Genomic DNA, 72,089 nt, shown 5'->3' with positions numbered 1-72,089 from the left:
GAAATCCGCAACATTCTATTTTGAATAACTTTGGCGCCGGTCGACGAATCCTCGCGAATATTTCAAAATAGGTGGGGCGCTACGCTCCGCTCCTACCCTGAAAGTCTCGGGGGGATTCGTCAAGCGGGGGCTGAGATAAAAGGGGGGTCCCAAAACGCGTTTTTCCCATGCATTTTTCCATAGGACCGTTAGACACAGCTACAGCCCGAACGGCTGAACAGAGTTCCTTGAAATTTGGCAGAGAGGTAGTCTACAGGTCAAGGAAGTGCCTTTTGTAGGTTTTTTCAGTGAATATATATATATATATATATATATATATATATAATATTCAGAAAAGAAGTAGAGAACCCTTGGTAGTTCCCAAGTTTAGGTTAAGAGCAGCTCCTGTTTAGAGAACCCTCAACACCAATGACACTCTAACTTAGCTCACCTCAAATGTCTGCTTTTTTATAAAAATCTTTAAACATAGGATCAGCAAAGTGTCATCAATGCCGAGATAGAAAGGGACAAAGTATTTTGCCATTTCTTTAGCAAAGTTTTTAAGCATTGGATTAGCACAGTGCCATCCATGCCAAGCTATAAAATGACAAAAGCCCTTTACTAATCTTGGCACAGTATTACAGCTTTGAATTGGTAAAATACCAACCAAGCCAACCTGAAATGAATAAAAGCAACCCCTGACATGTTTCGCTATCATAATACCTCTTTAGAGAGGTTTAGCTGTGTCCAGACAAGAGTATAGGGTTAAAATCTTTGCTGTGGAAATTTCAAAATACTTTGTCCCTTTCTTTCTCTGTGTGGGTGCTCTATACAGGAGCTGCTCCCCACCTAAACTTGGGAACTACCCAGAGTTCTCAGTTTCCTGCTTCTTTTTTGCATGATGTATGCGTCACTTTATGACTGAAAGGATATTGTTGTGAGATATATATATATATTTATATATATATATATATATATATATATATATATATATATATATATATATATATATATATATATATATTTTCTACTGGCGGTCGCCAGTAGATAGTTATAGTTAGGATCGTGTTTCCATAGGAAATCCGCAACATTCTATTTGGAATAACTTTGGCGCCGATTGACGAATCCTCGCGAAATTTTCAAAATAGGTGGGGCGCTCTGCTCCACTCCTTCCCTGAAAGTCTCGGGGGGATTCGTCAAGCGGGGGCTGAGAAAAAGGGGGGGTCCCAAAACGCGTTTTCCCCATGCATTTTTCCGTAGGACCTTTAGTCCAAGCTACAGCCCGAACGGCTGAACAGAATTACTTGAAATTTGGCAGAGAGGTAGTCCTCAGGTCAGGGATGTGCCTTTTGCAGGTCTGGTGTAAATCCGTTCAGTTTTTCCTGAGAAAATAGCATTTAAAACCATATATATATCTATAAGCGCGCACCGTGCGCGTACGGTAAAACTTACCATACGCGTACGCTGCCGTGCGCGAGCGCGATTCTGATTGGTTGTTAGATCTTAGTAAACATTCGAATCGGTCGAAACCAGGAAGTGTCGGCCGCCATTTTGTCTCTCGCAGTCTGAGGGGGTGAAAAACAAAGGTGGAGAACATGAAAAGGGGGCAGGGTGGACAGTTCCTGACCACCCTAGCCTCTGTCAGGGGGTCCCAGAAGGACCCCCAAGGGCCAAAATTTCCTTTAATTTTTTTGCGAAAAATCGCGGAGTACGCGTAGCGTGCGCATACGGTAGAAACGGAAAAATTCCGCGATCTGCGTAACGTCCACAGCGCGCGCGAAGCACACCGTGCGCGTATGGTACGCGCACGGTGAAAAACATTAAAAAAAAAAAAAAACATAACTTAGCATTTAAAAAAACGTACAAATTCACTGAAAAAACCATAGGTTTCACACACGTTATAGTTAGGAATTAGCATTTAAAAAACCTTGCAAATTCACTTAAAAAACCATAGGTTTCACACATGTTATAATTAGCTGGACATTTCACTCGTGAAAAACCATTGAAATTCCCCCGTTATAGTTAGTGCAGGCAACTATAACTCACGCGACCACAATCCTCTGCTGATGACGTCAGATATTACATCACTGATGACATATGTGTCTTTCTGAAAAAAAAATATTTCTAATATATGTATAGCTAAAAATTAATGGAAGAAGACATGGGTAAATAAGTGTCTAAATACAGTGATGTAATATCTGACGTCATCAGCAGAGGATTGCGGTCGCGTGAGTTATAGTTGCCTACACTAACTATAACGGGGGAATTTCAATGGTTTTTCACGAGTGAAATGTCCAGCTAACTATAACATGTGTGAAACCTATGGTTTTTTAAGTGAATATATATATATATATACTGGCGGTCGCCAGTAGATAGTTATAGTTAGGACCGAGTTTCCATAGGAAATCTGAAAATTCTATTTTGAATAACTTTGGCGCCGGTTGACGAATCCTCGCGAAATTTTCAAAACTAATGGGGTGCTCCGCTCAGCTCCTCGTCAGCTGATTCGTCAAGCGGGGGCTGAGAAAAAAGGGGGGTCCCAAAACGCGTTTTCCCCATGCATTTTCCCATAGGACCTTTAGTCGAAGGTACAGCCCGACCGGCTGAAAAGAATTACTTGAAATTTGGCAAAGAGGTAGTCCTCAGGTCAGGCATGCGCCTTTTGCATATATGGTGTCTATCTGTTCAGTAGTTCCTGAGAAAATTGTAGTTAAAAGTACATACATATCTATATGCGTGCACGGTGCCGTGCGCGAGCGTAATTCTGATTGGTGGTTAGATGTCAGTCAACTTTCGAATCGGTCGAAATCAGGGAGTGTCGGACGCCATTTTCTGTGTGGCAGTGAAAAAGAAAGGTGGAGAACGTGAAAAGGGGGCAGGGTAGAGAGTTCCTGACCCCCTAGCCTTTGTCAGGAGGTCCCTGAAGGACCCCGAAGGGTGAAAAAAACATTTTTTTTTTTCAAAAAATCACGGCGTGCGCGCACGGTGGCAAAAAATTCATTTAAAAAATTACAACACAGTATATTAGGAATATAGCTCTTCTTGGAGAAGTGAAGTGAGTTCTGAAAAGAACTGTTGTTTTTTGTCGAGCAGCAAAAAAAAAAAAATGCAGCAAAAAAAAATGAAAAACTGTTCACCAGGAACAAAAAAAATAAAGGAAAAAAATTAGGGGGTGGAGCATGTGTGCTGCTGTATCTTGTTCTCTATTAGATTAATGCTGCTCTCACCATAACAGAGAACAGCATTGCACACATTGCACCGTATATGCACCTTGGTGAACAGAGGGTGCATATCAAGAGGTCTAGAAGCAGGTGAAGCTGCGGCTGCAGATGATGTGCTCGGCTGAGCTGCGGCTGCAGATGATGTGCTCGGCTGAGCTGCTGGAGGGTTGTCTCTTTCAGCCCGAGCATAAGCCACAGGATGCCCTGCTTTAAAGTGCCTTATCATGGAGTAAATACTAAAGGAGCATTTTTTTTTAGGGTCTCCTCTAGATAAGACCACTCCACAAACAGTGCAGGTGACTTTAGGAGCATTCACCTTCTTCTGACCCTCTGGAAAAGTAAACAATTGCCAAATAAATGAGTCCTTTTCTTTCCTCTGCCTTGGGGGCACAAAGGTCTCCTCCTCACTCCCTGAAGAAGTCTCCTGTTCTGCCATTTTCAGGTGCGGGAAAAGCTGTTCAGCTCCTTCTCCCAGGAAAAAAGAAGTATTAATGAGGGGAGTGGGTGTGGTGTTGGAAGATTCTGGAACTGAAACTACTTTGAACCAATGAAAAGTGTTGTTTCGTAATCACATAACTTGCCGTGCGCGTACCTTGCGCGCACGGAGCACGCGTGCATGCGCGCATGGAGCACGCGGGCATGCGCGTACGGAGCACGCGCGCATGGAGTACGCACGGCGCACGCACGCATGCGCACACAGAGCACATACGCATGCGCACACGGAGCAGGCACGCATGAGCACACGGAGCACGTACGCATGCGCACACGGAACATGCACGCATGCGCACACGAGCACGTACGCATGCGCACACGGAGCACGCACGCATGCGCACACGGAGACGGTGCGCGCACCGTGCGCACACGGTGCGCGCACCGTGAAAAACTTAAAAAAATAAAAATAAAAATAAAAAAATATTTATACGTTTATGGAAGATATAGGTTTCACACTTAGGAATTAGCATTTTAAAAACCTTGCAAATTCACTGAAAAAACCATAGGTTTCACACATGTTATAGTTAGCTAGACATTTCACTTGTAAAAAACCATTGAAATTCCCCCGTTATAGTTAGTTCAGCTAACTATAACTCGCGCGACCGCAATCCACTGCTGATGACGTCACATAGTTAGAAATTAGCATTTAAAAAACCTTTGAAATTCACAGAAAATATCATAGGTTTCAGGCAGTGTATTGTTAGCAATTAGCATTTAAAAAACCTTAGAAATTCACTGAAAAAAACATAGGTTTCAGGGGCGTTCTAGTTAGCTGGACTTTTCACTCGTACAAAACCATTGAAATTCCCCCGTTATAGTTATAGTCATTGGAGATGTCATCAGTGATGTCATGAGTGATGTCACTGACCATGTCATGAGTGATGGAATATGTGACGTCATCAGCAGTGAATTGCGGTCGCGTGAGTTATAGTTAGCTGAACTAACTATAACGGGGGAATTTCAATGGTTTTTACCAGTAAAATGTCCAGCTAACTATAACATGTGTGAAACCTATGGTTTTTTCAGTGAATATATATATAGTCACAGAAAAAACCATAGGTTTCAGGGGTGTTATGGTTAGCTGCCCATTTCACTCATACAAAACTATAAAAATTCCTCCGTTATAGGTAGTTCTGCTAACTATAACTCACGCGCCCGCAATTCACTGCTGATGATGTCACATATTGCATCATTCATGACATGGTCAGTGACATCACTGATGACATCACTGATGACATCTCAAATGACATCACTGATGACATCATCCAATGAATGTGGTTTAGTTTGAAATTTAAATATGTATTATATATATACCAATCTGTATTGAAGATTGAGTGGATATATAACTGTCTGGATGGAGGATTTAGTAGCTGTCTGACTGTCTTTTTAAGTGAGTAATTAAAAGTGTCTCACTTAATACATGGATTAGTAACTAAACTATGTGAATGTGTTCAGCACTGTCTCTGTTGTTGTATCACATGCTGTATCAGTTGGTCACTAACTACATGAGTGTGTATATTAGTTACTGATTAGTTGGGTGAGTATTTGTATGGGACACTGAGTTTGTGTGTGCTTGGATGGGGTGTGTGTAACTCTATGCATAGATGTGTGAATGGTTGATTGACTAGGTGTATGGGTTTAAGACTGCATGTGGAAACAGTTGTTTGGGTGACTGAGTATATTTATTTGTGTGTTGGTGAGCGAATATATGTTTTAGTTGTACATCTTCAACAAAGTAAAAAAACAAAAGGCATTGTATGAGAGAGTTGGTGTATATAAATAAGTATGTGTAAGAGTCAGGGATTGTGAGAGTAACTATATGAATGGGTGTATAATTGTAATCGTGCTTTTTTAACATATTAACAATGAGTTACTATGTGTTTGAATAAATGAGTTGTTGTTGGATAATTGTGTAAGTGAGTAGGATGACTGCATAACCGACTAAGATGACTGCTGATGTGTCAATGTCTATATATGTGTATAATGTTCTATTAATTAATGACTGCATGTATAGATGATTCTGTTGTTGAATGGGTAGTTGTGTGTGTAGACTTAGGAATCAGTGAGTGGGTATGTAGTAACTGGTATTGGTGTGTCAATGGTTTCAAATATGGTACTCTGTATTTTACAGTGAGTGATGAAAGGTTATACTAGTGTATGATGAGGTGTATCAGATTTTCAAGTGGATGATGTCATCAGTGATGTCATTTGAGATGTCATCAGTGATGTCATCAGTGATGTCACTGACCATGTCATGAATGATGCAATATGTGACATCATCAGCAGTGCATTGCGGGCTCGTGAGTTATAGTTAGCAGAACTAACTATAACGGAGGAATTTCTATGGTTTTGTATGAGTGAAATGGGCAGCTAACTATAACATCCCTGAAACCTATGGTTTTTTCTGTGAATTTCTAAGGTTTTTTAAATGCTAATTTCTAACTATAACGTCTCTGAAACATATGTTTTTTTTCCGTGAATTTCAAAGGTTTTTTAAATGCTAACTTTTAAGTGTGATAGTAGTTATATCTAATTTTTGTACTGATTTTCTACAGTCTTTTAACTGTTTATTTATAAATATTTTATTCATTAAATAACATTATATATTTTAATGAAAATTGCACAACATTTTTTTTTCAATTAAAACTGAAATATTGATTACATTTCTTGTTTTCATTTTTTATTTAAATATATTTATATTATTTTCTTTAAAAAAAAATCCTATTTTTTTCGGAGTCGCGCACTCAAAGTGTATAGATCACGGTGGGTGCGTGCATTCTAGCCGCCATTTTAGAAAACTCATGAAGGATCCGCGTATGGTGTGGAACGGCTGCGTGTTTTTCAGTTACATCATATACATTTAATATCACGTGATATGCGCGATTGGTATGCGACCAGTCTGCGACTCCTGCTCCCGTGCATTCGCGACACATGCGCATTATGGTACGAGATGTTTGCGCGTGACATCATATACGTGCTGGGAAGCGCTGGGTGCGCGACTCCCGCAAAAAAAAATGATGTTCCAAAATGATATGTATGTGTCTTTAATATACATATTAAGGCAAGAGATTATGTAAGATATTCATCAAAATAATATATTTGTACTTATAATAAACTTATATTATTTTTAAATATATTTTCGCGAAGTCGGGTGCGTGCATCGTGAGTGCAGAAAACCAGGTCAGCAGAGCTGCTGTAGAGCCAGAGAACCAGGTCAGCAGAGCTGCTCTAGAGCCTAAGAACTAGGTCAGCAGAGCTGCTCTAGAGCCAGAGGACCAGGTCAGCAGAGCTGCTGTAGAGCCAGAGAAACCAGGTCAGCAGAGCTGCTTTAGAGGGAGAGAACCAGGTCAGCAGAGCTGCTTTAGAGCCAGAGAACCAGGCCAGCAGAGCTGCTTTAGAGCCAGAGAACCAGGTTAGCAGAGCTGCTTTAGAGCCAGAGAATTGGGTCAGCGGAGCTGCTTTAGAGCCAGAGACCCAGGTCAGCAGAGCTGTTGTAGAGCCAGAGAACTAGATCAGCAGAGCTGCTCTGTAGCATAAGAACTAGGTCAGCAGAGCTGCTCTAGAGCCAGAGAAACCAGGTCAGCAGACCTGCTGTAGAGCCAGAGAAACCAGGTCAGCAGAGCTTCTTTAGAGAGAGAGAACCAGGTCAGCAGAGCTGCTTTAGAGCCAGAGAACCAGGTCAGCAGAGCTGCTCTAGCTGACACTGACTGATTGACACTGGCTGACACAGAATGACTGAAACTGACACTGACTTACACTGATTGACTGACACTGACTGACTGACACTGACTGAATGACTGACACTGACTGACACTGATTGACACTGACTGACACTGATTGACTGACACTGACTGACTGACACTGACTGACTGACTGACACTGACTGACTGACACTGACTGACACTGACTGACTATTCTCTACTACTCTACTACTGACTCTCTACTACTCTCTACTACTCTCTCTCTACTACTCACTCTCTATAACTCACTCTCTACTACTCTACTGCTCTCTACTACTCACTCTCTATTACTCACTCTCAACTACTCACTCTCTACTACTCTACTACTCACTCTCTACTACTCACTCGCTACTACTCTCTACTACTCACTCTCTACTACTCATGCTCTACTACTCTCTACTACTCACTGTCTACTACTACTCTCTCTACTACTCACTCTCTACTACTCTCTACTATTCACTCTCTACTACTCACTCTACTACTTTCTACTACTCTCTACTACTCTACTACTCACTCTCTACTACTCTCTACTACTCACGTGCTACTACTCTCTACTACTCACTCTCTACTACACTCTCTACTACTCTCTCTCTACTACTCTCTACTATTCACTCTCTACTACTCACTCTCTACTACTCTCTACTACTCAGTCTACTACTCTCTGCTGCTCTCTATCACTCACTCTCTACTAATCTACTACTCTCCCTCTACTACTCACTCTCTACTACTCTCTCTCTACTACTCTCTACTACTCACTCTCTTCTACTCACTCTACTACTCTCTACTACTCACTCTCTATAACGTCTCTGAAACCTATTTTTTTTTCAGTGAAATGGAAGAGGATTTGAGAAGTCAAAATGTGCCCTAATTTTTCTTTCTGCAGCACTTATCATAATTTCTATGGACCCCTCATTTTGTTCCTTTGCAAATTAAATGTTTTAAGTGTTACCACTTTATTCCAATCAAGATGGCTTCAGGTGTGCCATACTTTTGTCATAAGTAAGACTGTTAGCGCTCTAGTTGTTCTTTAAAACACTCTGGGATTCCTGTCATTGGGCTATACTTAGGCTACATCTCGGTGATATTTGTGCTACATTTGGGTTCTTTTGTCTCTGGTGGCCATCTTGGGAGACTTGTTATGAAGTTTCCTAATTTCCTCATTTACTACAGTCTTCTCAGTAGGCATACTGTCAGTTTTTTACTTTGATTCAATGAAGAAGGCATTCAGATGTGTCACACATTTGCCATAAATTCAGAATGTTAGCACTCTAGTTGCTCATTAGATCACTGTAGTAAAGCTACTGCTCACCAGGGAAGTTTGCTGCTGGTATTGAAAGTGCATGTTTCAATCTGCATGTCAGAATTCTTTAATGAAATAGAAGAGGATTTGAGAAGTCACTCAAAATGTGCCCTAATTTTTCTTTCTGCAGCACTAATCATATATTCTATGGCAAAATGAATCCCCTCATTTTGTTCCTTTTTAAATTAAATGTTTTAAGAGTTACCACTTTATTCCAATCAAGATGGCTTCAGGTGTGCCATACGTTTATCATAAGTAGGAGTGTTAGCGCTCTAGTTGTTCTTTGGAACACTCTGGGAAGCTGCAGTAGAACACAAAGGAATCAACTGACAGTCTCTGCCCTTGTTGGATGTACATGTTTTACTGAGAATGTCAGACTTCATTCTCACATGACTAAGAAAGATAATGTGAATTTACAGAAAATATGCTCTCAGTTTAGCTTATAGATCACCTTCCAAACCTCTGTGGGAAAAGCATGTGAAAATAGTTTTCTCTCAAACATGATTCATGATATCCCAGCAGAAGGCTGTTTCACATGGTAAAATCACCTTAGAACATACCACAATTCCTAAAATGAGTATGGTACCATCAACAAATGATTTATAATGTTACTAAAGTCTTAAAACCTTCTATTAACTGCAATGCTTTTTAATGAGGTGCTATCATGTATATTGGTCCCAAAATGGCTGCGAACACTTCTTGGATGAAGTGCTGACAGCCAATCAGATCTCACGATGAGATGTGTGGTTAGGCTCCGCCCAGATATATTTATATATCTGATTTTACTTTTTATTTTCTCAGGAACTACTGAACGGATTTACACCATTTAAGCAAAAGGCACGACTCTGAACCAAGGTCTACCTTTCTGCCAAATTTGGTGTAATTCCGTTCAGCAGTTCGGGCTGTAGCTGCGTCAACAGGTCCTATAGGAAATTGCATCTGGAAAACGCGTTTTGGGACCCCCCTTTTTGCTCAGCCCCAACTTGACAAATCACCACAAAACTTTCAGAATAGGAGCGGACCGGAGCTGGCCAAAAGTTTGGAAAGTTTCGCAAAGATTCGTCAACCGGCGCAAGACTTATTGGAAAAAGAATGTTGCGGATTTCCTATGGAAAATAGGTCCTAACTGTAACTACCTACTGGCGACCGCTAGTAGGTAATATATATATATATTTATAAATATATATATATGCATATATATATTACCTGCTGGCGGCCGCCAGTAGGTAGTTATAGTTAGGACCTCGTTTCTATTCAAAACTTGTTTTTTGTTTTCCCAATAACTTTGACGTCGTTCCACGCGTCTTTGTGAAATTTTCAAAACTAGTGGCCCGCTCTGGTCAGCTTCTGCCTTGAAAGTTTCGGGGTGATTCGTCTAGAGGAGACAGAGAAAAAAGTGGGGGTCTCAAAACACATTTTCCCCATGTTAATTTCCTTAGGAAACTGCTGAACGTAATTCCACCAAATTTGGCAAAAAGTAGGTCTTGGTACAGAAAGAGCCTTTGTTAGGTCTCGCGTAGCGTTTCTGCGCACATGCGTAGCTCACTCAGAGAGATTTATTGCAGAAGAGTACTTTTACAAAAGGGCTTTAAGCCCCGCCCCTCATTTACATTGGCTGGCGTCACCGTTTATGCTAAACTGTGGCCACCCATTGGAAAAGAGCTGTGTGTGTTGCCTCCCTTTGGCTTTTTGTGCCGTCCCACTTGGACTGGCTTGCCTGCTTTCCTGTTGTCGTAAAAGATTTCTTATCTTTATGGGGCCATGTGTTAGACACATGGCCCCATAAAGACAAGAGATTGGCTGCAGCGCGGTCCTCCTTTCACTTTCTGGACCGCGCTTCTTGGTTTCACTCTCCTGTCTTCCTACCCTGCTCTGCCACCCCACTCTCTCTGCTCTCCCTCCCCCTCCCTTCCAAGCCCAGCATGCATGAAAAGAACAGCGCACCGGCAGTGGCCCACTGAAGGGTAATTATTCAAATTAATTAGCATGCAGCTTTAAATTGCCTGAACAGACCTGCGGATTACAGCCACGCCTTTGAGAAAGGAGCAGGGGGCTCCAAAACCGGTTAGGCGACATTGTTTCAGGACTGCAATATCGTTTTCCCTCACAAATAAAGGTTCGGATGAACAACTGTTGCTGAGTGCGTCCTCGTGCCTTTGGACAACTCTTTGGAAATAAAATACATGGCAGTCCAAGTCGTGGAGGATCACACTGCCGTCACGGTTCACATGGTTTGAATTATGAGAACCTACCTTGTGGAGTAGCAGAACACTAAATCAGAACTGTATCTTTGCCGCCCTGAGGCCCACCAGAGGGCAGAAAATATGGACAATATTAATGTTCTTTGTGCAGGACCCACCAAAGGGAAATAATTGGGTGCAGGCTAACTACAAAACCTAGCATGCATTAAAGGAGCAGGGGGCTCCAAAACCGGTTAGGTTCCCCTCACAAATAAAGGTTCGGATGAACAACTGTTGCTGAGTACGTACTTGTGCCTTTGGACAACTCTTTGGATATATATAGTTTTTATTTTTTTGGCACTACAATGACCAGCAGGCTCAGTGCGAGTCTCCGCCCACATGGGCAGCTGATCTGTATTACAAGTACTGCCGTCGCAACATGCTGTGTGCCACAAACTGCCTCTGAAGAAATGCAAGGTAGCATGAAACGCGTCAGGCAGCTGTTATTTTCAGAAGACATCATTTTCACTGTGCTGCACCGTCATGATTAAAAACGGCAAACTTACCTTCCTGTGTGTGGCTCTCCTTCATGGGCAAACTCGTGAAGTTTTGATGTTTAACGGCTGGTCCCGGTCGTAGGAGAGCCCCGAAGCTGCAAAGTGGACCTGCTGGAGTCAAACGACGATCAGCGCTAGGGGCAGGAGGTCGTTTCATGAGAGACTATTGTTCAGCACAGTTATGAGGTATTCTTCTCCATCCACTGGGATTGAAAGGCGAAATTTTCACAGCGTGGCAGCAACTCACTGTAGTTTTTATTTTTTTGGCACTACAATGACCAGCAGGCTCAGTGCGAGTCTCCGCCCACATGGGCAGCTGATCTGTATTACAAGTACTGCCGTCGCAACACGCTGTGTGCCACAAACTGCCTCTGAAGAAATGCAAGGTAGCATGAAACGCGTCAGGCAGCTGTTATTTTCAGAAGACATCCTTTTCACTGTGCTGCACCGTCATGATTAAAAACGGCAAACTTACCTTCCTGTGTGTGGCTCTCCTTCATGGGCAAACTCGTGAAGTTTTGATGTTTAACGGCTGGTCCCGGTCGTAGGAGAGCCCCGAAGCTGGAAAGTGGACCTGCTGGAGTCAAACGACGATCAGCGCTAGGTGCAGGAGGTCGTTTCATGAGAGACTATTGTTCAGCACAGTTATGAGGTATTCTTCTCCATCCACTGGGATTGAAAGGCGAAATTTTCACAGCGTGGCAGCAACTCACTGTAGTTTTTATTTTTTTGGCACTACAATGACCAGTAGGCTCAGTGCGAGTCTCCGCCCACATGGGCAGCTGATCTGTATTACAAGTACTGCCGTCGCAACACGCTGTGTGCCACAAACTGCCTCTGAAGAAATGCAAGGTAGCATGAACCCTTGATACTCCTGAGGCGAAAAGCCGGGAGCCGCTTGCTACTCTGTTTTAATCTTGTTGTGTCACATATTTGCTAACATGCCGATTTTATGAGCACTTTTACCTGTGTTATTACGCTGTGACTGCCATCCCGACCGCTCTGTGGGCTCAGCGCCGCCTCAGCGCTGACAGCCGATTCCAGGGAAGGTAACTCGGTGCCATTGCCGGCGTGCGACTTAACCACGCCCCCTTGGTGGCCACGCCCCACCCCACTCCTACATAAATCATGTGTCATTTCCGTACGCGCAGCGGACGGGCGCAGCGGGCGCGCCGTTTGCGCGCCGAAGGCGCGCCTAAGGCAAGCCCGTCTGCGCCCGTCCGCGCCTGGACCGTGCCCAGGGCCAGACCCCCTGCCAGTTCCGTTGATTCTACCCGCATGTGCTGGACTAATACCCAACTACATCTCTTAAATCCCTCCCCTTGCTCGGCCACTATCCTCTGCAACCCTGACCATTTGGAAAAAGTTCCCTTCCGTTGCCCTCAATGTAACTTCACTCTCCCATCCTACCTACCTCGTCTGCCTTCTTATTCTATATCGCAGCCCTCTTCGTCTCACCACCGAATGCTGAAAGCAGGCCTGGTTAACTGCCGGTCACTACCCCGTCATGCCAACGATATCTGGATGTCAATTTCCTCTGACAAGTGGGATATTCTATTTCTCACTGAGTCCTGGATCACTGATTCCTCCTCTCCGGATATCTATCTTGCCATCCCCCCAGGCTACGATATAAAGTGTATCAATCGGGCTGGAGGAAAATCTGGAGGCGGACTAGCCGTCATCCTTAAATCCCATCTTCAGCTGACCACTACCAAACTCACCAACATCGGTATAATTGAAGCCATGTACTTCTCTGTATCTGACTCCGCAGCAGCTATACTGGCTGGTACCTTAGTCTACAACCCCCCAACTGCCGCTTCCCCTTCTCTTACTGCACTTACCCACCAGCTGGCTGACCTATCCCTTAAACACCAATATTTTCTAGTCTTAGGTGACTTTAACCTCCACGTTGACAACCCTCTCTGCGTGAAGGCTAACAATCTGTTGGAAACCATGGATAGTCTGAACCTCACACAATTAGTCACTGGTCCCACTCATGTGGCTGGGCACACCTTGGACCTTATCTTCGCCAACTTCTCGACTATCACTGTTCTCCCCCCCCTCCCCCTTACTTGGTCTGACCACTATCTTATCCCCTTCTCTCTCGCCCTAGGCCGGAAACCTGCCCCCCTGGCCCCTAGGAAAGAGTTGGGGAGAAAGTGGCATAAGGTCACATGTGCCACCTTGGACCCAGTATTCCACTTCCAGGCGGAATACCTCTCCACTGATATTGACGGAAATGTCTCTAGGTTGAATACCGCCCTAATCAAAGCTATTGATGCCATTGCTCCCCAGAAAATCATTGCCTCCACTAGATCTCGTCCCTCTGCCCCTTGGTTCTCCACCCCCCTCCGTGAGGAAAAAAGCAGATGCAAGGCACTCGAACGTAAGTGGAGACAAAACTATGACCTTGAAGCTAAACTCACTTACAAATCTGCTTTGAAAAAATTCCTCAAACAAAAAAAAATCACTATGAAAGACCATTTCTCTCTTCAAATTGCTAATGCCAAAAACTCGTCAAAAACCCTTTTCACCATTGTCAAAGACTTCATTAATCCTCCTGCTAGGGCCACTCAGAACTCTGCGAGTCAGGCCCTATGCGAGGGACTCTCTGACTACTTTCTTGAAAAAATAAACAAATTCTGTATCTCCTTCCCTAAAGGGCTAGCCTCTCTGCCTCCCTCCAAAAGCCCCCCAGCTTCTCCGTCCTTCCTTTCCTTCAATAAACTCACCCTGGACGATGCTATTAGGTTACTCATCCACTGCAAATCTGGTGCCCCCTCCGACCCTGTCCCTGCTAAACTTATGGGAGAGCTGGCTCCTTCATTAGCCAGCTCTTTCCTTTCCATCTGGAACGCCTCCCTCCACCATGGCTTTTTCCCTACTACTTGGAAGGAGGCTTTGGTGATTCCCATCCTAAAAAAGGCTGATGCTGATCCCACTATCTTCGCCAACTACCGCCCCATTTCCCTTCTCCCCAAACCCGCAAAGGTCCTGGAAAAAGCCGTGCAGCTGCAACTCACGGAGTATTTGGAAAGCAACTCTTTGCTGCACGACTCACAATCCGGATTCCGGGCAGGATTCAGCACAGAGACGGCTCTGCTGGAAGTATCGGAAACGATCCGGGAATGCGTGGACAGGGGCGAGGAGGCTATGCTGGTCCTCCTCGACCTGTCCGCTGCATTTGATACGGTCTCCCACCCCATCCTTCTTGACCGACTCAAACAGATAGGCATTGGCGGCACTGCCTTTAGCTGGATCGAGTCCTTCCTTTCAGGAAGAAGTCAGAGGGTGTTGCTGCGGCCGTTCAAATCTGAGGATAAACCCTTGTCATGCGGTGTGCCACAGGGCTCTGCCCTCAGCCCTCTATTTTTTAACATCTATCTTGCCCTACTGGCCGACGTTGTGGAGTCCTACGGAGTCAGGGTGGTCTCTTATGCTGACGACACCCAGCTGATGTTTTCCTTCAGTGACCACTCAGACTCCGCGTTCACCAACTTCCGCCAGTGCCTCAACAACATCAGTGTCTGGATGACTGATAACCACCTTAGACTCAATGCAGACAAGACAGAGGTGCTGTTTTTTAACCAGAAAAATTCCATCCCTTCCTCTTGGTGGTGGCCCACGGCACTTGATCCTGCTCCTTCTCCCGTTCACTCTGCTCGTAACCTGGGATTTCAGTTTGATGACTCCCTCTCATGCAAAACTCAGGTTAATAAAGTGACCTCTGCCTGCTTCCTGAAGTTGCGCATGATCAAAAAGATACTCCCCTATCTCCCTCTGGACTCCCGTCGTACAGTTACCCATGCCCTCATTACGTCTCACCTGGACTATGCCAACAACCTTTATGCTGGTGCCCCTCAATATCTGATAGACCGGCTTCAGATTGTCCAGAACGCGGCGGCCAGATTAATTGGTAATATCCCCTACCGTCAGTCAGTCTCCGCCTATCGTAAGGAACTTCACTGGCTACCGGTGGCCAGCCGTATCCAGTTCAAGATCCTTACCCTCGCCTACCGAGCCATCAATGACCTCGGACCCAATTACTTGAAAAAGCGAGTCTCAATATCTCATTCCATCAGATCCCTTAGATCCAACGACCTCCGCCTTCTGATCTCTCCCCGTTTTAGACTCACTAGAATGGGCGGCAGAGGGTTCAGTGTTATCGCGGCAAAATTGTGGAACGTTCTGCCAATCGATCTTAGATTCTGCCCTTCTGAATCCATCCTCCGGGCCAGACTCAAAACTTGGCTCTTTTCTGGACTCTGATTTTTATCCTGCTGATTCCCTCTCTGCTCCTTTCTTCTCACTCGGAGGTTCAGGTTCTAGCGCCGGGACACCCCCTTGGGGGTAGCTGTGCGCTTTATAAACTACATAAATAAATAAATAAATGAAACGCGTCAGGCAGCTGTTATTTTCAGAAGACATCCTTTTCACTGTGCTGCACCGTCATGATTAAAAACGGCAAACTTACCTTCCGGTGTGTGGCTCTCCTTCATGGGCAAACTCGTGAAGTTTTGATATATATATATATATATACGTACATATGTAACCTCCCAGTTGCTGCTCTATCCTCCCCACCCAGCCCTCGCCCCTTCCTCCTCGCTCTCTCCCCTCCCTTCTTCTCTCCTTTCTGTTTTTTGTTTTCACTCTCCTGTCTCCCTACCCTGCTTTGCCACCCCACTCTCTGCTCTCCCTCTGCCTCCCTTCCAATCAGTCATGGGGCTCTAGTTTGCGCCTGTAAAAAGTTTGAGCACGTTGCCAGTAACTCTCCACGCCACTAATGTGGGGCTCTCCCAGGCCTGCCATCCGGTAATCTTAGCGCACATTCCCAGGAAATACTTCTGGTGACATGTCTCACAGCCCTGAAGCTGATGCACGCACGCCATCAACCGCGGGTACGGAGCTATGAGGAGACTTTGTGCCGAGATGGGGAAGGTGTTTGTTTACTTTGCTTGCTTGTGAAAAAAGTTTAACACCATCACTGTAGAAAACTTGAGCACGTTGCCAGTGCAGTGTTGATGCATATGGTGATGCAGCGTTTACATATATGTATAGGAACATATGTAACCTCCCAGTTGCTGCTCTCTCCTCCCGACCCGGCCCCCTGCCCCCTCCTCCTCGCTCTCTCCCCTCCCTTCTTCTCTCCTTTCTGTTTTTTGTTTCACTCTCCAGTCTCACTAACCCTGCTCTGCCACCCCACTCTCTCTGCTGTCCCTCCCCCCTCCCTTCCAATTAGTCATGGGGCTCTAATGTGTGCCTGCAACCAATCTAATCAAAGCTCTGAGCTGTAGTATTGAATATGGTGGACTTCAAAACAAGGCATCATCTGGTACCTTTGCTGTGAAAAAAGCCCCATGGCATTCTGTCGAAGCCCCTTTCCCTAAGGTTGTGTTGTCGCTCGTCTGTCTTTCCCAGCCACCCTTTTCCAACCTTTAAGATGCCTCGCTCTTTCTGTTGCCCCTTCACTTTCTGATGATAACCTGCATTTTGTAACGTGTCACTCCACTGAACAGCATTTAAAGAGAACCTATTCTGCGAGAAGAACCCCCAATATCCATATAGTCAGTAGCGTCCAGCACTTTGAGGAGTATTTGTTTTCGGGTCCGTGGCAACATGGGAAGGTTCGGGCTGGAAGGCAAAGTGTTATCACTTATGTTTGTTAAATGTTGGATTAAGAGAGATTTTAAGCACACAACACCTTTCCTATTTTTTGGAATTTGGTAATAGTTTTATAAGCTGAGCATATTTAAGGAATATGTTTAATGTATTACAGTCCTCAAGACTTTAAGTGGTTCTGGTCGCTCCCGGTCTAAGATCCAGGAGTTATTAAAACTGGACATTACAACGGTGCCTGTCGGGCCCTAGATTCATGTCCTTCATAGTACAAGGAAAATTACTGATCGATTATTGAGTAATTGTTAAAAACCTTAAGGCAATCCATGTCAGCGATTTAATTTCCATTTGTATTTCACGTTTTACTTAATCTGGTTTCCGCTTGGTACTGGTTACAGGTAGGACACACGCCTCCAGAGCCTCTTCCCAGCCCGTTCGCCACTCAAGTCATTCAGCACACACCCTGAGCTGCTGCAGCTGCCCCCGCAATGCTTCTGGAGCTGAGGAACCCTGTGAGAAAGCAGGTTAACAGCAGCTTTTCAGCAGCTTGTATGCACTTCTCTTCAGCCACATCCTTTTCCTGCCCCAAGAAAAAAAAATGTCTTTGCTTTATTTAACTACAGCACAGGAGAGGCTTTATTTTGCATACGCAATACCACTTGAAGGGGTAAACACATACTGCTCTTGCGCTTTCATTACCCATGCAAGAGTCGTTGCATTGGGAGACTGAATCCATGGGCCTATGTGGTCAGTCTTCTCGCTTCATAAAAATGAACAGTTAGGAACCAGCAGCTAATAACTACAACGTTTTTATTGTTTATTACCAGCCCACTAATTAGCATTTATTATATGCCTAGAATCTGGTTGTGTGCTAGAGGGTTGAACTAGTACAATATGCTGTTTTTTTCACATGGGCCATGGTTATTATTTCAAGCATCTATGGGTATTTTATTGATTTTTTTTGCTATAACAAATTGTTTATTTTTGCCCCTATCCTGTGCAGAGGTTTTGATCACTAGCCACATGCAGGCAGTTTTTCTAGAGTGAAAGAAATGCGCTCTGGGAAGCTATATCGGTTACATAAATTAAACCAGCATTTGCAATGCAATAACTCTTGCATTTACGAGACTTTCAGCTATTGGCATTGTAAATGACAATGCCTTTTATGTATGTTTTAAAAACAAAAACTTAATTAAAAGGCATTGTCATTTACAATGCCAATAGCCCAAACTTGCGTAACTGCGAGACCTATTGCATTGCAAATGCTTGTTTTGTTAAATGGTGTTAATCCGTTCAGTAGTTCCTGAGAAATTAGAAAAAGAAAAAATATTGATATCTGAGCACCGAGGAGGGTATGTGAACCCTCCCGGGCATGAGCTCCACTCTGATTGGCTGCCAACACTCCAAACCAGGAAGTGTTGGCAGCCATCTTGTGACTCGGTAACTGAGTCACAAAAACAAAGTGGAAAAAAGGTTGAAAAAGAAGGAAAGGGGCAGGGTAGAAACACCACGAGGCCTGCTCAGGTGGTCCCACAAGGGCCCCAAGGGCCAACAAAAGCATATTTTTTTTTAAATGGCAGAATTTGCGTTGGGGTCACGAATCCTGCCATGAAAAAAAAAAAAAAAAAAAGCGCGGGCTCCGCGCTTTGTTTTCAAAAAGCCCCCGGGTGGGCCAGGTCCTGGGGGCAATCGGTGATTAATTTGCAGGGGCCTGCGGGGGCCCCTGTAACCCCAGGGACCACCACCTGCCCGGGGCTTATTATTTTGAATGCGGGGGCATGTGGCCCCCCACTGCCCCGGGGACCACCACCTTCCCGGGGCATTCAAATTTAAAAGGAGGTGGGCCTCGCTGGCCCCCCCAAGCCCCGGGGACCGCCATCTCCCTGGGCTGCAATTAAAAATAAAAGTGTGGGGGAGGCTCCTGCCCCTCCCCTCACTGCCCCAGGGACCACCACCTCCCCGGGGCATTGAATATTTAAATATGGGGGTCTGTTGCAGACCCCAGGCCCCTGGGACCACCACCTCCCCGGGGCTATGCAAATGGATGGAAGTGGGCCACGCGGCCCCCTCCTGGACCGCCACCACCACAGCCGGCTCCTGCAATGTCCCGGGGTGCCCACCCCAGGGACATTGCTGTTTGCTATGGCAGGGCAGGAGCACGGCTTTCACCATGCCATAGCAAACACTGCTTTGCTTCATTGAAGCGAGAGCAGGGAAACCTGCTCTCGCTTCAATGAAGCAAATCAGGACTGCTTTTGAGCAAGGGGAGCTGCATGTCAGCAGCTCCCCTTGCTCAGAAGCAATGCTGGCTCCAGCAGGAGGCAGGGAGCCAGCAGGACCGTGGGGGCATTGGGGCTCCCCCCGCAGCCCCCAACGCAAAGGGCAGGCCCCCGGGGATAGGGTCCCCAGGGCCAGAAGTGGCCAGGGAGGGGAGCCATGTGTCACCCCTCCCTTTTATAAAAAAAATGAATGGCTGGGCCCCGGGGGATGGGGTCCCTGGTGCCGTAATCGGCCTGGGGAGGGGGGCCGCGTGGCACACCTCTTAAAAAAAAGAAAGAAATAAGGACCAAGCCCCGGGGGATGGGGTCCCCAGGGCCAGGACAGGCCCGGGAGGGGGGCCACGCGGCCCCCCTCTGAGTTAATTGTTTTCAATAAATGGCCGGGTCCCAGGGGATGGGGACCCCGTGGCCAGAAGTGGCCCAGTGGAGGGAGGCCAAACGGCCCCCCGCCCCACAAATATATTTTTTAATTTTTTTAAAACCAGGCCAGGCCCCGGGGATGGGATCCCCGGGGCCAATAGTGACCCAGGAAAGGCCCCCCTCCCATTAAATAAGAAATGGAAAAAAAACGGCAACTCCCCGGAGGCGCCGCCCCCCTCCTTGCAGTACTCTGGAAACGCACCCCCTAGCACGTTCTAAGTTGAGGGATTAAGTCCCCTTGAATACTGAGTACCCCTACCTGAATTTGAATTTGCACACAATTGAGTTAATGACCGCATTGATGCATTCTTCATGCATTTCTTGTAAAACACAGGCTGACAACTCAGGCCGCCATATCGGGCAGGATGCGCTCTAGTTGTTTGAGTGCTTGACACGTAAAAATGCGCGCTGCGCGGCCGCCAGTCCCATTAGGAGCAGAAAACTGAGTGTGACTGTTCTTTGCTCTGGCTTTCCCGCATTTCACTTGTGATTAATTTTTAATATGTTCTTAACTGTTTTTAAGTGTTAGTAGCCTACCTGAATTTGAATTTGTACACAATGAATGAATGACCGCATTGCTGCATTCTTCACGCATTTCACGTGAAACCCAGGCTGATAACTCAGGACGCCATATTGGGCATGACGCGCTCTAGTTGTTTGGGTGCTTGACACGTAAAACTGCGCGCTGCACGGACGCCAGTGCCATTAGGAGCAGAAAATTGAGTGTGACTGTTCTTTGCGCTGGCTTTCCCGCATTTCACTTGTGATTAACTTTTAATACGTTCTTGACTGTTTTTAAGTGTTAGTAGCCTACTTGAATTTGAATTTGCACATAAATAAATGAATGACCGCATTGCTGCATTCTTCACACATTTCACGTGAAACCCAGGCTGACAACTCAGGCCACCATATCGGGCAGGATGCGCTCTAATTGTTTGGGTGCTTGACACGTAAAAATGCGCGGACACCAGTGCCATTAGGAGCAGAAAACTGAGTGTGACTGTCCATTGCGCTGGCTTTCCCGCATTTCACTTTTGATTAACTTTTAATACGTTCTTAAATGTTTTTAAGTGTTATTAGCCTACCTGAATTTGAATTTGCACACAATTGAATGAATGACGGCATTGCTGCATTCTTCACGCATTTCACGTGAAACCCAGGCTGACAACTCTGGCCGATATCGAGCCGGAAGCGCTCTAGTTGTTTGGGTGCGTGACACGTAAAAACTCACGCTGCGCGGACGCCAGTGCCATTACGAGTAGAAAACTGAGTGTGACTATTCTTTGAACTGACTTGTGAATAACTTTTAAAACGTTCTTAACTGTTTTTAAGTGTTAGTAGCCTACCTGAATTTGAATTTGCACACAATTGAATGAATGATCGCAGTGCTGCATTATTCACGCATTTCACGTGAAACCCAAGCAGACAACTCAGGCCGCCATATCGGGCAGGATGTGCTCTAATCGTTTGGGTGCTTGACACATACAAAATGCGCACTGTGCAGACACCATTGCCATTGGGAGCAGAAAATTGATTGTGACTGTTCGTTGCGCTGGCTTTCCCGCATTTCACTTGTGGTTAACTTTTAATACGTTCTTAACTGTTTTTAAGTGTTAGTAGCCTATCTGAATTTGAATTTGCACACAATTGAATGAATGACCGCATTGCTGCATTCTTTACGCATTTCACGTGAAACTCAGGCTGACAACTCAGGCCGCCATATCGGGCAGGACGCGCTCTAGTTGTTTGGGTGCTTGACACGTAAAAATGAGTGCTGCGCGGATGTGTTGCTGGCGCGCCTAAGGCAAGCCTGTCTGCGCCCGTCAGCATCCTTGAAGCGGCCAGCGCCAGCCACGCTGCCCGTTTCCAGACAGAGATAATTGGTATATGGCGGTCTTACAGCTGCACTGAATTGTTAGCTATAGACCACCAAAGGGGTGAGTGTGAACGACACTGGGTGGTTTTAGACAATCTGAACAGGAGGTGTGAGAATTGCAACTTTAGTTTCTGTACTGAGCTGGCAGATTGTATCCCTCCGGCAGTTCCCACTACATCTACTCTGAAAGGGGACTGCATACGGGCGGCCTTAATCAACTCCCGCTCGTTAGTCAAGCATGCCCCGGATATATATGAGCTCCTCTCTGATGAGTAGCTCGATATATTATTTGTGACTGAGACGTGGCTTAATGAATTTTCTGCCCCAGCTATCGAGTTAGCTGGGAGTATAAAATAGTGAGGGCTGACTGCAAAGGGGGAAGAGGTGAAGGTATTGCTGTGGTGTTTAGGGACACATGGGTCTTCACCCGTGAAGACACTCTAGGTATTGGTGACGCAGAAGCACTTGATTTTTCTATCACTATATCGCTGCACTTTACGCTGGGTGGTACACTGGTGTATAGACCCCACGGCCCCACGGGAGCATTTTTGAAAGCCGTAGATGAGGTAAATGTCCCTAGGGCTTTACACTTTTCGAACTTCCTGTTTCTTGGAGATTTTAATATCCATTTGGATTGTGTGGAGGCAAGTGACACCAGGGATTTAAATGATACGATCAACCTGGAGCAATTTGGCCAATGGATTAGCTCTCTGTCTCATTGTGGGGTGCACATTTTAGACCCGGTCTGTTCCAATTTTCCTTTATGTATTACGGAACCCCTTCAAGTATCCTGGTCTGATGATTTTTTGATCCAGTTCTATTCGACCATTTTGATGCCTCTCTCATCGAAGGGATTTCGCCACGGCAGACCTTCTCAAAGAATTGAATCTTCTGCCTTCTGTAGGGCATTGTTAGACACACGCCCTACTGTTGCCACAAATCTAGACAGTGCATTAGAGAGCATCACTAACTGGATCTCCAAGGCAATTGAATCTTTAACCCCACCCCTTTCGAATAGGCAGGCAAGAAACGCCCCATCAAAACCCCAAGCATAAGGAACTAAAACAGGTCTGTAAAAACTGGAATGCAGTTGGAGACAGGCATACTGCCCCTTGGCTAAAATAGTACTTAGGAAGACTCACAGAGAATACTATGCTGCTATTAGGGAGGCTAAAAGTAGCTTCTACGCGGAACGAATTGCTATGTCCAAAAACAACTCTAAGGAAATCTTTGCTATCGTCCAGAGTTTTTTTTAACTCCCAGACTTTCCTACCTCTGTGGAATGGTGTGAGAAGTTGTCATGTTTTTTTATTGATAAGATCCAGGCGATCCAGGACAGCTTAGTGACCAGCTCCCCCGGGCTGGTTGGGTCCGTCATCCCGAAATCCTTAGTTTCCACCCTGTCACTTTCCCTGCTGATGGGGTTTTCTCCCATTGATCCGCTCGACTCACTGTCCATCCTCAAATCTCTTAAGTCAGGCTCTCCTACTGACCCGTGTCTGGCTAGGCTGCTAGCGGGGGCTGTGGAGGTGGTTAATCCTGAGGTGAATGCCATCATAAACATATCTCTCCAGACTGCCACAGTTCCACCAGAATGGAAGCGGGCTAAATTACTACCGCTATTAAAAAAGCCCTCTCTAGATCCTGCTACGCCTGCCAGTTATCGACCTATCTCTCTCCTCCTGGCCGAGGCAAAGGTGTGCGAGAAAGCAGTCTTTAAACAGTTAGACATCTTTGTTGTGGCATCTGTCGCCCTCCATCCTGCTCAATCAGGATTCAGGGCAACTTATGGCACAGAGACTGCCCTCGTCGAATTGTCAGAGGCAAAAAGGGAATGCTTGGATGCAGACGGCAGTCGCAGAGCGGCTCTGATTTTATTGGACCTCTCTGCCGCCTTTGATACGGTGCCCCATCATCAACTGCTTGCTCTTCTCCCAAGTATTCGTGTATCTGGACGGGCTTGGGACTGGCTCAAATCTTTCTTAGAGGACAGAACTCAGCTGGTCTGGCAGCCACTGTTCTTTTCGGACCCCAGAAGGGTGACCACGGGAGTTCCACAGTACTCTACTTTTAGCCCCGTGCTTTTTAATATTTACGTTACTCCCTTGATCTACTTATCAGAGGAGCTGGGAGCTAAGATCACAGCATATGCTGATGATACTCAGCTCCTCTTTACTTGGAAGGAAAACGACTTGTCCACAAACAAAGCAAAAAACTGTCTTTCTGCCATTTTTAAATGGCTTGCACTGGCGCAGCTGAAGTGCATCGAGGACAAGTCGGAGGTACTTCTGTATGGATCCTTTCCCACACATTTTAGGGATGCTCTATGGCCCACTGAGTACCCTCCACCCAGTTCTGTTGGTGACCCTGTTAAGAACTTGGGGGTCTTGTTCAGTGAAGACCTCAGGTTCTCCATGCAGATAAAAAACACTTGATGCAGTGTGCTTTGGCATGTTGAAAGCGCTTAGGAAGTTTCTCCCTTTGCTACATAGGTCAGCCAAGGAAATGGTGACTCGTGCTCTTATCCTGTCACGCATTGATCATGCCAATGCGCTGTACATTGGCCTGCCTGGATACCAGCTAAAAATAATTGCAAACAATACAGAATGCGGCAGCTAGGGTTCTGCTTAGTATTCCAGGATGATCAAGTTTGAAACAACATTTACGGGATCTTCACTGGCTTCCCGTGGCCAGCTTCTGGTGCACTGCTGGTGGGGGAAGAGGTTCTCTTGTGTCCTGTGGACCTCAGGATACAAGTGGACTTCATCCCCCGAGCAGCAGTGTGCCAGAAGCTGCGTTTGCAGTGTGGTGTAAAAAGGGGCGTGGCCTCAGAACACCTCTCTGCAACGCAGCTCTGTGGCACTTACTGGAGGTACCTGGTATGCTAGTTGACCCCCAGAACCCTCAAGATTCAAGGGGATTTAATAGGGACTTAATAGTTAGAAATTAGCATTTAAAAAACGTAAGAAATTCACTGAAAAAAACATAGGTTTCAGGGTCGTTATAGTTAGAAAATAGCATTTAAAAAACCTTCGAAATTCACTGAAAATATTATAGCTTTCAGGGACATTATGGTTAGAAATTAGCATTTAAAAAAACCTTAGAAATCCACTGAAAAAACCACAGGTTTCAGGGACGTTATAGTTAGTTGGACATTTCACTCATACAAAACCAGAGAAATGTGGCCGTTATAGTTAGTAGAGATAACTATAACTCGCGCCTCCGCAATGCACTGCTGATGACGTCACATAGTACATCACTCTTGACATGGTCAGTGACATCACTGATGACATCACTCATGACATCTCAAATGACATCACTGATGATATCACTGATGACATCGTCCATGTGATAATCTGATGAACCTCCTCACACCCTAATAAAACCTTTTATAAACCTACTTTGAAATACAGACTACCAATATCGAAACCATAGACAGACCAATAGCAGTTAGTACATACCCGCTCAGTGATTCCTAGGTCTACACAGACACATCCACTCATTCACCCATACAGTAACTCATACATGCAGTCACTCATCAATACAGCTATATCATATGCACTCATACACCTCTACATACAGTCACACACTGCCACTCATCCATAGACTTACTCACACACCTACTCAGCCTATACAAAGAATCAATCACACCCACTTACTCACCTATACAGTTATACAGACCACCTCACTTATTTATACAAATACTAACACATACTTACTCTCTTATACAATCACTGATACAAGCACACACTCTCACAATCACTCACTCTCATGTAAAGTCATTTATATACTGCAACACTCACATATATTGCCTTTCACACATGTAGTTAATCACACATATACCACTGAGACATCCATTCACTCACCAACAAACCCATACACACACTCACCCACCCATACAGCCCTTCACAGATGCACTCTTAAACCCATACACCCAGTGAATCACCCACTCACACATCTAAGCACAGAGTCACCACCCCAACCCACTCACACAGACACTCAGGCACCCATAGAGATACTCAGACAACCAATCAATAACCCATATAGACAGTCATGTAGCTACTCACCAATCCATGCAGCCACTTATACACCAACTGACAGACTGATACAGACATTTCCACAGTTTACTCACTAACCCATGCATTCAGTAAGATACGCTTAATTAGTCACTTATACAATCAGTCACACACCTACTAAATCATCCATTCAGACACTTATACACCCACTCATTCTTCAATACACCTTTGCATATATATATATAAAACATATTTTAAACTTTAAAGAAACACACATTCACAGGATGATGTCATCAGTGATGCCATCAGTGATGTCATTTTCAATGTCATGAGTGATGTCATCAGTGATGTCACTGACCATGTCATGAGTGATGTAATATGTGACGTCATCAGCAGTGCATTGCGGGGTCGCAAGTTATAGTTATCTCTACTAACTATAATGGCTGAATTTCTCTGGTTTCGTACGAGTGAAATGTCCAACTAATTATAAAGTCCCTGAAACCTGTGTTTTTTTTTAGTGAATTTCAAAGGTTTTTTAAATGCTAATTTCTAACTATAACACCCCAGAAACCTATGTTTTTTTCGGTGACTATATATATATATATATATATATATATATATATATATAGTCACCGAAAAAAACATAGGTTTTACAGATGTTATAGTTCGGAATTTGCATTTAAAAAACCTTAGAAATTCACTGAAAAAACCATAGGTTTCAGGGACATTGTAGCTAGAAATTAGCATTTAAAAAACTTTAAAAATTCACTGAAAAAACCATAGGTTTCAGAGACGTTATAGTTAGTTGGACATTTGACCAGAGAAATTTGCCTGTTATAGTTAGTTGAGCTAACTATAACTTGTGTGCTCGCAATGCACTGCTGATGACGACACATATTACATCACTCATGACATGGTCAGTAACATCACTCATGACATCACTGATGACATCTCAAATGACATCACTGATGACATCACTGATGACATCATCCACGTGATAGTCTGACACACCTCTTCACACTCTAATATAACCTTTAATATACCCACTCTATGTTCTGGTGTGAACCTGGGTTTCTATGGGAATTCACAAGGGGATATTATCAAGCCCTTTATCGCTGCTTTAGCGGCAGTTTCCTGCCGCTAAAGCGGCGATAATATTATCGCCGGTCTTGATAATATGGCCCATCGCTTTTAACTTAATAACACATACATCTCCTACCCGCCTCCCCACTACTTCCACAAAAAGTATAATTTGCAAACGTGGGACATTTTGTTTATCTCGCCTGAATACATTAACAAACCCAAATTAACGCTGTACCTCATTTTCAAAACCATACAGTCCTTTAAAGATGACAAACTTCATTTCTTCTTTGTAAAAAATTCCTAAACATATATAAAGTACTTATATAACAACAGGTCAAACTTTATGCATATTTTTTAACCAACACTTTACTAACAAGATATTATTTTCAAATAAAAAATACTTTCAAACTTAAAAATATCACCTCAACTACTTAATCACTACTACAGAACACATAACACACCTTGTTCAGTTCGACCTCACCTTTGTAGTTGGTATGCAGATTTCAAATGTCACACACGCATGCAATTTTTTCTTTCTCACACAGTACATGTAATGCACCGCTTTCATCAAGAATGAAACCAGTAATGGCTCAATTTCTCTGTCACTCCACATATAAATACATGTAAAAAACAAATCAGAATACTTCATTCCTTCATCGACATTCCAAAACTTATCTCCATTGGGTATTTTTGAATTTTGCATCTGAAAAGCTACTTAAAATTCCCCGCCACACACAGGTCAGAAGTTCAACCTATTTTATCACCACACTTTCTGGAACATTCTATGACACCTGCAGGTTAAAAGTTCATGATTTCTTTAAACGTAACCTTTTCTTTTTCAGCATTTAACACCACCTGCGGGTTAAAAGTTCACCATTGTTTTAAGTTACAAATGTACCTTCCAAATGTAAGTAGCACGTCTGGTTGAGCTTTGCACATTTCATCCTATCGTATGTACTCCACGTTTAGACTGCTCTTTATCAACCAATGACAAACATGCTTTTTCACGCAACTAATATGCACCCTAGTTTCTAGAACCCAATGCTTCTTATCTTCCAATCAATTATCGTTTTCTGTGTAGTGTGCACTTTACAAAAACCGTATTGATTTACCTTCGCACTCCCTGCATAACACCACCTAAGCACCATATACAAATTACCGTGTACCAAACAAAACTTCCTCCTACTACGTTTAAAATATTACTGACACTACTTAGACAGGTGTGGCACAGCGGCCAGGGCACATGACTTCACACCATAAGACACAGAGTTTAGGCTCACGCTTTCATTCCCAACTCCCGCACCAGCTCACCTTAGCACCATCAGACTCTACGCAATACCTCACTTAATTTTCGTATCCAGCACTTTCAGACTGGTAGTTATGAGTAGTTCGCTTCGCACCCCCTCTATAGCATACCCTAAACACCCCCACAAAGGTTACAGTGCTCCTACCATCCTCTTTCCTACTTTTTTTGGCCTTTGTTCCCCTTAATCGCTTCGACGGAATCACAAAATGGCGGCCAACACTTCCTAGTTGCAACCGCTCGCAGCGCTCCCAACCAATAAGCAGCAAGCTTGTGCTCGTAACGCCTCAGCCAATCAGATGGCAGAATTCCCAAATATCGATATCTGTAAATTTCGATATTTCTCAAAAACTACTGAACGGATTTACACCAAATAAATAAAAGCATGGTTTCTAGTCCATGACCCTTCTCCCGGCCAAATTTGGGGTAATTCCGTTCACCCGTTCGACCTGTAGCCTTGTCTAAAATGTCCTATGGAAATTAACATGGAGAAAACATGTTTTGGGACCCCCCTTTTTTCTCGGCCCCCCCTTGATGAATCACCCCCAAACTTCCCACATAGGAGCTGATATGAACAGCAAATTAGTTTGGAAAGTTTCATGAAGATTCATCAAACGGCGCCAAAGTTATGATCAAAACAAAAAATGCTCTTCATATGCAAACTTGGTCCTAACTATAATTACCTACTGGCGACCGCCAGTGGGTAATATACATACACATATATTACCTACTGGCGGCCACCAGTAGGTAGTTATAGTTAGGACCTAGTTTCCATGGGAAAAGTGTTTTTTCTTTTGCCAATATCTTTGTGAAATTTTAAAAACTAATAAGCCGCTCCGGTCAACTTCTGTCTTAAAAGTTTCGGGGTGATTCGTCAAGCGGGGGCCGAGAAAAAACAGGGAGTCCCAAAATGCATTTTCACCATGTTACTTTCCATAGGAAACTTTAGACAAGGCTACAGCCCGAACTGCTGAATGGAATTACACCAAATTTGACAAAAAGGGAGCTCTTGGTTTAGAAAGCGACCTTTTTGTTAAATGGTGTAAATCCGTTCAATAGTTCCTGAGAAATTCTTATATAAATAAATAACAGTATCTGGTGACAACTGTGGATCGGCAATCCCTCCAGATTGGGAGCCTGACTCTGATTGGCTGCCAACACTTCAAACCAGATAGTGTTGGCAGCCATCTTGTGACTCAGTTGAACCAAGTCACAAGAAAAAAGGTAAAAACACAAGAAAAGGGGGCAGGGTAGGAACACCCTGACCCCCTATGCCTGCTCACGGGGTCCCACAGGGACACCGAGGTCCCAAAAAAAGCCATTTTTTTAAATTTTGGTGGGATTTTGTAAAAATAAAACAGGTCTCGTAGACAAGCTCTCATAGTTGTAGGTTGTTCTTCAGTTAAATTTTGCTAAGTTCCAATGTAAGTCTTAATATAGGCCCCACCAGGAGCTGCCTCCTGGCTGCTCAGCCCATCTTCTCCAACTGCCTCCCTTCAAGTACCAACATCCATAACATTCCAAGTGACATCATCTAGCTAGAGCATCAGGCAGAGAACCAGGGCAAATGAGATGCATTACATAAGAAGCAGATTACTACACATCTTCCCCCTTATAATATTTAATAAAATGAATAGTATACAAATATATTAACATAGGAAGAGAAGATAAACATCCCAGAAATAAACACAATATAACACAGTACTCAAATGAGAAAAACTTTCCTTATTTAGTAATAATAATAATAATAATGAAAAATGTAATAATAGTAATGCAATAATAATAATGCAAGGAATAGAACGAAAAATAGAAATAAAAATGTAAACAAATAGCAGGACCAGGGAATATCACATTGCCCTCTACTGCACGCACAGTAATATACTGTACACTTACACCTACTGCACACTTCCTTATAAACCATACACCACAGTTACCTTTACAAGGGGAAATCCTCCTCCCTATACATCACAGTTAATTGTAAATCATTGTAAAGGGGGAATCCACCTCCCTATAAACCGCATACTACATTAACCTCTAAAAGGGGGAATCCTCCTCCCTATAAAACACACACACGGAATAACCTCCCAAATCATTGTAAAGGGGGAATCCACCTCCCTATAAACCGCATACTACATTAACCTCTAAAAGGGGAATCCTCCTCCCTATAAAACACACACACGCAATAACCTCTCAAATCATTGTAAAGGGGGAATCCACCTCCCTATAAACCGCTTACTACATTAACCTCTAAAAGGGGTAATCCTCCTCCCTTTAAAACACACACACGTAATAACCTTCCAAATCATTGTAAAGGGGGAATCCACCTCCCTATAAACCGCATACTACATTGACCTCTAAAAGGGGGAAACAATCAACCTCCATATAATACCTGTAAAAATAAAAATACACATCTAATATCCATTTATAATATAACACTTTGAAAATTAAAACCAGATGTACATAACATTGGTACATATCGCCAAGTTCAACACAGTATCACTGAGTGACTAGCAATCATCTCATACACCACAACCAACAAGCGTGTGACTTAATACTTAACAATCATCTCACGTAATATAGATCACGGAAACCGAACCAAATCACCTTACACAAGCCACCAATAAACTTTCACCACTTCTCCCTTTCTCAAACGAAATGACAAACCACACACACACACAGTAACCACTCAAGCTGAAGCAACAAACACACCACCACGCCAGCACAAGACATACAAAACCCAAGAAACCAATCAAGCCGACTGGCCAGGCCAGCAAGAGGCACAAGTGTCCCAACTCACGGCGTGACAGGGAAACATCAATCAAGTCTAGATTTTTTGACAGTCATTTCACAAAATACATCAAATCAAATGGTGGCTTTACACATGTATACATGACCAAGTTCAACACGCTAATCGCTGTCCTGTTCAGGACTCATTGCCCCTTTTTCCAGTTCTGGACACACTGCTCATTATCCCAGTTCAGGGCTTTTAAACACTGGGGCCTGATTCTTGCCCCAACCAACATATCCCACCAGAATGCTACCTTCATTGATTTCATGTTGAGTGTCCTCCATGAAGCGAGTTGCAGTTTCATGTTGTCCGCATTATGCTGTTGCCGCAGGAACGCGTAGCCAATACTCCATTGAATGACGTGGTTTGTAAAACACTATACTAGCAAGACTGGCAGCAAACCAAGTAGACAAACACAAGATGGAGGCACGTCGCTCACAGTGAGCCGGGTGGCTCACAGCACGTCGATGTAACAGGGCGTCACTGAAAGTTTGAGAGTGCAGCGTCACAGAAAACAGCACAAGTACTTGCAAGTAAACAGGCTCGCGCTGCGACGATGTTTGAAAATGTAGTGCGCGCTTCTAACGACTCGTGCGAAAGTTTTGAACCAAACTGGCAATTTTAACTTAAAATCGTGAATTGCAATTTCCAAACACTTCACACTGGGGCTCGAAGATTACAGCTCGACCGCTAAAGTTCAGTCATCTCTTCCCAAACTATTCGGAGAGTCAGCACTGCATACTGGGGCTCGATATCTGCCCTCGATTATTTCTACCTTGCGCAGCCACTTCTCACCAGGGCTCACATTTCTAGGGCAAGTAGTGCACACCAGGGCCTCGTCAGCATTCAACGCCGGGGCTTAAGATGCAAGCAATCACAGTGCTTTCTCGTTAATCACCGGGACTCAATGTGTGCCCCTGACCATTACTACATTACAGTCCACTAATCCATAGCCCCGCTTCAACACAGCGCCACTTCAGCACAGCGCTCCATACACATTCAGTGCTAGTGGCAGTTCCAGGTTGATTCAGCATACACAGGCTCCAGGTTGCCTCCCACTGCGATTATTACACTTCATAGTGAAACATTTCACGCAGATGACACCGGGCTCTCCTTACAGCTGGATCTGGCACTCTTGGATTTAGGGTGACCGTTCTTGGGGTCACTGGTGGGGCGTGTGCCAGATAACTTTAAACGCATGCTTTTAACTTATGTAAAAAAAAAAAAAATCTTATACCTTTGAATGTCCTTTGACTTCCGTTACTGTTACTTATGTTTGGTAATTTCAGTTTTCTTTAGGTGGTACACGCAGGTTATTGCTTCTCAATCGTCGCCAATGTAAAAATAAAACAAGTCTCGTAGACAAGCTCTCATAGTTGTAGGTTGTTCTTCAGTTACATTTTGCTAAGTTCCAATGTAAGTCTTAATTTAGGCCCCACCAGGAGCTGCCTCCTGGCTGCTCAGCCCATCTTCTCAAACTGCCTCCCTTCAAGTACCAACATCCATAACATTCCAAATGACATCATCTAGCTAGAGCATCAGGCAGAGAAGTGTTTTTTCTTTTGCCAATATCAATGTGAAATTTTAAAAACTAATCAGCCGCTCCGGTCAACTTCTGTCTTAAAAGTTTCGGGGTGATTCGTCAAGCGGGGGCCGAGAAAAAACAGGGAGTCCCAAAATGCATTTTCACCATGTTACTTTCCATAGGAAACTTTAGACAAGGCTACAGCCCGAACTGCTGAATGAAATTACACCAAATTTGACAAAAAGGGAGCTCTTGGTTCAGAAAGCGACCTTTTTGTTAAATGGTGTAAATCCGTTCAGTAGTTGCTGAGAAATTCTTATATAAATAAATATCAGTATCTGGTGACAACTGTGGATCGGCAAACCCTCCCGATTGGGAGCCTGACTCTGATTGGCTGCCAACACTTCAAACCAGATAGTGTTGGCAGCCATCTTGTGACTCAGTTGAACCAAGTCACAAGAAAAAAGGTAAAAAAACAAGAAAAGGGGGCAGGGTAGGAACACCCTGACCCCCTATGCCTGCTCACGGGGTCCCACAGGGACACCGAGGTCCCAAAAAAAGCCATTTTTTTAAATTTTGGTGGGATTTTGTAAAAATAAAACAGGTCTCGTAGACAAGCTCTCATAGTTGTAGGTTGTTCTTCAGTTAAATTTTGCTAAGTTCCAATGTAAGTCTTAATATAGGCCCCACCAGGAGCTGCCTCCTGGCTGCTCAGCCCATCTTCTCCAACTGCCTCCCTTCAAGTACCAACATCCATAACATTCCAAGTGACATCATCTAGCTAGAGCATCAGGCAGAGAACCAGGGCAAATGAGATGCATTACATAAGAAGCAGATTACTACACATCTTCCCCCTTATAATATTTAATAAAATGAATAGTATACAAATATATTAACATAGGAAGAGAAGATAAACATCCCAGAAATAAACACAATATAACACAGTACTCAAATGAGAAAAACTTTCCTTATTTAGTAATAATAATAATAATAATAATGAAAAATGTAATAATAGTAATGCAATAATAATAATGCAAGGAATAGAACGAAAAATAGAAATAAAAATGTAAACAAATAGCAGGACCAGGGAATATCACATTGCCCTCTACTGCACGCACAGTAATATACTGTACACTTACACCTACTGCACACTTCCTTATAAACCATACACCACAGTTACCTTTACAAGGGGAAATCCTCCTCCCTATACATCACAGTTAATTGTAAATCATTGTAAAGGGGGAATCCACCTCCCTATAAACCGCATACTACATTAACCTCTAAAAGGGGGAATCCTCCTCCCTATAAAACACACACACGGAATAACCTCCCAAATCACTGTAAAGGGGGAATCCACCTCCCTATAAACCGCATACTACATTAACCTCTAAAAGGGGAATCCTCCTCCCTATAAAACACACACACGCAATAACCTCTCAAATCATTGTAAAGGGGGAATCCACCTCCCTATAAACCGCTTACTACATTAACCTCTAAAAGGGGTAATCCTCCTCCCTATAAAACACACACACGTAATAACCTTCCAAATCATTGTAAAGGGGGAATCCACCTCCCTATAAACCGCATACTACATTGACCTCTAAAAGGGGGAAACAATCAACCTCCATATAATACCTGTAAAAATAAAAATACACATCTAATATCCATTTAGAATATAACACTTTGAAAATTAAAACCAGATGTACATAACATTGGTACATATCGCCAAGTTCAACACAGTATCACTGAGTGACTAGCAATCATCTCATACACCACAACCAACAAGCGAGTGACTTAATACTTAATAATCATCTCACGTAATATAGATCACGGAAACCAAACCAAATCACCTTACACAAGCCACCAATAAACTTTCACCACTTCTCCCTTTCTCAAACGAAATGACAAACCACACACACACACAGTAACCACTCAAGCTGAAGCAACAAACACACCACCACGCCAGCACAAGACATACAAAACCCAAGAAACCAATCAAGCCGACTGGCCAGGCCAGCAAGAGGCACAAGTGTCCCAACTCACGGCGTGACAGGGAAACATCAATCAAGTGTAGATTTTTTGACAGTCATTTCACAAAATACATCAAATCAAATGGTGGCTTTACACATGTATACATGACCAAGTTCAACACGCTAATCGCTGTCCTGTTCAGGACTCATTGCCCCTTTTTCCAGTTCTGGACACACTGCTCATTATCCCAGTTCAGGGCTTTTAAACACTGGGGCCTGATTCTTGCCCCCGACCAACATATCCCACCAGAATGCTACCTTCATTGATTTCATGTTGAGTGTCCTCCATGAAGCGAGTTGCAGTTTCATGTTGTCAGCATTATGCTGTTGCCGCAGGAACGCGTAGCCAATACTCCATTGAATGACGTGGTTTGTAAAACACTATACTAGCAAGACTGGCAGCAAACCAAGTAGACAAACACAAGATGGAGGCACGTCGCTCACAGTGAGCCGGGTGGCTCACAGCACGTCGATGTAACAGGGCGTCACTGAAAGTTTGAGAGTGCAGCGTCACAGAAAACAGCACAAGTACTTGCAAGTAAACTGGCTCGCACTGCGACGATGTTTGAAAATGTAGTGCGCGCTTCTAACGACTCGTGCGAAAGTTTTGAACCAAACTGGCAATTTTAACTTAAAATCGTGAATTGCAATTTCCAAACACTTCACACTGGGGCTCGAAGATTACAGCTCGACCGCTAAAGTTCAGTCATCTCTTCCCAAACTATTCGGAGAGTCAGCACTGCATACTGGGGCTCGATATCTGCCCTCGATTATTTCTACCTTGCGCAGCCACTTCTCACCAGGGCTCACATTTCTAGGGCAAGTAGTGCACACCAGGGCCTCGTCAGCATTCAACGCCGGGGCTTAAGATGCAAGCAATCACAGTGCTTTCTCGTTAATCACCGGGACTCAATGTGTGCCCCTGACCATTACTACATTACAGTCCACTAATCCATATCCCCGCTTCAACACAGCGCCACTTCAGCACAGCGCTCCATACACATTCAGGGCTAGTGGCAGTTCCAGGTTGATTCAGCATACACAGGCTCCAGGTTGCCTCCCACTGCGATTATTACACTTCATAGTGAAACATTTCACGCAGATGACACCGGGCTCTCCTTACAGCTGGATCTGGCACTCTTGGATTTAGGGTGACCGTTCTTGGGGTCACTGGTGGGGCGTGTGCCAGATAACTTTAAACGCATGCTTTTAACTTATGTAAAAAAAAAAAAAAATCTTATACCTTTGAATGTCCTTTGACTTCCGTTAATGTTACTTATGTTTGGTAATTTCAGTTTTCTTTAGGTGGTACACGCAGGTTCTTGCTTCTTAATCGTCGCCAATGTAAAAATAAAACAAGTCTCGTAGACAAGCTCTCATAGTTGTAGGTTGTTCTTCAGTAAAATTTTGCTAAGTTCCAATGTAAGTCTTAATTTAGGCCCCACCAGGAGCTGCCTCCTGGCTGCTCAGCCCATCTTCTCCAAGTGCCTCCCTTCAAGTACCAACATCCATAACATTCCAAATGACATCATCTAGCTAGAGCATCAGGCAGAGAAGTGTTTTTTCTTTTGCCAATATCTTTGTGAAATTTTAAAAACTAATCAGCCGCTCCGGTCAACTTCTGTCTTAAAAGTTTCGGGGTGATTCGTCAAGCGGGGGCCGAGAAAAAACAGGGAGTCCCAAAATGCATTTTCACCATGTTACTTTCCATAGGAAACTTTAGACAAGGCTACAGCCCGAACTGCTGAATGGAATTACACCAAATTTGACAAAAAGGGAGCTCTTGGTTCAGAAAGCGACCTTTTTGTTAAATGGTGTAAATCCGTTCAGTAGTTGCTGAGAAATTCTTATATAAATAAATATCAGTATCTGGTGACAACTGTGGATCGGCAAACCCTCCCGATTGGGAGCCTGACTCTGATTGGCTGCCAACACTTCAAACCAGATAGTGTTGGCAGCCATCTTGTGACTCAGTTGAACCAAGTCACAAGAAAAAAGGTAAAAAAACAAGAAAAGGGGGCAGGGTAGGAACACCCTGACCCCCTATGCCTGCTCACGGGGTCCCACAGGGACACCGAGGTCCCAAAAAAAGCCATTTTTTTAAATTTTGGTGGGATTTTGTAAAAATAAAACAGGTCTCGTAGACAAGCTCTCATAGTTGTAGGTTGTTCTTCAGTTAAATTTTGCTAAGTTCCAATGTAAGTCTTAATATAGGCCCCACCAGGAGCTGCCTCCTGGCTGCTCAGCCCATCTTCTCCAACTGCCTCCCTTCAAGTACCAACATCCATAACATTCCAAGTGACATCATCTAGCTAGAGCATCAGGCAGAGAACCAGGGCAAATGAGATGCATTACATAAGAAGCAGATTACTACACATCTTCCCCCTTATAATATTTAATAAAATGAATAGTATAGAAATATATTAACATAGGAAGAGAAGATAAACATCCCAGAAATAAACACAATATAACACAGTACTCAAATGAGAAAAACTTTCCTTATTTAGTAATAATAATAATAATAATGAAAAATGTAATAATAGTAATGCAATAATAATAATGCAAGGAATAGAACGAAAAATAGAAATAAAAATGTAAACAAATAGCAGGACCAGGGAATATCACATTGCCCTCTACTGCACGCACAGTAATATACTGTACACTTACACCTACTGCACACTTCCTTATAAACCATACACCACAGTTACCTTTACAAGGGGAAATCCTCCTCCCTATACATCACAGTTAATTGTAAATCATTGTAAAGGGGGAATCCACCTCCCTATAAACCGCATACTACATTAACCTCTAAAAGGGGGAATCCTCCTCCCTATAAAACACACACACGGAATAACCTCCCAAATCACTGTAAAGGGTGAATCCACCTCCCTATAAACCGCATACTACATTAACCTCTAAAAGGGGAATCCTCCTCCCTATAAAACACACACACGCAATAACCTCTCAAATCATTGTAAAGGGGGAATCCACCTCCCTATAAACCGCTTACTACATTAACCTCTAAAAGGGGTAATCCTCCTCCCTATAAAACACACACACGTAATAACCTTCCAAATCATTGTAAAGGGGGAATCCACCTCCCTATAAACCACATACTACATTGACCTCTAAAAGGGGGAAACAATCAACCTCCATATAATACCTGTAAAAATAAAAATACACATCTAATATCCATTTAGAATATAACACTTTGAAAATTAAAACCAGATGTACATAACATTGGTACATATCGCCAAGTTCAACACAGTATCACTGAGTGACTAGCAATCATCTCATACACCACAACCAACAAGCGAGTGACTTAATACTTAATAATCATCTAACGTAATATAGATCACGGAAACCAAACCAAATCACCTTACACAAGCCACCAATAAACTTTCACCACTTCTCCCTTTCTCAAACGAAATGACAAACCACACACACGCACAGTAACCACTCAAGCTGAAGCAACAAACACACCACCACGCCAGCACAAGACATACAAAACCCAAGAAACCAATCAAGCCGACTGGCCAGGCCAGCAAGAGGCACAAGTGTCCCAACTCACGGCGTGACAGGGAAACATCAATCAAGTGTAGATTTTTTGACAGTCATTTCACAAAATACATCAAATCAAATGGTGGCTTTACACATGTATACATGACCAAGTTCAACACGCTAATCGCTGTCCTGTTCAGGACTCATTGCCCCTTTTTCCAGTTCTGGACACACTGCTCATTATCCCAGTTCAGGGCTTTTAAACACTGGGGCCTGATTCTTGCCCCCGACCAACATATCCCACCAGAATGCTACCTTCATTGATTTCATGTTGAGTGTCCTCCATGAAGCGAGTTGCAGTTTCATGTTGTCAGCATTATGCTGTTGCCGCAGGAACGCGTAGCCAATACTCCATTGAATGACGTGGTTTGTAAAACACTATACTAGCAAGACTGGCAGCAAACCAAGTAGACAAACACAAGATGGAGGCACGTCGCTCACAGTGAGCCGGGTGGCTCACAGTACGTCGATGTAACAGGGCGTCACTGAAAGTTTGAGAGTGCAGCGTCACAGAAAACAGCACAAGTACTTGCAAGTAAACTGGCTCGCACTGCGACGATGTTTGAAAATGTAGTGCGCGCTTCTAACGACTCGTGCGAAAGTTTTGAACCAAACTGGCAATTTTAACTTAAAATCGTGAATTGCAATTTCCAAACACTTCACACTGGGGCTCGAAGATTACAGCTCGACCGCTAAAGTTCAGTCATCTCTTCCCAAACTATTCGGAGAGTCAGTACTGCATACTGGGGCTCGATATCTGCCCTCGATTATTTCTACCTTGCGCAGCCACTTCTCACCAGGGCTCACATTTCTAGGGCAAGTAGTGCACACCAGGGCCTCGTCAGCATTCAACGCCGGGGCTTAAGATGCAAGCAATCACAGTGCTTTCTCGTTAATCACCGGGACTCAATGTGTGCCCCTGACCATTACTACATTACAGTCCACTAATCCATATCCCCGCTTCAACACAGCGCCACTTCAGCACAGCGCTCCATACACATTCAGTGCTAGTGGCAGTTCCAGGTTGATTCAGCATACACAGGCTCCAGGTTGCCTCCCACTGCGATTATTACACTTCATAGTGAAACATTTCACGCAGATGACACCGGGCTCTCCTTACAGCTGGATCTGGCACTCTTGGATTTAGGGTGACCGTTCTTGGGGTCACTGGTGGGGCGTGTGCCAGATAACTTTAAACGCATGCTTTTAACTTATGTAAAAAAAAAAAAAAATCTTATACCTTTGAATGTCCTTTGACTTCCGTTACTGTTACTTATGTTTGGTAATTTCAGTTTTCTTTAGGTGGTACACGCAGGTTCTTGCTTCTTAATCGTCGCCAATGTAAAAATAAAACAAGTCTCGTAGACAAGCTCTCATAGTTGTAGGTTGTTCTTCAGTAAAATGTTGCTAAGTTCCAATGTAAGTCTTAATTTAGGCCCCACCAGGAGCTGCCTCCTGGCTGCTCAGCCCATCTTCTCCAACTGCCTCCCTTCAAGTACCAACATCCATAACATTCCAAGTGACATCATCTAGCTAGAGCATCAGGCAGAGAACCAGGGCAAATGAGATGCATTACATAAGAAGCAGATTACTACACATTTGCCTATGATGGGTGAATCTAGACAATTTTATTTTTAAAGTGAAGCTCTCCTGCGCTTCGTTTAATTAAGCCCCTGGGTGGACCAGGTCTCGGGGGCAATGCTGTAATATGTAATGGGGCCTCTGCCACCCCCGGGGCTATTTTAATGATATGCATGGGGGCACGAGGCCACCCCGCAGCCCTGGGGACATCCACCTCCTGTTGGCTTTTTTCAAAATTAAAAGGCGTGGGGGGCTCCTACCCACCCTCATCCTACCCCGGGGACAGCCACCTCCCCATGGCTTTTTTTTTAATTATGAGGTGTGGGGGAGCTCCAGTCTCAGTGCCCACCACCTCACCTGGGCATATATTCCATGAAGAGAGGCAGATTTTCTTTTGGGCAAATGCAGCTCCCTTTGTCTAAAAGCAATGCTGGCTCCCGCAGGAGGCAGGGAGCCGGCAGAGACAGCAGGGGTATTGGGGCTCCCCCCTAAAGGTACCCAATGTGAGGCCAAGCACCCGGGAATTGGGTCCTCTGGGGTAAAAATGGCCTGGGAACGAGGTCACTCAGCCCCCCCTCCCTTTATATAAAAAAATGTAATGACCGGGCAATGGTGTCCCTGAGCTGAAATTGGCCTGGGGAGGAGAGCTGCTTGGCACCCCTCCTTTGAATAAAAATAATGTACAAAATGGCAAAGCCCCGGGGGTGAGGTCCCCGGGGCCAAAAATGGCCTCAGGATGGGGGCCACATGGCCCCCCTCCTTTAAATATAGATTTTTTTTAAATAGAAATGCCCATACCGAGGGGGATGGGGTCCCCAGGGCTAAAATTGGCCTAGAGAGGGGGGCCACACAGCCCCCCTCCCTTTTAAAACAAAAACAAAGACCTAGCCCCGGGGGATGGGATCCCCTGGCCACAATCAGCTTCAGTAGGGGGCCTCACCCCACCTCCCTTTTCGTTTAAAAAAAAATGGCTCAGGTCCCAGGGGATGGGGTCCCTGAGGCCCAAAAGGGTAAAGGGTAGGGGGCCACTCAGCCCCCTTCCTAAAATAAAAAAAAAGATACTGGCAACTCGTGGAAGGCCCACCCACTCCCTGCACCACTCTGCTAACTCGCCTCCTGGGTTGGGGGATGAATTCACATTCAGTGGTGAGGGTCTCTTGCCTCTTTCTGCACTTCTCGCCTCTTTCTGCACCTCTGTTGCTTCTTTCTGCACTTCTCTAGCCTCTCATTTCTGTTGCTTCTTTCTGCACTTCTCTAGCTTCTTTCTACATTTCTGTTGCTTCTTTCTGCACTTCTCTTGCCTTTTTCTGTCCCCTTCTTGCCTTTTCTGCACACCTGTTGCTTCTTACTGCACTTCTCTTGCTTCTTTCTGCATCTCACTTGCTTTTTTCTTTACCCCTCTTGCCTCTTTCTGTACCCCTCTTGCCTCTTTCTGCACCCCTCTTTCCTCTTTTTGCACTTCTCTTCTATCTTTCTGTACCTTTCCTGCCTCTTTCTGTAACCCTCTTGCATCTTTTTTGCACCACTGTTGCTTGTTTCTGTACCACTCATGCTTCTTTCTGCACTCCTCTTGCCTCTTTCTGCACCCCTTTTACTTCTTTCTACACCCCTTTTACTTCTTTCTGCATGTCTCTTACCTCTGTCTGCATTCCTGTTCCTTCTTTCTGCACCTCTCTTGCCTGTTTCTGTACCTCTCTTTCCTCGCTCTATACTTGTCTTGCCTTTTTCTGCACCTCTGTTGCTTCTTTCAGCACTTCTCTTGCTTCTTTCTACACTTGTCTTGCCTCTTTCTGCACCTCTCTTGCCAGTTTATGCACTTCTCTTGCCTCTTTATGCACCTCTGTTGCCTCTTTCAGCACTTCACTTGCCTGTTTCTGCACTTCTCTAGCCCCTTTCTGCGCCTGTGTTGGTTCTTTCTGCACTTCTCTTGCTTCTTTCTGCACCTCATTTGCTTCTTTCTGCACCTCTCTTCCATCTTTCTGAACCCCTCTTGCCTCTTTCTGCACCCCTGTTCCCTCTTTTGTCCCCTCTCTTGCCTGTTTCCACACCTACCTTGCCTCTTTCCTCTTTCTGCATCTCAGTTGCTCCTTTCTGCACTTCTTTTGCCTCTTTCTCCATTTCTGTTGCTTCTTTCTGCACTTCTCTTACCTCTTTCTACATTTCTGTTGCTTCCTTCTGAAATTCTCCTGCCTCTTGTTGCACCCCATTGCCTCTTTCTGACCTTCTCTTGCCTATTTTTGCACTTTTCTTGCCTCTTTCTGCATCTCTGTTGTTTCTTTCAGTTCTTCTCTTGCATCTTTCTGCACCCCTTTTGCCTCTTTCTGCACCTATGGTGGGTCTTTCTACACTGCTATTGCTTTTTTCTATACCTTCCCTGCTTCTTTCTGCACCCCTGTTGCCTGTTTCTACACCTCTCTTGCCTCTTTCTTCACTTCTCTTGGCTCTTTCGGCACCTCTTTCTGCATTTCTGTTCCTTCTTTCTGAACCTCTCCTGCTTCTTTCTACACCCCCTCTTGACTCTTTCCGTACCTCTCTTGCTTCTTTCTATACCGCTCTTGCCTCTTTCTGGACCCCTCTTCACTCTTTCTGCATCTCTCTTGCCTCTTTCTACACTTCTCTTGCCTCTTTCTGCAACTTTGTTGCTTCTTTCTGCACTCCTCTTGCTTTTTTCTGCACCCCTGTTCCTTCTTTTTGCACCTCTCTTGCCTGTTTTTGCACCCACCTTGCCTCTTTCTGCACTTCTCTTGCCTCTTTCTGCATTTCTGTTGCTTCTTTCTGCACTTTTCTGGACTCTTTCTACATTTCTGTTGCTTCTTTCTGCGCTTCTCTTGCTTCTGTTTGCACCCCTCTTGCCTCTTTCTGACCATCTCTTCCCTCTTTTTGCACTTCTCTTGCCTCTTTCTGCAACTCTGTTGCTTCTTTCAGCACTTCTCTTCCCTACTTCTGCACTCCTCTTGCCTCTTTTTGTGCCTCTAATGGATTTTTCTGCACTTCTATTGCTTCTTTTTGCACCCCCTCCTTCTTTCTACATCTCTCTTCCCCCTTTCTGCACATGTCTTGCCTCTTTCCACACACTTGTATCCTCTTTCTGCACCTCTATTGCCTGTCTTGGCAACTCCCTTGCCTCTTTCTGTAGTTTTCTTGCTGCATTCTGTACCTCTGTTGTTTCTTTTTGTACTTCTGTTGGCTCTTTCTGTACCCCTCTTGCCTGTCTCTGCACCTCACTTGCCTCTTTCTGTCCCTCTCTTGCCTATTTCTGCACCTCACTTTCCTCTTGCTGCACTTCTCTTGTTTTTTTCTGCACCTATCTTGCCTCTTTCTGCACCCCTGTTCCCTCTTTCTGCACCTCTCTTGCCTGTTGCTGCATCTCTCTTGCTTCTTTCTGCACCTTTCCTGCTACTTTCTACACCACTCTTGCCTCTTTCTGCACCTCTCTTGCCTCTTTCTGCACCCCTGTCCCCTCTTTGTGCATCTATCTTGCCTCTTTCTGTACCTCTCTTGCCTATTCCTGCACTTCTCTTGCCTCTTTCTGAACCTCTCTCTGCATTTCTGGTCCTTTTTTGTTCACTTCACTTGTCTCTTTCTATATTTCTCTTCCCTCTTTCTGCACCTCTCTTCCCTCAACTCTCTTGCATCTTTCTGCACCCCTGTATCCTCTTTCTGCACCTCTCTTGCCTATTTCTGCAACTCCCTTGCCCCTTTCTGCAGTCCTCTTGCCTCTTTCTGTACCTCTGTTGCTTCTTTCTGCACTTCTCTGGCCTCTTTCTACATTTATGTTGCTTTTTTCTGCGCTTCTCTTGCCTCTTTTTGCACTCCTCTTGCCTCTTTCTGACCCTCTGTTGCTTCTTTCAGCTCTTCTCTTGCTTCTTTCTGCTCCCCTCTTGCCTCTTTCTGCACCTATGGTATGTCTTTCTGCACTTCTATTGCTTTTTTCTGCACATCTCCTGCTTCTTTCTACACCCCTCTTGCCTCTTGCAACACCTCTCTTGCCTCTTTCTGCACCCCTGTTCCATCTTTCTGTACCTCTCTTGCCTGTTTATGTACCTCTCTTGCCTCTTTCTTCACTTCTCTTGCCTCTTTCTGCACCTCTTTCTGTATTTCTGTTCCTTCTTTCTGCACCTCCCCTGCTTCTTTCTGCACATCTCCTGCCTTTTTCCATACATCTCTTGCTTCTTTCTACACTTCTCTTGCTTCTTTCTGCATCCCTGTTCCCTCTTTTGCCTCTCTCTTGCCTGTTTTTGCACCTACCTTGCCTCTTTCTGCACTTCTCTTGCCTCTTTCTGCACCTCTGTTGCTTCTTTCTGCACTTCTCTGGCCTCTTTATACATTTCTATTGCTTCTTTCTGCACTTCTCTTGCTTCTTTTTGCACCCCTCTTGCCTCTTTCTGACCATCTCTTCCCTCTTTTTGCACTTCTCTTGCCTCCTTCTGTACCTCTGTTGCTTCTTTCAGCACTTCTCTTCCCTCTTTCTGCATCCCTCTTGCCTCTCTATGCACCTATATTGGGTCTTTCTGTACTTCTATTGCTTCGTTCTGCACTTCTCCTTCTTCTTTCTGCACCTCTCTTCCCTCTTTCTGTACCTCTCTTGCCTCTTTCCACACCTTTGAACCCTCTTTCTGCACCTCTCTTGCCTGTTTCTGTAGTAGTTTGTTTGCCTCCTTCTCCACCTTTGTTGCTTCTTTTTGTACTTCTCTTGGCTCCTTCTGTATCCTCTTACCTGTTTCTGCACCTAATGTGCCTCTTTCTGATCCTCACTTGCCTATTTCTGCACCTCACTTTTCTCTTTCTGCACCTCTCTTGCCTCTTTCCACACACTTGTATCCTCTTTCTGCACCTCTCTTGCCTATTTCGGCAACTTTCTTGCCTCTTTCTGTAGTTTTCTTGCTGCCTTCTGTACCTCTGTTGTTTCTTTTTGTACTTCTCTTGGCTCTTTCTGTACCCCTCTTGCCTGTCTCTGCACCTCACTTGCCTCTTTCTGTCCCTCTCTTGCCTTTTTCTGCACCTCACTTTCCTCTTGCTGCACTTCTTTTGTTTTTTTCTGCACCTATCTTGCCTCTTTCTGCACCCCTGTTCCCTCTTTCTGCACCTCTCTCGCCTGTTGCTGCACCTCTCTTGCTTCTTTCTGCACCTTTCCTGCTACTTTCTGCACTACTCTTGCCTCTTTCTGCACCTCTGTTCCATCTTTCTGCACCTATCTTGCCTCTTTCTACACCTCTCTTGCCTCTAACTGCACTTATCGTGCCTCTTTCAGCACCTCTCTCTGCATTTCTGGTCCTTTTTTCTTTACTTCACTTGCCTCTTTCTATATTTTTCTTCGCTCTTTCTGCACCTCTCTTCCCAGACCTCTCTTGCATCTTTCTGCACCCCTGTATCCTCATTCTGCACCTCTCTTTTCTGTTTCTGCAACTCCCTTGCCTCTTTCTGTCTGCAGTCCTCTTGCCTTTTTCTGAACCTCTGTTGCTTCTTTCTGCACTTCTCTGGCCTCTTTCTACATGTATGTTGCTTATTTCTGCACTTCTCTTGCCTCTTTTTGCACCCCTCTTGCCTCTTTCTGACCCTATGTTGCTTCTTTCAGCTCTTCTCTTGCTTCTTCCTGCACCCCTCTTGCCTCTTATAGCCCCTCTCTTGCCTCTTTCTGCACCCATGTTCCATCTTTCTGCACCCCTCTTGCCTGTTTCTGTACCTCTCTTGCCTCTTTCTTCACTTCTCTTGCCTCTTTCTGCACCTCTTTCAGTATTTCTGTTCCTTCTTTCTGTACCTCTCCTGCTTCTTTCTGCACCCCTCTTGCCTTTTTCCATACATCTCTTGCTTCTTTCTGCACCCCTCTTGCCTCTTTCTGCACCCCTCTTCCCTCTTTCTGTATCTCTCTTGCCTCTTTCCTCACCTCTCTGGCCTCTTTCTGCAACTCTGTTGCTTCTTTCTGCACTTCTCTTGCTTATTTCTGCATCCCTCTTCCCTCTTTTTGCACCTCTCTTGCCTGTGTTTGCACCTACCTTGCCTCTTTCTGCACTTTTCTTGCCTCTTTCTGCACCTCTGTTACTTCTTTCTGCACTTCTCTGCCCTCTTTCTACATTTCTGTTGCTTCTTTCTGTACTTCTTTTGCTTCTTTTTGCACCCCTCTTGCCTCTTTCTGACCATCTCTTCCCTCTTTTTGCACTTCTCTTGCCTCTTTCTGCACCTCTGTTGCTTCTTTCAGCACCTCTCTTCCTTCTTTCTGTACCTCTCTTGCTTCTTTCTGCACTTCTCTTCCCTCTTTCTGCACCTCTCTTGCTTCTTTCTGCACCTTTGTACCCTCTTTCTGCACCTCTCTTGCCTGTTTCTGTAGTAGTTCGTTTGCCTCCTTCTACACCTTTGTTGCTTTTTGTACTTCTCATGGCTCTTTCTGTATCCCTCTTACCTGTTTCTGCACCTAATGTGCCTCTTTCTGACCCTCACTTGCCTATTTCTGCACCTCACTTTTCTCTTTCTGCACCTCTCTTGCCTCTTTCTGTACCCTGGTTCCCTCGTTCTGTACCTCTCTTGCCTGTTTCTGTACCTTTCTTGCTTCTTTCTGCACCTCTCCTGTTTCTTTCTGCACCCCTCTTGCCTCTTTCTGTACCTCTCTGCACCCTGTTCCCTACTTTCTGCACCTCTCTTGCCTGTTTCTGCACCTCTCTTGCCTCATTCTGCAGTTCTCTTGCTTCTTTCTGCACCTCTCTCTGCATTTATGTTCCTTTTTTTCTGCACTTCTCTTGCCTCTTTCTATATTTCTCTTCCCTCTTTCTGCACCTCTCTTCCTGCACCATGCTTGCCTCTGTCTGCACCCCTGTACCCTCTTTCTGTACCTCTCTTGCCTGTTTCTGCAACTCCCTTGCCTCTTTCTGTAGTTCTCTTGCCTCTTTTTGCACCTCTGTTGCTTCTTTTTGTACTTCTCTTTCCTCTTTCTGAAGCCCTCTCACCTGTTTCTACACCTCACTTGCCTCTTTCTGCACCTCTCTTGCCTATATCTGCACCCCTCTGATCTTTTTCTGCACCCCTCTTCCCTATTTCTGCACCTCTCTTTCCTCTTTCTGCACCTCTCTTGTCACTTTCTGCAATTCAATTGCCTCTTTCTGCACCTCTCTTACCTCTTTCTGCAGTTCTCTTGCCTCTTTCTGCACCTCTGTTGCTTCTTTCTGCACTTCTCTTGCCTCTGTCTGCACCCCTCATGCCTCATTCTGCACCTCTCTTGCTTGTTTCTGCAACTCTCTTGCCTCTTTCTGCAATTCTCTTGCCTCCTTCTGCACCTCTGTTGCTTTTTTCTGCAGTTCTCTTGAATCCTTCTGTACCCCTCTTGCCTAAAGTATGTCGAGCCCAATATATGAACTATTTTGTTTAATCTCAAAGTAAACTTAAATGTTGATTTCAATGAAATGATATTTTGAGAAGGGACATGGTTGTTTTGCTTTGCTCCACCATTCCATACCTTTAAATCACTGAATATCTCATTAATTTAAGAGTTTTTTTTATTTTATCTCCAAAGATAACATATGCGAGCACCATTAGATAATATTTTATGAACATGTAATATTATGTTTGTATTCAAATAACACTGAGTTCATGGAAGTACATCTTGCAGGCTGAAAAAATGAGTGTTAATGCTAAATACATTGGGTTTTGGAATGCTATATATCTTCAGATCCTGTATTAATCCATTCTTCTTTTTCTCACCATGCCACCCCAGTTTAGACCTGGCCATATGCAAATCAGTCTTGACCCTGTGCCTCATGGAAACAGTCCAGCCCGAACTGCCGTGCCAGGTCCTCCCTGGACAAGAAACTAGCCTTCTTCAGCCAGGATAGCTTGATTCCAGTGGCACAGTGAGCCCAGGATAGCTTGATTCCAGTGGCACAGTGAGCCCAGGACCCATATCCACCCTGGACCGGAAACAAGCATCCTAGGGCTGATTTCGGGGTTTCACCCCTCTTCAGCCAAGATAGCTTGATTCTAGTGGCACAGTGAGCCCAGGACCCACGTCTGGGCATACCTGGCGCACTTAGGGCAAGAAAGCAAAAGACACACAATTGATCGATGGAATGCAGAACAAATCAAAACATTTACCCCCAGTCAAGAGATCTGGGTTAAATCTAAGGCTGGGCATCGTGCTGCGGTCGCCCACGGAGTGCACGTAGCACTGCCTGCTTCGCCGTTTACGAAGTAGGCGTAGCAGGTAGCGCTACGCACACGCCGCTGCGAAGCAGAGTAGCCCACACTACGCGCCTCCCGCCCACCCTCATTTTAAAATAATTTAAAGAATGTAAAAAGTAAATAAATTACCTTACCTGCAGTGCGGCGTCCCGGGGCTCCCTCTTCCTGCTTGCTGGCAACTTCTTCAGACAAATGCGCATGCGCGGGCGTCCGCGTATGCGCATTTGTGTGAAGAAGTTGCCGGCAACCAGGAAGAGTGAGCCCCGGGACGCCGCACTGCAGGTAAGGTAATTTATTTACTTTTTACATTCTTTCAATTATTTTAAAATGAGGGCAGGCGGGAGGCGCGTAGTGTGGGCTACGCGGAGTGTGCGAGTGTGCGTAGATTTTGCCACACTACGTGCTGCTCCACGTAGCCCCACTATGCCCACTACGCCCAGGGTTAGTTAAATCCATCATTCTTTTGCTCACCATGCCACCCCAGTCTAGACCTAGCCATATGTAAATTAGTCTTGACCCTGTGACTCATAGGAACAGTCCTGCCTGATTTGCCAAGCCAGGTCCTCCCTGGACCGGAAACAAGCATCCTAGGACTGTTTTCGGGGTTTCACCCCTCTTCAGTCAGGATAGCTTGATTCCAGTGGCACAGTGAGCCCAGGACCCACGCCTGGGCATACCTGGCGCACTAAGGGTGAGAAAACAAAATACACACAATTGATGGATGGAATGCAGAACAAATCAAAACATTCACCCCTAGTCAAGAGATCTGGGTTAAATCTATCATTCTTTTGCTCACCATGCCACCCCAGTTTAAACCTGGCCATATGCAAATCAGTCTTGACCCTGTGCCTCGTGGGAACAGTCCAGCCTGAACTGCCAAGCCAGGTCCTCCCTGGACCAGAAACAAACTTCCTAGGACCGGCTTCGGGGTTTCACCCCTCTTCAGCCAGGATAGCTTGATTCCAGTGGCACAGTGAGCCCAGGACTCACGTCTGGGCTCACCCCAAAACCGGTCCTAGGATGCTTGTTTCTAGTCCAGGGAGGACCTGGCCTGGCAGTTCGGGCTGGACTTTTCCCATTGGGCACAGGGTCAAGACTGATTTGCATATAGGTGGGTTCAAACTGGAATGGCATGATGAGCAAAAAAACGATTGATTTAGGCCCAGATCTCTGTACTGGGGTGACTGTATGACATTGTCCTGCATTCTACCCATCAATTGTTGTTTTTGTTTTTGCATTACAATGCATAGGCATGCTTGGTAAAGGTATATGGGTGGTAAAAGTATGAAATGTAAGGGACACTACAACCTGCCCTACCCTAATCCCTAATGTAGTACCCCTGCACGACCCTCTCCCGAACCCCAGTCCTCTTCCTACATTAACACTACCCAGCATGACCCCCCCACACTACCGTAAACCCTAAAAAACTACCTTGCACTACACACACACCCCGACACTACCCTAACCCCTAAAACACTACCCTGCACTACACACACACCCCGACACTACAACCTGCCCTACCCTAATCCCTAATGTAGTACCCCTGCACGACCCTCTCCCGAACCCCAGGCCTCTCCCTACATTAACACTACCCAGCATGACCCCCCCATACTACTGTAAACCCTAAAAAACTACCTTGCATTACACACACACCCAGACACTACCCTAAACCCTAAAACACTACCCTGCACTACACCCACACCGCAACACTACCCTAAACCCTAACACACTGCCCTGCACTACACACACACCCTGACACTACCCTAAACCCTTAAACACTACCCTGCACTACACACACACCCAACACTACCCTAAACCCTAAAACACTACTCTGCACTACACACACACCACAACACTACCCTAAACCCTAAAGAAGTATCCTCCACCTCAGGCCCAAACCCCCTTACCTCTCTCTCCTCAAGGTTCCTCCTCTCATGTCGGCTGAAGAGTGCTGCACAGTGCACGTTGTTGTGAGGAAACAAAAGAGCCTCAGTTTCCTCACAATGAGGTTGATCGCCATTACATCGCATGTAAAAAAAATGCGTAGTAATGGCCACGCATTGTTACATTGCATGCGTTGTAACGCTTGCAAAGTAATGGCATGCGGGGAAACAACTGTGTTGTAATGGCTCTTCCCCTGGGGAATATGACTCATTACAACACGTACTAATACCATGTGTGACATTTACAACACGGGTATTACTAGCCGTTGTGAATTACAACAATATGCCATTACATCACATACTTTTACCACGCATATACCTTTACCACGCATGCCATTACAACGCAAAGGCATGCGTGGTAAAGGTATATGCGTGGTAAAAGTAGAAAGGCTATGCGTTGTTACATCGCATGCGTTGAATGCTTGCAATGTCATAGCATACGGGGAAACAGCTGCGTTGTAATGGCTGTTTCCCCTGGGCACCACTTCCTTGGAGAAGATAGGAAGACAGAATGTGAAGAGGTCAAAGTCACTCCATGGTAGGATGTTGCAAGGACTGCAGTTGTAGAGATAAACTTTCCAGAAGTAGAAGAACCAATGGATGAGAGAGGTTAATGCTAAATAAGAATTGTTAGTAAAGTACCCCTTGTTTTTGTGATTCTTCACTAGGACAGACATGTATAATTTATTTGTTCATTTCATCTTCCTCCAGTGATCCCACCAAGACAATGGCGAACAATCTGGCATATGTCAAGAGCTCAAGGTTGCCACCTGTCTTTCAAGTAAGACTAGAACAGTGTGATACTAAGCAATAATACTGCAACTTCTAAGCCTCATTTGGTAAGATTGTGTTTCTGTTGTAATTAAGATTCATCCAGAACATGTACGAAACTGGTCATGAAGCAGGTGTCTCCTTTGACCTGATTTGACCAAAAGCACCCTTGTCAGTACACCTACAATGGCAAACCCCATTTCACTTTCTAACATTTGTCCCTACAAAAAAGTACCTATTCATTTCTAAACAAAAGTAAGAACATAAGTACATTTGTGTAGTAATACCTATTATGTAGAAAACTAGAGGTGGCGTTTACTTTCCAAATATTTTGCAAAAGGAATGTAAAAAATAAACAATTTTACTTACAAAGTTCGATGTGATTTGTTCATAAAACCTACAGGTAGCGGTGGCAAACCACATACACAAATAAAACACCGCTGAGAAGGAAAATTCCCAGAAGAAAAGCTTACCCGTCAAAGTGTGAGAAAATTGTGTTTCTAGCACGTTGCAAACAATTTGCTTTCAGTTTTCCGCCGAGTAGGTGCAGCAGAAGTGGTATTTCTAACAAAAAGAAACAATCTGCGCTTTTGTTCGTTCTCACTCAAAAGAAAGGTGGTTATCAAAGGAGAGGCACGCCGTGCAGTTGTGTTGCTGACCCCTGTTTGTGGGAGTAAAGGTTGCGTCTTCCGACTTGTATAACCTTGCCTTCCTTTGACACTTTCCCTCTCGCCTCTCTCGCTTTCCTTTTTCATTCAATATTAAGCCCTCTTTCCACTCACCCCACATGAAAATTAGACGGAAGAGACAAACTGTGGTAAGACCTGCTGCCAGCACCGATGCCCTCCGGTTACAAACTGACAAAAACATCAAGAAACTGACACTAAAATATGCGAATGCAATCCAAGACAAGCAAGTACAAAGCACCGCCTGCGTTTACTATGTCCTCTAACTGTGGTTTTAAAAAGTTAATAATAATAATTTCCTTGACAGATTTTTTGTGTCAAAAGGCCTTGTAAAACTTGACACTGTAAATTATGTAAACAATGCCACAATAGTCTTTGCAGAACGAAGAAAAAGAACCCCAGGGCGGGACGTGCAAATAGTAAACCTGAGAGTTCTTGCTAATTATCTTTTTGTATCACCCAATTGCAACAAATCTTCGCCCACCATCCTACTTCAATTCTTCAAGTAGTACACTTTTTTTCGGGGCGCTGTGGCTCCATTGGAGCACATTGTTTTGTAGTCTGATGACGGGTTGGCCTGTCAATTTCCAAAAGCAAAGAATTTGTTATTTTTTTCTTTCAATGGGAAGTTAACTCCGAAAAAGCTAAAATTGCATGAAGGTGGCTGGTGGAAGCGATTTCTCAAAACAAACAAAACCACAACATGTATTTCCTCCAGAACTCATTCATTCCCAAACACATTTACTATTAATGCTTATTAATCTATTTTTCTGTGTCTGTCTGCATTTCCAGAAATGCCATCCCAAAGTTCTCATCCAGTTTCAAGTAGACATTACTTGTTTCACAGGTAGTGAACTAGGCGTGGTCAACTACCACTGAAATACAGGCCCTGGTAGGAATAAGCCTACCTTCCTAGTATGAGATGTATATGGTCGTCACCAAGTTGCTCCCTTCAAGCCCTCACTTTATGAGTTATATCCACACCATGAGATAGCACTTTAAAAATAAAAATGTTTTTTCTTGTAGAAGAATCAAAACTTGCATACACCTTCATTTATTGGTCAGGCCATCCCCGTCGCTGACACAATTCAGGAAGGATCTCAAGACCTGGCTCTTCAAATGAATCCCAGCACCCAGTCTGACCTACAACCCCTCACCCCCTCCCAGCGCCTTGATACCCTCACAGGTGAGTAGCCACGCTTAACAGGTATTGATTGATTGATTGATTCAATGGAAGTCATAATGCTAGTTCCATTTCCTGAAATTCTAAACACAAGTATAAGCAACAAATTAAACAGAAGGGACACCCCACAGCTAAAGACAATAGTTATGGGTGCATTACCCAAACTTTCAAACAGCAGAAGCTTGGAAGCATAAATGTGAAATGCCTAGTCAGGGCCGGCTCTAAGGCGGGGCGATCGGTGCCATCACACCGGGCGCTGACTTGGGGTGGGGGCGCCATGTTCATCGCTTTAAAAGCACCGGATGCCGCGTACTTTGTCCCCGCAATAAAAATGACAACTCCAGTGAGTAATGTTCTTCCTGGAGAGAGTCTGGAGCTTTGTCTACTGAAAGTTTTGACTGATCACAGTGCAGAGGGTTAACATGCCTGCTGCAGAGAACGTGTGGCTTTGTCAGAGATCCTTTTCTTACTTGCAGGTTATAAGTTAAAATCTTAATATAGAGCAGTGAGCTATTAACTGCCATCAAAAGCTGCATGCAAACTGCAAGGAAAATATTAGAGCTATATATGTTTTGCCCAGACTTAGTTCTTATATTACAAAAAAGGGTTCATTTGGGTAGAAACCAATTCTTTTTATTAAAGAAAACCCCTAACAATGGTGTTAAATTTAAAATTCAGAATTTGTGCTTTTCCAGTCCAAGGACTCTTAAACTATACTGCCAACCAGTATGGGTGACATGTGACTCCTATCCCTTGTAGGCCTCTGTCTTATGCAACATTTCCTATATACTGATTTTCACAGCGATGATGTATTGTCTCTGTGCCATAATGCGTGTGTGATGTAATGTTTTCTGACATCTTCAACTGGCATGAGTGGCGCTATAAAGCGAAATGAATCTAAGAGACTGTGGTCAAATTGTGGTAGTGAGGGAATCTGTGATGGAGGTGGTCATTGGGGGGGCGCCAACAAACATTGTCACACAGGGCGCCACCTGTGCTAAAGCCGGCCCTGTGCCTAGTCATGTGGACTGAGAAGAGAAAATTTACAAGAATCCCCAAAATACCGGACATTATTCCTCCTCCTTCATAATTCAAACCAGTAAACTATTAAAATCTGTCTGATCAACAGTCAATCAGAAAGGAAAACATCAATTGCCACACACAAACTATTTAGTTGAAATGGATGCTAAATTATAGGGCTCCTTGACTCAACATTAGGGTTGAGTTGCTCCCACAGAATTAGCCTATGATTCACACCAAAATTTAAACAAGGAGATGTTGTAGTATTCACTGTTGAATCCTTATGCATTGAGATAACATAAATCCTTTGAAAGCATAGTCACAAGATGCACTGTAGAATTATCTGTATTAGAACTCATCGACTGTTAGACCTGGCCCTTTTTGCAGGTTTATCCCCCAACATTTTGCCTTTTGCCTCCTATTTTTCCGACCCTGTTTTTGTTGACTTTAGGATTCAGAGTACTTTATAACTGCTGATCAGTGCTAAAGTGCATATAATCTCTGTGTAGAAGGTAAATATTATTGGTTATCCATTATTTGGCATATTTGATTTACTGGTAAGCCCCTTGTAAAGTGCACTTAGTGTGCCACAGGCCTGTAAATCAAATGGTACTAGTGGTTGTGCCACCCACATGAATCGCCCTGTAAATGTGTCTCAAACCTACCACTGTAGTGTCAGCATGCACAGTTTTTAACTACCATGTTGCCCTGGCAAGTACACTCACTTGCCAGTCCAAAACATTCCCTTTCCTTACATGTAAGGCAACCCTAAAGTAGGCCCAAGGTACCCTCATGGTCAGGATGCAGTGCATGTGAAATGTAGGACATGTGCAGGTTTGTGTGGCATGTTATAATAGTAAAATACTGCCAATTTCGTGTTTTACTATTGAAAGGCAATCTGTCCCATAGGCTCACATGGGAGTTGCTTAGTAACATCCTACAAGTATAACTTGCCATTGGAAGAAGATAGAGAAATACAGTTTAGACTCCCTGAACTCAGAATTTAAGAACACATCTTTTTAGGAAGATGGTTTTTATATTGTTTGTCTGAAAATGGCACTTTTAGGAAGTGGGCATTTTCTTTCTTTACCATAAAGTGTGCCTCTGACTGTTTGTGTGTTCAGCATCTGGTTTTGGAGCGACAGGATCTGGGGATGTGCATTCACTCTAGACAGCCACAAGGGGTGTTGAGTTGTGTCCTGCCTTGCTTGGGTGACTAATTGATTGGCTGAATAGACCTGGTCTGCATTTAGAGTGGTGGGAGGGATTTCACTAGCACCTGAATAAGCAGTGTCTCCTGTTCACAATGCTGTCTCCACATCCTGCGTTCATGGTGGACTAAGGAGGCCAGGCTGGTTTGGACTGGGTTCAGAGGCCCTTGCCACAAAGAGAACAATGACAAAATGGGGTATAAGTATTGGACCGATTACCCCACAACTTTAGATTACTTCAAGGAATAAGAGGTCCCTGCCAAGAAGAAAATCGGAGGGACTGTGTGAGGAGCGCTGCCTTTCCCATGTGAGGGGTGGGTTTACTTGTAGTTGCTGCTTCTGTCTGTGTTGGAGGAAAAGGACTGACTCTTTTTGCCCTGATGTGGTGCCCTGCTTGAGAAGAAATAGCCAAGTGTGTTTGCTGGCCTCCTGTTCTGGGAAACTCAGGGACATCAAAGTCTATGTGTGCTTTACTTTACAAGAGCTCTGTGTGCTTTGTTCGACATGCTCTCTCGGTGCTTTTCTATCACAAGCTCTGTGTGCTTGCCAGTCTAAGAGCTTTGAGGGGTCTTCTTTGAGTTGCCCTGTACACCACCCTGGGCCTTAGTCCGGGGCCAAGACCCTCCTGCTGTGCAGGCAACCGACTTCACAAACGTCGCTGGGGCACTAGGCATTGCCTAGCAACCTGCGGAAGCCTGGAAGAGAAGCCACAGCTCGTCACAGCCTCACCCAGCAGGATGCTGTGCCAAGCCCCAAGAGCAGCAAGGATTCTCTCCAGCAGCCAGGAGCTTCGCCAACATGCTGGGATGAAGAAAATCCCCTTGCACCTCCTGATCAGTGCAGCGAGGGGCACCAATGTTGAGAAACAGCTGTTACCGGCGAGGGGACTGGATGAGTGCCCTTCCCCCCACCTCCTCAGTTCCCAAATCCCTCACCACAGTGCCGCCGGAGCCACTTCTGTTACCCAACGAGAGGAGCATGTCCAGATCAGCTACCCCATGGTTGATGGTAGTGCACCAGCCCTTGAAGCATAGGATCCAAACCTGGGTTGATCCTGATACTAATCAAGGCTAGCATTCATAGGTCAGCTCATTTTTGAGCGGCCCGTAATGGGCCTACATGGGCCGGATTAATTCAATTCACAGTGTGTATTCTGTGAAAGGGATAAAATCACAGTGATCTAATGTATTTGACTTCTGTTACCTAGTGAACTCATGGTGATCTGATGTAGTTGGCCTATTCCACAAAGTGATTTATGACCGGTGCAAAGTATGAGTAATTACTTCAGTGCACTACATGTTTTATTATGACCATTGCCTTATGGCAAATGATTTATGTTTAATGTGATGTCATGACAATTGCCTAGTTGGCTAAGTGATTTATGGGATTGTGGTCTAATATGTTTATATACAATGGATATTTTCATATAACCTTGTGTGAAGTCTCGTTTGTGGTGTGCCTAGTGTGTCACTTTTGTGTGTGTGTTGCGCGAATGCTTTACACAGTGCCTCTGGGATAAGCCTGACTGCTCTTCCGAGCTACCAAAGGGGGTGGGCAGGGGTTATCTTGGGTGTGTAACTTCCTTATCCTGACTAGAGTTGTGGATTCTGCCTCGCTTAGGTGCATATCTTAGCCAACCAGAAACCCAATTTCTAACATCGACCATCAAGAAGTCTTTAGGAATTCCATTCTTGATAAGATCTTCAAACGGACACTTCAACCACAGGCACTGGCTCAGAGGTTAATAACAGTCCTGTTGTGTTTCGATTTAGATGCTCGTACATGGGTTTCCCTGAATCATGTCCTTATATAGGCACAATTCACATTGACCTTATTTAGGCATAGAATCCCAGTCCTTATTTAGGCATTAGCCATGCTATCCAAATTCCGGACATGGTCACCTACATCCGTCCATCCCCACGTCACAATGAGTTCTTAGAAACCAGAGCCTTAAGCCATCGGGACTTTCCCTAGCTAGGATTATTGATTTCTCCAAGAACTAATCTATTATGCATGAACTACTATTCCTTAGGGGTTCATTCACGACGTCTTCCTCTGCCCGACTTTACGTCAATGCTAGCATTCCTAAGTACCTTCCAGGTATAAATATACCTTCCCTTACCATGGCAAACCACGTCTCGGCTCGGCTCGACTGCACAGCTTGATACGGTTGGCCACGGTAAGTTCGGAAGAATTCGAGTCCCCGCCTGATGCACTGACCAGACGCTGTCAACCCTGCTTGCAGAGAATCCAGCTTCCAGTGTTCTGACTCCCTTTGCGGGGTGTTGGAGTGTGAGATTCGGAAATAGATTCCCACCTCTCTCATTCTAAGGTATGGAGCTGACTAGAACCTAGAGGGACTCTTGGCATATAAACTTATACATATATATATATATATATACCATACTATAGAAAACAGCACCTGCTTCTTACCTTGTACTGCACTTAGGTTAGGTACACTGGGGTAGAACTATTTAGAAACATAAGACGAGTATTCACTTTTTAGCCTGTGTTATTTATGTATGTATATATGAATATATGTCATAGCTAAAAGATAATCCTATTGTAGTATTATTTTTTCTTACTGCTTACGCTGTGCATATTATATCTTGCTTACTGTCTAATGATTGTAACAGCTCATGTCTCTTACACGAGAAACAAGACTGTTCAATAAATCCTTTTATTGAAATGCCATCTATCTATTTCTGTGTAACTCTGAAGAAACTAAGCAGGCACGATTGACTGAGTGAAACTGTTATCTATTGTTTCCACGATTCTGAGACACGTTCAGATTCTAAGGAAAATAAAGTTGTCATGTTTAAGCGGTCGTCAGAAACTACTCCCTTCTTGTTTATTCGAGAAGTTTCTAGTGACCTCTGAGTTAGCTGGTACACAAGTAATTAAGTTTAATGTACTCAATAGAGGCATACTGACCTTAGTCCTATGCAAAAACGATAGGGTATATTATTCCAATGCGCAGAGCCTACAAGGGAAATAGGAACTACTCTACATGGCGCCCAACATTTGGTAAGGCACTAATTTAACGCCTGATACTGAAGTAACTCAGTCGTGCTTTTCTCAGAGACCCCTACTCATAATTCTCCATAAAACGTCTGGAGTGGGTAGAGTTAATATCCGCAATAGCTGAGTAGGACGAGAATCCTATATATTAGCTGTTTGGTTTGTTCAACGTTGAAGGATACAGTGTTACAAAATATTGTGCACCTTCTCTTTGTTACCTTGAAACTTGTTCTACATTTTTCATTAAACAAATGTCCCTTAACGGGGAAACAGAGGCTACGGCTGATCCAGTCGTAACAGCTTTTAATACTACAGGTTTAAATGAAACAGATCAGGGTGTTATAAACATCCCTCACATCCCTCCAAACTTAAGGAGAACCTTTAAGGGAAATAGGAACTACACTACATGGCATATCCTCGAAGGGAATGTATTCCTCAGGTGGTTCATCTTCTTTGAAGAAGTGAAACACGTGTTACTGGATTTGATTCTGGGAATTTAATCCAGGAATAGAATACCTCTGCCTGAAAAGATTCATGTGCCTCTATCACAAAAACTGCTCTGCCACATCTTGGTGTTAGGCCATGTTTTATAAGTTTAAGAGTGATGGGTGGGTCAAACATCTTTATGGGGTCCAACGTTCATTAAACAATTTGCCAAGAAGTTCTCTAGGGGGGGTCACTCCATATGAGGTCCTATTTGGGACAAGAATGAGGGTTCCTGATCTCGAATGTAAAGGCACATTGGTCAAAAATAAACCATTTGATATCAAAGATCGTTTGGCTGTTTTACAGGACTTAAATGAACTAAGATCAAAACAAAGCAACGTGTGCCTGAAGCCAACCACCACCGGGGAAAATCCAGCCGTCCCAGCAAGGCCTGTCTGGATCCCAAAGCTTGGGGATTTAGTCAGAGAGAAGATCGCGGACAAGAAGGAATTTGGGCCTTCTTACAGACAACCAGTACCTGTGCTAGCCATCCATGGGACAAGAACACTACTTCTGCTGCCCCTTGCTGGTAAAAAGAATAAAAGATTTGTGTCGATCGACCTCATCAAACCACACTATGTGGCCAATACTAAGCAGTAGGCATTGTGGACTCCGACCAAGTAGCAGACACACTCCTCTAGCTACCATTCAAGAGGTTCAAACTGAAAGACTCATCGCCATTGGGGAGTCAGTAGTAAGACATGAAGGAGTAAGCAACAATGCTATGGAACTCATTCCTCTTGAAACCCAAATAACAGCTCGTCCTGATACACCTGTCTACACCAACGTAACACGTGATCAACTGGCACCAGCGATTTCAATGAATCCTGATGCAATTTCAACCATTGACAGAACTGCCTTTCATTCACTTTGATATGTTTTCTGAGGATCCAAGAGCGCCTGAAATGACGCCAGCCAAAAGAAATTTCAAAGAACAAGCACAACACTTTTTTCATCTCCTGAAAAAGACTTATCTGGTTTCACCATGGATTACTTCTGGGATACTTTTCTTTCTGCTTTGGCTAGCTTTAGTAATGACTCTGAGCATGCTGATAAATGGAAGATATATTCACTTGGACAAAGAAAGTAAAAATGTGAACTTACTTTTGAAACCACACAAATCATCCCATCGTGAAGCAAGAGACTTGTCCGCAGTGAACATTACAGCCGTTCCAATACAAGATGGTATAGTTTGGGACAAAACGGATTATGACATATTCGGCCCGTGGGAACTCTTGAAGATTCCACACTTATTTAAAATTTCATTAAGTTACTTTATTACCTCCAGTACCTATTCTGATGATTGGGACTTTGAGACTGTTAATAACATGATGTCTGATCTAGAAAGATCTGCTGCATTCTCTAACCAGGAATACTTGGAAGGTTCAACAGACTACGAACAGCCTTTTTGTTATAACCACTATGGTCATCATTTCCTGCATTAATCGGAAACACCTAGAAATGTATTTATGTATAACCAATGAGAACATTGTCCTACACCACCACTACACTACAGTACAGGTTTGAACGTATGGTGGATAGCCACCAAAATCCACATTTGATCATAACACATGTCCCATCACCTCACAACCACTGTGGTCTCATTTAGGAGTACCAATTCAAATTAACAATCAAGGCTCAATAGAATTCTTAGCAACATCAAATAAATATGGCAATGCTCCCATTTCGACATGGAAAACACCACCTAAATTATGTACAGGATATGACACTAGAGGGTAGGCACGTCACCAGAATTATTCACAAATCCCAAAGCAAATCAGCAGAAATATTTAACCAAACCAGGAGCTTAAAAATGCTATGAGTGCAAAATAGCAACATTGTAAAAATCTCGTATCATTCTTTTGAACAGCATGTTAGCAAATGACTAAGTAGAACTCTGTACTTGAAATTTAAGGCACAAACAAGTTGAACTATGTATGAAGCAATTAGAAAAACTCCACAATCACAAATATGTTTCAAATTGCTGAGAGGGAAAGAAATGTGGCAGCTGAAACTAGAGTAGATTTTCCCATCAACATAATAAATGTCATCAATTAACAATGATTGTCTCAGAATCTACCCTGTGTACACCAAAGGTGACGCTTTCAGGTCTAATAGCCAGGCAGGCATCACAGGCATAGATTTACACTGAATTAAAGTGTGCCTACTTATCCCGAGGCAACTAATCATGCAGCATTCCCAATGTTCATTCCTCTCATCACTGTTCAACTTAGAAAAGTAACAATTTTCTCAAATAATTGGTCAATACCATCGACAATTCTAGGGAAAGAAACGAACCTGGAAGCCAATCATACATCATGTTCACCCCATTTTCACTAAACAAAAGAATGTTTGCAGTGTATTATTAGAGCTGGATTAGACGTTCTATAATTGAGTGGAATGGACAGCAAAAGATTTCATTTCACATGGGTGCAGGAATAATAAAACTACATAATATGTGAAGAACTTGAAGGCGATCCAGACCTCTCATTCATACTCAAAGGAAGCACATTTGTAAAGGGAACCAGTTTGTAACTGTCACAGTTCCCCCATTAAGGTCCAATCACTCCATGGCCTACATAGACTATTGCAATGTGATCAAAACAGCATGCCCTAGAAATCTATTGACCTGCAATTCAAATTAAACACCAGGCCCATCTTTCTTATGAAAATATGGTTTCTCTAAGATACCTTATGTAAAAGGTTTATTTTTCACCAACTGGGGGAAGAATTTCATTCATGCCACACACAAAGCGCATTCTGGAGCAATAAACAAAGATATGGAAAACTAGATTGAACATACCTGGGAGGTGAACTTCGCTTTGCTCGCTGAGTTTTCTGCACTCCGCACTCCGCGGAGCTCACGGATTTCAGAAAACTCTGCTTCACAATATGCAGCGGAGTTTTCTCCCCGCTACCCGAGCGGCAGGAATACCAGCAAAAACTGCAGTTTGCACTGCACTCCGCCACTCGAGGAACTTCACAGAGTTTTTTTATAACTTCGCAGAGTTCCGTGTAGCAAAACTCCACCCAGGCCTGATATCCACAACTAATCTACTTACACTTCAGGAAAGAAACAGTAAACAAAACTTTTAATCCTTTAACTGATATACACATGCAACAATGGTTCACTATGGTCTCATTTAGCACAAATGCAATGAACTTTTGAGCAAATGAAATATTACTCATCACAATTAATGTAGCTGAAATAATAGGGAGTGACTGTGTCTTGAACAATTCACAAAACCAAACTACATGTTCAATTATGTAATCCACAAAGTAATCAACTATAAGCCAAATGGTGCTTATTGTCCCACCTGATGACACAGTGAACAGCATGTAAACTAAAGAGTATGTGTGTATGTACAAGAACAATCAACTTTAACCTTGAAATTCAAGCTCATGCATTATCATCAGTCATATTGTTGCAGTTCTCATCCAATGAGCCGAGGTGCAGTTTGTTTGTGATAGTGTCGACAATGTTTCGACATTGGTAGTCATTTTCAAGTTAATCATCAGGACAAAAAAGGTTGGGGACACTAACAGTTTTAAGAGCGAATCTCAAAATAGGTTAGTGACTGTAAAATGCAGGACTGAGCATGATGCTTCTCAGCAGTGTTCTCAGTGGTGTTCCAGACAACTTTATCTGATACTTAAAAAAATAATGCTTTCAGAAGTTGAACACATCTGCAGGCCTCTCAATCAGATCACATTTCCTGCAGTGGAATAGAACCATTTTACCAATATGTAAACTTGTTAGGAACACCAAAAATGTATGTCAGGCCCCTGCTTTATGCTGTCAAAATGGTTTAGACCATAGCCTGTCACAGCCCACACATCCCCATATCCATTGAGCTCTCGTTCAGACCTGGCACAAGCTGCATTGACTGGTGGGTGAGCATCAACTGTAGATTATCTATCTGGACTAAATTTACAGAATTAGTTATAATAACTGTTGGACTTGGCCCTTTTTGCAGGGTCATCCCTAAACTTTTTGCCTTTCTCCTAGCTTTTTTTCTGATATGGTGTCGGTGGTTTTAGGACTCGGGGCACTTTAGCACTGTAGTTCAGTGTAAAGTGCATGTTCTCTCTGTGATAAATATGGTAAGAATGGTCTTCACCTGTTTGGCCTATTTAATTTACCTGTCAGTCCCTTGTAAAGTGGTATCTCATTTACCCAGGGCTGGTAAATTAAATGCTACTGGTGGGCTTGCAGCGCTGATTGTACCACCCACCAAAGTAGCCTTGCAAACCTATCTCAGGCCTCTGCCATTGCAGGGCCTCTGCACTCAGTGTTACTGCCGCTGTGACGTGACACCTAAAGTGTGTGTCATGTCTGTGACCCCCCTTTTAATGCATGTCAGTCACCCCTAAGGTAGGCCCTAGCTAGCCCTATGGGCAGAGTGCATTGTAGGTAAAAGATAGGACATGTACCTTAAGTGTGTGATATGTCCTGGTAGTGACAAACAGTCATTTTGGTTTCTCACTACTGTGGGGCTGCCCTCGCATAGAAAAGCATTGGGGATTCTCTGATAAGTGTTCGAGTGGTAATTCCGGATATGAGAGGCACAACGTGGTCAAGTTTGGTATGTTTGGAATAGTGATAATAAATGCTACGCAATGGTGTGCACAGATTTATTATAACTATTTGATAAATGCCATTTTTAGAAGCTGGCATTTCTGTGTGCTGTGTCTGCCTACCTGATGTGAATTGCATGTCTGGATTTTGAGTGACAGTGGCTGGTGAGGTGTGTGTGGCTTCAGGAGGGGCAGGGCGAGTCAGTACTAGGCTGAATGGGACCTCTGCATTTGGAGTAGTGGGAGGAGTAGTTCCTGGTCCCTGAATAGGTCTGTGCCCAGCCTGTACAATGCTGGCTCAACCCCCTGTGGTGTGTCTGATCACCTAGCCCCCACCTGACAAAGGGGAAGAGGAGCCTGGTAAACAAAGTGCTCCAATTTCCCCCTGAACTAGTTGCATCTGGTTCCCCCAAGCCCTGTACTGCAGACAAAGGAGAAAGTAATATAAGTCTATGGGCAGTGACCCATGATTTTGTGCTGCTAAGTGTGGGCCTGGAACTAGTGGTCGACAGGCTGCTGAACGGCCAGGAGGAACTGCCGTGGGACCCAGTTGCTGCTCTTGGGGGTCCCTGCATGCTGGCCTGCCTGGCTGCGCCCTTCTGAGGTGTACCCAGCACCAATGACTTTTTCTGTATTCTTCCTGCTCTGCCTGTGCCCAACTCTGCCCTGGTGACCTCGGGCTGAGGGAGTGGCAGCCCTGGATTTCCCCTCCTGGTTGATGGGGAGCTGAGGGCCATTACTCCTGAAAAAGCGCACTTGGCGCTAGAAGGACACTGCCACAGGGGAGTAATTGACAGGGGGCGTGTGCTGGGCACTTCTGCTTCCCTATTGTTTTGAAACAAAAGGGGGTGGTGATGGACGGAGCATCAGAACCAATCAAACACTCACACCCAGTGAACAGATCTGGGTTTGATACATCACCGTTCTTTAGCCCACTCTGCCACCCCAATTCAGACATGGCCATATGCAAATCAGTCTGACCCTGTGCCTCATGGGAACAGTCCAGCCCGAACTGCCAAGCCATGCCTTCCCTGGACCGGAAACAAGCTTCCTAGGACCGGTTTCTGGCATTTCAGCCGTCTTCAGACAGGCTTGCTTGAATCTAGTGGCAAAGTGAGCAAGGGACTCACGTCTGAGCATACCCTGCCAACTTATGGCGAACAAAGTGGTACAAAAGGGGGTGGTGATGGACGGAGCATCAGAACCAATCAAACACTCACACCCAGTGAACAGATCTGGGTTTGATCCATCACCGTTCTTTAGCCCACTCTGCCACCCCATTTCAGACATGGCCATATGCAAATCAGTCTGACCCTGTGCCTCATGGGAAGAGTCCAGCCCGAACTGCCAAGCCATGCCTTCCCTGGACCGGAAACAAGCTTCCTAGGACCGGTTTCTGGCATTTCAGCCGTCTTCAGCCAGGCTTGCTTGAATCCAGTGGCAAAGTGAGCAAGGGACTCACGTCTGAGCATACCCTGCCAACTTATGGCGAACAAAGTGGTACAAAAGGGGGTGGTGATGGACAGAGCATCAGAACCAATCAAACACTCACACCCAGTGAACAGATATGGGTTTGATCCATCACCGTTCTTTAGCCCACTCTGCCACCCCAGTTCAGACATGGCCATATGCAAATCAGTCTGACCCTGTGCCTCATGGGAACAGTCCAGCCCGAACTGCCAAGCCATGCCTTCCCTGGACCGGAAACAAGCTTCCTAGGACCGGTTTCTGGCATTTCAGCCGTCTTCAGCCAGGCTTGCTTGAATCCAGTGGCAAAGTGAGCAAGGGACTCACGTCTGAGCATACCCTGCCAACTTATGGTGAACAAAGTGGTACAAAAAGGGGTGGTGATGGACGGAGCATCAGAACCAATCAAACACTCACACCCAGTGAACAGATCTGGGTTTGATCCATCACCGTTCTTTAGCCCACTCTGCCATCCCAGTTCAGACATGGCCATATGCAAATCAGTCTGACCCTGTGCCTCATGGGAACAGTCCAGCCCGAACTGCCAAGCCATGCCTTCCCTGGACCGGAAACAAGCTTCCTAGGACCGGTTTCTGGCATTTCAGCCGTTTTGAGCCTTAGAAGTGGGCTCCACATTTTGCAGAGCTGGGATCATGGTGGGGCCCCCATGTGGAGGAGAGAGCCCCGTGACCCAGAGGAGGAGGCCAGCTTTAGGGGATCCCGGTCGGGATTGCCCGACAGGTGCATGGGAAGCGTTTTTATTTTTATGCATGCGCCACCCTTGCTGGTGGCCATTGAGAGACGGAAGAGGGGAGCTGAGCCACGAGACGTGCTCCCCCTCTCCCTGGCACCATATCACAGATTTCCTGCTTGTGCGCAGCTGGCACTCTGCTGAGTGACCCGAGCTGCTAAATCGTGTGTGCAAGGAAGAGAGGGCTCTGGCGGCGAGAATGGCCCCACCACAAAGCAGAGGACAGGCGGAAGATGCCTGGATGAGGGCGGGGCTCCCAGAAGGAAGGGGAGAGCCCCGCAGGCTGCCTAACCTTGGTGCAGGGAGGAGCCTGTCACCGCGACCCGGAAGTCAGGCAGCAACGCCTGGTTGGGGCGGAGCTGTCTTTGGCAGATATCGACGCCGGAGCCTTCGCTCCGGGTTTGGCTCCAGTCTAACGGGAAGCAGCAGCGGACGGAGCGTCCTTCAGGGGCATGGTGTCTCCACTGGAACTGACCACAAGGGCCCCAGAAGAACACCCCAGAGTGAGTGGGTGAGTAAAGGGGGATGGAGTGTCCCTGGTACCGGGCCGTACTGCGGGTCTCTGGCATGAGGAGACACCGGAGAGTTTCCCTTGGGTGCTAGGGTGCACCGTCTCTTCCTCCACATTCCTGGCATGATGGCAGCTGCGCCGCATTATCGCGGGAAGCTGGGGAGCTGGCGCAACCCCGGGGCCAGTCTCCAGGGAAGGAGACAGAGGTGGGTTGTGATCCCATCACCCTCCTCTTGTTTTTCTGGCATTACGAGTCGAGCCCAGGACAGGGCCCCCGCTGGGAACTTTGACTTAGGGTACAAGAGCGGTATGGGGACGCCCAGGAGGGGCCCCTGAAGTTGAGGTCAGTCGCCTGACAGTCGCCCCTATGTTACAGGGGGCCATACAGTGACTATGTTCCGGTTTGCATATGTGGTGATCCTTTTCTAGCGGTGATTCCACTGTACCGTGTGTGCCCTGCTAGTAGTTCCTAAGGTGCACTACTAATGAAGTTTAGGTATGATGTGTTTATACCTACAGAGGTGGTGTAATGTGTTTTTTACCTACAGAGGTGGCGTAATGTGTTTATGCCTAATGTAATGTTGCATAATGTATTTATGCTGATGCCTAATGTTATGCTATGATGTTTTAGGATGATGCTTATTGCATAATGTGTTTATGATAATGAGGTTTGGGCCTAATGTGTTTTATGCCTAATGTGACAATGCTGAGGTCATTATTAGACCAGTAGTTACTGGTTGTGTTTTATGTTTACTAACTGCATTCTGATGGTTCTGACCGTGGTTGATTGGCCCTGTCCTGTATATAATCCCCTGTGAATATTGCCTAGTGCCAGTTGGCACAGTGTAAATTTGTGATTATGTTTCTAATGTGTTTATGATAATACAAAGGCTATTTTTTTTATATAACCTTGTGTGGAGTTCCCTTTGTGGTGTGCCTAGTGTGTTGCTGCTGTGTGTGTGTGTTGCGCAAACGCTTTACACATTGCCTCTGGGATAAGCCTGACTGCTCATGCCAAGTTACCAAGGGGGTGAGCAGGGGTTATCTTCAGCGTGTAACTCCCTTGCCCTGACTAGAGGGGGGGTTTCTGCCTGGCTTTGGCGCAAGCACTAGCCAACCAAAAAGCCCTTTTCTGACAATAACTATCATATACAGTAATGGGAATATTACCTTCACTATTTTAATCTCATCCAGAGTTTTGAGATTACATAAAACTTCAAATTAAATTAGTATTGACGTTTAAATCCTGTATTACAGGAAATGGATTGTTGGGGAGATAAAAATTAAATGAAAATCCTACCATCTTAAGCTTTTCTCTCCAGCCACACACTCCATTTTACCAACATTTGCAATAGAGAATAACCTTTCTTTATTAAACTAAACCTTGCAAAGAAAGTTGAATCGCTCTACCATGCAAAAAAACTGCTGCACAATTAGTATGAATTAGTGATTAATGACTAATTGACACCACAGAGCTAGAGACAAAGTATTTCCTAGTATTTCCTTCGCCAGTGAAGTTGGGCGAAGTTAGAAATGTTGCCCTTGAATTCGATTTCTGTCCATAAGGCGACGAGTTTCTGTCATAGGATGTACCATTAGCAGGATATCCTTCAACAAGAAAGCCTGCTATCTATGTGGTGCCTGAGAGGAGCGCAGGAGACCGTGTGGGCTGGTAGGAAATAGTGTGCCAGGGATTTTGGGGAGTTAGTGGCTCACAGTGGGGAATCAGACAGCGCACATGGGAGTAACAGCGCACAGCAGGGAATGCTGTGGTGTGTTGGGGAGAGGCGAAGCTTGTGGCTGACAGTGTGTCATGGTGGTCGGGCAAGGGGGTATTAGAGACTACTAACACAGACGATGCTGTATGAGGGCAGGAGAATTTAGCTGTGTCGATGGGGCGCAGGGAGGCGAGTGGACGTGCTCGTGCATAGGGTAATTACTAGACTTGACCTTTGCCTCAAGGTTGTGTGGTCTGAGAGCAGAGAATGGTCTCAAATTGGTAACAGTAGCCTTACACCTCTCAATCCCCCAGCTGTATTCCCATTGATGCAATGAGCCGTTAGCATCCCTTTCTTCTTACTTAGTGAACATTACTCTACTCTTGGCATATCCCACGTATATGAGTATCATAACCTTAGGACAACTGAAGAGCATTCAATAGACTGCTACAAGAGAGGCGCGGTCACTGCGCCGGTCCAGTCCACCGCGGCTCAGAGTTGGATGTGGATTTTGACCAGGGCAATGGAGTTACATTTATCGACAGCCACACATCTTACCATGCTGCTATGTAACCCCGGTTTGTCAGGGAGCATGAGGGTAAGGTTGCAGTTGCGTTTCTTGGTATGTGCAGGATTGCTTTGTGAAGGAGGTTCTGTGAGCTGAAGACAGGCATCAAAAGGAGGAAGGTGTAAAGCCAAAGCAAACGACTTTCACCAAAGAGGTTCAAATTAGCAATTTATCTTACTAAAGAAAAGGGTTTAAAAAATGTACGGTTTTCTCTGCTTCATAATAGCAGCACACTGCTTTGTGCAAACCCGATAAAGTATCGGAGAGCCCAATAATGGAAAATCTCTCTGTGGTCCAAACTTCGAGTAAAATTCCAGATTTGCTTCAAACATACATAATTGCTCTCCGTGGCACCGCATGTAGGATCGCTACAAAAGGCTGGGAAAACATTATCAGCAACTGCACAGGCTCATCACCGTTATTTATATCAGACCCTGAAGGAAAGGAATATAAAGTCTTCCACCTTTAACTCTATTTTTGATGGTTTATTTGAAGATTATTCTGATTTATGTTAAGGTTGTTACAGAAGAAAAGTAACAGTTCAAAAACATTGCATGCATGGCTGCTCCCAGGGCTGCCACACATCCAAAGACAACACAGCCCAGCAGTCAAATATACATTTTATGGGCTTTTCGTGAGTTCTGCAATAACAGTGGAACGTATTCTTTAATTAAAATTTAAAACCGTAACTGATTAATTTTCTCTGTAAACAATCCATGTAAACATGGAATGTCAGCATTTTAGGGAGAGAGTGATCTACAGTTCTTCTAGCCTTCCTGGGAACGAGCAAGGAATCCAACACATAAAAAAAAAAAAAAATACAGCAGAGGCTGCAATAGGCACATATAAACCTAAGTGTGTTGTTACTTATAAATGTACCCAGTTTCCACAGCAGAGTAAACGGTGCTACCACTCTACCAGAACATTGAGTTGGAGTGGCAGGTAGCTAATGAAGGTGGAAGAGGACTTCTACCCCAACATTCCTTCTCCTTTCTGGTGGCAAAACTCTGGATCGACATACCACTAGGCTGATGGAGACGGAGGATGGAAGCAGTTTTTAGGAAATGATTAAAATGGCTGTTGTTTGCAGAATTAAGACTTAATAACTGCCCTGGTGGGTTTTCAGCACTGGGAGGCCATAAGAGAGTAGGTATGTGCTATACAAGTACGGGTGAATTGAACCCCCAATATTAATTACTAATGGGCTGCTTCCTTGTTATATCGGTTGTCTTTGGCATGGGCCAAGACCTACTTAAAAAGGGCCTTTAACACATCTTATAGCCCTAGTCGGCGAGCTATATTGGTTGCTATAAACTTTCTGCATTAGCATTCTGTACTTCCAAATTCATTTATAACATTCTGATCTTAAAGGATGGAATAGTGTAACCTTTGTGTCTCAGGCTAGACCCGTTTTTAAGGTTATAGGGCCCTGGATGTGGCTCAATCCTATACCTCAGCAAGAGGTAATTTAATAATAGTTATAGCCTCCAGCTGTGAGTTATGATAATATATTACTCTCTTTCCTATCTAGCCCTTATACTGACGAACAATATATCCACCTCTAAAGTAGCTGTATGCACCGCATGGGGCCTCTGTGCTGACGCTCATGGTGAAATCACAGCAAATAAAAGATGATGTCCGATCACTAATCATCAGCTGCGGCCTGTAAGGTAAGAGCAGTGGGGTGGTGTGGGCGTGTAAGGGTGGATTTCAACGGACAATGATGAGGGAAAATTATTTATCTAATTTTCCCTCGTCATCGTCCGTCGAAATCCCCACCCACCCGGCTCCCCCGCCCCATCGCTCGTACCTGCATGGGCCATGGCTGCTAATCATGAGTATAATTTCATGAGGCTGAACTAAATGTGCACCAGCACGGAACAAATATTGGGGTGACTGGCTAGATGATCTTGTAGAATGTTGTTTGTAGCAGCAAGCTGGAAATGCAACTGTGGCGTTGTATATATATGCTGAGGACAAAATACATAAGCTTTCTTTTTATTTTAGAAAGTTATGGGGACAATGTGGCCGAGGGTAGAAGTGAGAAGACACACAGAGAAGCAACTGATGATAAGCCATCTGAGTATAAGTTAGAAAGAGGAGGCATAGTGAAGTGAGAGGTAGCGAGGAGCCGAGCAACAGTGGAGCACGCAGAAGAGACAATGGGAAGAACAGGAGGGGGAAGTGTCTTGAAGGAGATGGATAAGAGTGAAAGAATAGTTGGGTTCAGGAAAAGTAAGAACAGATGATTGAGGAAAATTAGATGAGTGGGTGGTGTCTATAACGTATGCTATCGAACTCATTGGCCACAGGGAAAAAGGCACTAAGTGCCCGGCTATCATGACTTGATCTCGGCGTCCTGGATTGAGGCAGGTATTCAGAAACCAGTGTGAAAGATGAAGGAGATTTTGCAAGACATCAAATGAGTTGGGGTGAAAACAAGGGTATTGCCTGAACACTCACTCCATGAAGTAGTATGTCCTGGGATTTAATCACTCTTAAAATATAGATTACACAGTATGGATATGACATAAAAAAGGAAAACCCCAGTCATACTGTTATCCACATTGAAGACCACCTTGCAGTAAAACCAACAAAGATAGGAAATCATACTCTAGAGTTTAACTGTTTTCCATATGGATGGACTTATAGCAATGTTTCTTGAGTACTGATGTCTTTGAGATAGCAATAATAGAAAAAGTTGTAAAAATAAAATACTTACTCAGAGTAAATGTAATCCTGGTGCCATACCTTGAGATGCCTTGCCCCTCTTTCCCTAACAAACTCCTTCAGTGCTATCTCCTCCTATCACCCACGCTTCTTCCAAGCCCCAGAGGCACCCCAGTCAAACCATACCACACAGCATCATTCCATACCCCTGCACACCCTACTTAACCACTACCTGCACTGAAAACCCTATGCAATGAAGGGCTTGATAGCACACAGTCTCATGCTAGATGTCTTTCTCATGGAACACCCTAGGGTAGGAAATTCTTGCTTCTGCTGAGTGCTAAAACCATACCCAATCAATTAAACTAAGCTGCATTTCACCAAGTACAACGTTTCCAACCTTGTCTTTCTTTTTCCAGTGAAATAAAAAATTTGCACAGCCTTAACTAAGATACGTAAGTAGTCATTTAAAGTTTGGTAGGGATGGGGCTCAACCATTAATCAGTAGAGTTCTCCTCTACCCAAATCTTATTTCCTACACCCCATTTAGAGGTAGGGGAATCCATTTGTTTCAATTGCAGGGTCTCAGGTGACTCTGCCTTCAGAAACTTTAGTCCAGGCAGTCATCCTATTCTGATCTTTTCACAGTAGCATTAGACCCACGTAATTAAGAACAGGGCTAGCACTACTGATTTTTGTTCTCAGGATCACCATATAATGAATGACAGAGACATTCTTTTTGTTTTTCAACAACAAATCCCCACGTTTAGATTATTGTAAAAAAGAATGGGAATGGACTGCAAAAAACACAGAGGGCCTCGTGGCATTCAGCTGTGATTAAAGTGCATCTGTGACACCAGCATTTGCACTTCCATCACAGGAAGATACCTGGCAGGTAGTAGGGGATTTCTAGATACTGAGTGCCATCCACTGAAAATATTTGTACAGCATTATTCAAGTAAATTAGTGCCTGATTCATAGCTTGGCGGCATGTGTACTCCATCACAATGGCGACTGAGTTTTCATCCATCCAAGATAATGGTCTGCCCGCCAAATTTAAAAGTGGGCACAACTTAGGTTTAATCAGAACAGAGATTACCCCATCTCTGCACTAGCAAAATGAAACTCGATGGGGCCCCCTGCAAACTACATGGAGGGCCCCCCCTCTGGACTCAGTCAGGAGCTGTCACACCAGATTCCTGTGCTGAAGGGGCCCCTGGAGCTTGGCCCCCCCGCACCACAAGGGCTGCGGGAGCCTTTGTTACACCACTGCATCTCTGCTGTGAATAAACCCCTCCAAAGACCCTGCGGAGTAATGGCCATCAGAGACAGACCTATAATTCCACCCACCTAATTTAGATGGGTGGAATTAGAGGTCAGTTTTAACTGCCCCTTCACTGCCAGGAAAACCTTGGAGGTAGGGAGCCGTGAAAACTGCTAACTGCTCCCTTCTCCATGGGAGGAAATTCCAATAGCAAGGGGAGCATTTTATTTTTTATTTTCAAAAAGGAAATCCCTCTTCAACACTTCTTTTTTTATAACAAAAAAGAAATCCATTTGGTGCAAGGCTTGATCATGTTGATGGAGCCATGCACCAAACTATAAATAGAATTGAGAGGAACCGCCATGACAGCGGTTACAGCCTATGCTTTAAAAGTGACCACCACCTTGGTGGTCATTTCTAAATGTTGGCAGGCTGCACCTCCATCAGGGTGACGGAGTAATTTACTCAATATCCCTGAAGGAGAACCGGGCCCGCCATTATATAATTTAAGCCCTTAGTGTTTCATAC

This window comes from Triturus cristatus, chromosome 3_1 (assembly GCF_964204655.1).
Source record: "Triturus cristatus chromosome 3_1, aTriCri1.1, whole genome shotgun sequence".
Taxonomy (NCBI): domain Eukaryota; kingdom Metazoa; phylum Chordata; class Amphibia; order Caudata; family Salamandridae; genus Triturus; species Triturus cristatus.
This window is presented reverse-complemented; position numbering follows the sequence as displayed.